This window comes from Chionomys nivalis, chromosome 3 (assembly GCF_950005125.1).
Source record: "Chionomys nivalis chromosome 3, mChiNiv1.1, whole genome shotgun sequence".
Lineage (NCBI taxonomy): Eukaryota > Metazoa > Chordata > Mammalia > Rodentia > Cricetidae > Chionomys > Chionomys nivalis.
In genome coordinates this window covers 74388228-74460316 of record NC_080088.1, presented here as the reverse complement: position 1 = coordinate 74460316, position 72089 = coordinate 74388228, and the positions used below count along the sequence as shown (strand labels likewise).

Sequence of the window (72089 nt, the reverse complement as noted above, 5' to 3'; positions counted from 1 at the left end):
TAGAGTCCTAAATTCCTTCAGTTTATTTTTTACATGGAATGATATTTGTCCTTCATTTATAAAAGATGACTTTGGTTAGCTATAATATTATTGTTTGTTAGTTGGGATCTTTTAAAGTTTGGATTGCATCTTTCTAAGTATTTCTGCTTTCTAAAAATTTATAATCAGATTGATAAGTTTAATTCTGTAAATACCAACCTTTATATATGCCTTTACCTTTAGCCAATATTTTTTAATCATTTTATGATATCAGTTTTTAAATTATGTATCTTGGGGAGTTTCATTTCTGTTCTTGTGTATTTAGTGTTCTGTTGGCCACTTGTACTTCTATGGACATCTTTTTCTTAAAACATAGGAAATTTTATTTAATAATTATATTGAAAATTTTTCTTAGCCTTTGACTTGGAATTATTTTCAACTTATGCCCATAATTCATAGATTTGGTCTTTTCACTGTGTTCCAAAAACCATGCATGTTCTGTTCACAAATATATGTATTTTTTGTTTTCTTTTTTTTTTTATTAAAATTTCCACCTGTTCCCCATTTCCCATTTCCCTCCCCTCCTCCCAAATATTGCCCCCTCCCCCCAGTCCCCTCCCCCTATCCCCACTCCTCTTCTCCTTCCCCCACACCATTCCCCCTCCCTCTCGATACTGGAGAGCAGTCCAAATTCTCTGCCCTGCGGGAAGATGAAGGTCTTCTATCTATGTCCAGGAAGGTGAGCGTCTAAACAGGCTAAGCACCCACAAAGCCAGTTCATGTATTAGGATCGAAACCTAATGCCATTGTCCTTGGCTTCTCATCAGCCTTCATTGTCCGCCATGCTCAGAGAGTCCAGTTTCAACCCATGCTTATTCAGTCCCAGACCAGCTGGCCTTGGTGGGCTCACAATAAATCAGTTCCACTGTCACAGTGGGCGGGTGCATCCCTCGTGGTCCTGATTTCCTTGCTCATGTTCTCCCTCCTTCTGCTCCTCATTTGGACCTTAAGAGCTCAGACCGTTGCTCCAAATTGAGTCTCTGTCTCTACCTCGATCCATCGCCAGATGAAGGTTCTAAGGTGATATGTAAGATATTTATCAGTATAGGATAGGAGCAAAGGACACTGTCACTAAGACAAAAAGGCAACCCACTGACTGGGAGAAGATCTTCACCAACCCTGCAACAGACAAAGGTCTGATCTCCAAAATATATAAAGAACTCAAGAAACTAGACTTTAAAATGCTAATGAACCCAATAAAAATATGGGGCACTGAACTGAACAGAGAATTCTCAACAGAAGAAATTCAAATGGCCAAAAGACACTTAAAGTCATGCTCAACCTCCTTAGCGATAAGGGAAATGCAAATTAAAACAACTTTGAGATACCATCTTACACCTGTCAGAATGGCTAAAATCAAAAACACCAATGATAGCCTTTGCTGGAGAGGTTGTGGAGAAAGGGGCACACTCATTCATTGCTGGTGGGAATGCAAACTTGTGCAACCACTTTGGAAATCAGTGTGGCGATTTCTCAGGAAATTTGGGATCAACCTACCCCAAGATCCAGTAATACCACTATTGGGAATATACCCAAGAGATGCCCCATCAAATGACAAAAGTATCTCTTCAACTATGTTCATAGCAGCATTGTTTGTAATAGCCAAAACCTGGAAACAACCTAGATGCCCTTCAATGGAGGAATGGATGAAGAAAGTGTGGAATATATACATATTAGAGTACTACTCAGCGGTAAAAAACAATGACTTCTCGAATTTTGCATGCAAATGGATGGAAATAGAAAACACTATCCTGAGTGAGGTATCCCAGTCCCAAAAAGAGGAACATGGGATGTACTCACTCATAATCGGTTTCTAGCCATAAATAAAGGACATTGAGCTTATAATTTGTGATCCTAGAGAAGCTAAATAAGACAGTGAACCCAAAGAAAATCATATAGTCATCTGCCTGGAGAGGGGAAGTAGACAAGATTGCAGGGCAATAACTGGGAACTTGCGGGGGCGGTGGCAAGGGGCAAAGGGGAAATGGGATGAGAAACATGAGAAGGGGAGGATGGGAGGAGCTCGAGGGATTGGGATGGTTGGGATATAGGAAGGGAGGATACGGGAGCAGCGAAGTATATATCCTAACTAAGGGACCCATCTTAGGGTTGGAAAGAAACTTGACTCTGTAGGGGTTCGCAGGTGTCCAGGGAGATGTCCCCAGCTGGTACCTTGGGCAACTGAGGAGAGGGAACCTGAAATGACCCTATCCTATACTGATAAATATCTTACATATTTTTTGTTTTCTTTTACTCAGTAACCATCCTCTAATTTTTCTTTGAGTTCTGTTCTGTTAATGAGGCTTTCTACTTAAATTTTAACAGCTTTAATGAATTTTCAATTGCCAGTTCCTTTACAGTTTAGATTTTCTTTAGCATTTCTAGCTCTCTATTGAATTCTATTTCCATATGCTAAATTTAGTTTCTTATTTCATTTGTATGTTTTTACTTTATTAAACATCAATTAATTTAGTCCTCTTCTCCTAGGTTATTTACATGTTTGTGTTCTTTTTAATTCATTGAACTCTTTAAATGTTTATAATTGCTATTTTGAAGTCCATGTTTTGAAATTCATCTAAGTCATTCTTAGGAACCAACACATACGAGATTGGTAGGATTTGGGAGGGTATTGTTTTGTTTTATTTTTTATAATAAAAATATTTTTTTTTCATGAGACCTGGGCAACAAGAGTAAGTTGTCCATTGTGTCATTTTCTTTATTGTTTTAGCCCACCACACTGTTGGCTACAGGTACAAGATGGCAGTCAGCTTATCGGAGGTGGATGCCTTACTTTTTCAGTGACTGTTTGGGCCAAGTATACTGGTTTGGCTCAAGGAAGCTCTGAGGTGACAGAAAGTTTGTTGGTGTTAATGATGTAGGGACTGCTTTATCTGATCAGTGCTAGATGTGTATGGGTCTATGTGCTTTTATCAGATTATGAAGTAAGAGAAGGCTTTCAGGTAGTTTGGATAGAAGAAGTACATATCCAGCTGCACATCATGCCAGGCTGCGTGATGGAATATTGGCTCAAGTGGGTTCAGGGTTTATGAGCTTCAGGTGATGGATTTAGAGTGATGTATTATCAAGTTGACAAACATGTATTCCTGATCTCTCCAAGACCTTTATCATGAAGGAGTGTTGCATTTTGTCAAATGCTATTCAGCATCTAATGAAATGATCATACTTTTTCTTTAAGTTTATTTATATGATGGATTATATTGATAGATTTTTATATGCCAACCTACCCTGCATCTCTGGGATAATGCCAACTTGATCTTGGTGGATAATTTTTTTATGTGCTCTTGAATTCGGTTTGCCAGTATTTTATTGAGTACTCTGCATCCATGTTCATAAGTGAGATTGGTTTGTAATTCTCTTTCTTGGTTGAGTCTCTGTGTGGTTTTGGTATCAGGGTAACTGTAGCCCCATACAAAGAGTTTGGCAATGTTTCTTCTGTTTCTATTATGTTGAACACCTTGAGGAGTATCTGTATTAGCTCCTGGGGGAAGTTCTGGTAGAATTCTGTACTAAAACCATCGAGCCCTGGTCTTTAATTGGTTTGGAGGTTTTTGATGAAAGCTTCTATTTCCTTGCAGTTTATACGGCAATTTAAATTGTTAACCAAGTCTTGATTTAAATTTGGTATATGGTATCTATCTAGAACATTGTCCATTTCTTTTACATTTTCCAATTTTGTGGAGTAGAGGTTCTTATAGTATAACCTAATAATTCTCTGAATTTCCCCAGAATCTGTTGTTATCTCCCCTTTTTTGTTCCTGATTTTGTTATTTTAGATATTTGCTATCTTTGCCTTTTGATTACATTGGATAGGGGATTGTCTATCTTGTTAATTTTTCAAAGAACCAGCTCTTTGTTTCATTGATTCTTTGTATTGTTTTCTGTGTTTCTGTTTTTTGATTTCAACCCTCAATTTGATTATTTTATGTCCTCTACTACTCCTGGATGAGTCTGTTTCTTTTTGTTCTAGAGATTTCAGGTGTGCTGTTAAGTTACAAATGTGAGCTTTCTACATTTTATTTATGTGGGCACTTAGTGCTATGAACTTTCCTCTTAGCACTGCTTTTATAGTGTCCCATAGGTTTGGGTATGTTGTGCCTTCATTTTCATTTAATGCTCAGAAGTCTTTAATTTCTTCCTTTATTTTTTCCTTGAGACAGGTGTGATTCAATATTTCACTATTCAATTTCAATGAGTTTGTAGGCTTTCTGAGAGTAGTATTGTTAAATTCTTTCATCCATGGTGATCCAGTAAGACACAGGGGGTTACTTCAAATGTTTTGTTTCTGTGAAGGTTTTCTTTGTTACTGAGTATGTGGTCAATTTTAAAGAATTTTACATGAGGTACAGAGAAGAAATTATATTATTTTGCATTTGGGTGGAATGTTCTATAGATATCTGCTAAGTATATTTGATTCATGACCTTTAGTTCTCTTATTTCTCTGTTAATTCTGTCTGGTTGACATTCTCGTTAGGAGTGTTGAAGTCTCCTAATTTTAGTGTGTGAGGTATGATTGTGATTATTTTTTAGTAATGTTTCTTTAACTGTAGTAAGAAGCTGTTTATGTGTTTCCTGGCTGCCCAGCAGCTCAGATCCGAAATAATCACACAGAAACTATATTATTCAAAATACTGCTTTGCCCCTTGACTCTAGCTTCTTATTGGCTAACTCATATATCTTAATTTAACCCATTTCTAGTAATCTATGAATAACCACTTGGCTGTGGCATACCAGGTAAAGTTCTGGTGTCTGTCTCTGGCCAGTCTACATGACTTCTTTCTGACTCTGCCTCTTTTTCTCCCAGTATTCAATTTAGTTTTCCCCACCTACCTAAGTTCTGCCCTAACAACATGCCAAGGCAATTTCTTTATTCACCAACTTTATTCACAGTTTACAGAGGGCAATCCCACATCATTTAACATATGTGGATGCTCTTATATTAAAGGCATAAATGTTTAGGATTAAGTCTATATCTTGATAGATTTTCCTTTTATATTATAATGTATACTTCTCCATCTCTTCTGATTGATTTTAGTTTGAAATCTATTTTGTTTGTTATTAGGATAGCTACACCTGCTTGTTTCTTAGATCTATTTTACTGGAAAACCTTTCCTCAACACTTTACTCTGAGGTAGTGTCTCTCTTTGAGGATGAGGTGTGTTTCTTGTATACAGCAGAAGACTGGAACCTGTTCTCATATCCATTCTCTTAGCTTGTGTCTTTTTATAAGTGAATTGGGCCCACTGATATTAAGAGATATTAATAACTAGTGGTTAATTCCTATTATTTTTCAGTAATAGTGTTTGTGTGTTTCCATTCTTTGAGCTTTGTTGGTGGGAGGTTATCTGTTGCCTGTGTTTGTGGGTACAGATAGCTTCCTTAGCTTGGGATTTTCCTTTTAGTACTTTCTGTAGGGTTGTGTTTGTAGATGTGTATTGTTTAAATCTAGTTTTGTCATGGAATATCTTGTTTTCTCCATTGATCATGATTGAAAGATTTGCTGGATAGGATAGTCTGGGCTTTCATCCACAGTGTCTTATGTCTGCAGCACATTTTCCAGGACCTTCTGGCTTTCATCATTTCCATTGAGAAGTCAGGTGTAATCTTTTTTTATTTTATTTTTTATTAAAATTTTCTGCCTCCTCCCCGCCTCCCTTTTCCCTCCCCCTCCCCCCACTCCCTTTCCCTTCCCTCTCCAGTTTGAAGAGCAGTCAGGGTTCCCTGCACTGTGGGCAGTACAAGGTCCTCCCCCCTTCATCCAAGTCTATGAAGGTGAGCATCCAAACAGGCTAGGCTCCCACAAAGCCAGTATATGCAGTAGGATCAAAACCCAGTGCCATTGTCCTTGGCTTCTCAGCAGCCCTCATTGTTCACCATATTCAGAGAGTCCGGTTTTATCCCATGCTTTTTCAGTCCCAGTCAAGCTGGCCTTGGTGAACTTCCAATAGATCAGCCCCACCATCTCAGTGGGTGGGTGCCCTCCTCGCAGTCTTGACTTCCTTGCAGGTGTAATTCTTACAGGTCTACCTTTATATGTTACTTGACATTTTTCCTTTGCAGCTCTTAATGTTCTTTCTTTATTCTGTATGTTTTGCATTTTGATTATTATATGGCAAGGGGACTTTATTATTTTTTTCCAGTCTATTTGGTGTTCTGTAAGCTTCTTGTACCTTTATAGGGATATCCTTCTTTAAGTTGGGAAAGCTTTTTCAATGATTTTGTTAAGTATATTTTCTGTACGTTTGAGCTGGAGTTCCTTTACTTCTTCTATCCCTATTATTATTAAGTTTGGTCTTTTCATGATTTCCTAGATTTCCTGGATGTTTTTTGTTGGGAACGGTGAACCCCCAGATCCTGAACAACTTGTTTTCCCCTGCTCTAAGTACCTACAGCTGCTCTGAACATGAGACCCTCAGCAGTTCCTGATGGAAGGGGAATGGTTTCTGGTGCATTTGGCTGGGATGTGGCTATCCCTATATAAGCTTCCACTGGAAACAATAAAGGGGGCAGACTTGGGGCATTCTGGTATCAAGGATGACCCATGTCTCTCTGTCTGTCTGTCTCTGTGAGTCTTTGTGTGTTTCAATCTCAAGCTTCTTGCCCGGCTCGTGAACTGTATGGTGGCACATAGAATACAGAAAGGTGTGGTGCGCCACAGTTTTTGTGAAGAATTTGTTGGATTTAATGTTTTCTTTGACCAATTTCTTCTATAGTATCTTCAACTCTTGAGATTCTTTCTTTTATCTTTTGTACTCTGTTGGTTATGCTTGCCTTGTTGTTTCCATTTGTTTACCCAGATTTTCCATATCCAAAATTCACTTGGTTTGCATTTTCTTTATTACCATCTATTTTAGTCTTCATGTGTTGAACTGTTTGCTTCACCTGTTTGATTGCTTTTTCTTGGTTTTCTTGGGTTTGAGTGATTTACTAATTTCTTTCAATTTTTGTTTATCTTTTCCTCCATTTCATTAAGGGAGTTTATCATTTTTTCTTTAAAGCATCATCTTCATAATATTACTCTTAAAGTTGTTTTTTTCTGCTTCTTCTGGTTTAGGATGATCATGTCTTCCTGTCATGTGACCACTGAATTCTGGTGTTACCATGTTGCTTTTTAGGTTGTTAGGTGAATTCTTGCATTGGCACCTACCCATCTCTTCCTTCAAATGAGGCCTTCATTATCTTTGTGTCTTGGTCCTTTCTTTGCAGTGGATGTCTGAGTCTTTGGAAATTGTTCTTGGTCTTCTCTGTTCTGTCAATGTCTGTGTCTCAGGTATCCTCTGAGGTCTCTATAAGCCTGCTCTCTTGGTCTTCCCTCCTGGTTCACTCCCTTGGTCTTCTCTCTTGGTAACCTCAGTATTGTAACAAACTCTTACTTTGGGGGTAGGTTGAGGCTAGTAGCTTGCAGGGTCCGGTGGGTGGGTGTGGGTATTGGGGGTGCCTACCTGCAAGAAACTCTCCTGTTAGCTGGCTAGAAAAACCAAGGGGGTTAGAAGAGGGGCCTGGGAAATTGTCCCACTGTGGAAGTCCTAGAGAGTGGGAGACACACAGCATAGCTGTTCTCTCACTTCTTAGTCCCCTCAGTATTGCAGCAAGTTGCGTTTCAGAGTTCTACCAAGATTTCAGGAGAATAGGCAAGTTTGAGGGGCAGGGGGATGGGGCTAGTAGCTTGCAGGGTCCAGAGTATAGGGGTAGGTATTGGGGGAGACTACCTACATGAAACTCTCCTGACGGCTGGCTAGAGAAGCCAAGGGAGTTAGGGGAGGAGCCTGGGGATTTGTTCCACTGTAGAGGTCCTAGAGAATGGAATGTCCCAAAGCATGGCTGATAACAAAGTAAAGGTTTGAAGGCAGGAAGAGCTCAGAACTCACACACTGGGAATAGTCTGGGTCTTTTGAAATCCCAAAGCCTGCTCTCAGTTCTTTTCCTGATGGTATCCTTTCCTTTATTCTACTTCAGATGAGGCTCTCTTTAATCTCCATATCTCCTAATCATATGCTTTGACTCCAGCTTCATTTTAAACAAGATGTTATCTGGCTTCTGCATTCTGACTCAAACAGAGTGAACCAATGTGATTCTCTTTCCATTGTTGATACTTTAAACAGTGAAATATTGTCTAAAATAGTAGAACTGGATTGTATGATTATGGAGTCTGTGGGCTCACCTACTGCCTGGAACATCTTTTAGAAGTGGCTTTTATTTCTTCTCCTCCCTGGTATGGAAATGTATAACTGAAAATTTTTCAAGTTGTTTTTCAGCATATCACCTATTTTTTTGTTAGCACTTTTTTCTTATTCGGATTCTTTATCAAGTTCAGGAAACTCACTGTATGCCTGTGAGGAAACAAGCTTTTATAAAGTTTATGATCATGCAATACAGAAAACCTTCTTATTGGTCATCAGTTGACCACGTAAACACAGTTGTCATTCATTAAATAATTTTTTATATATTAACATATTCATAATGTTAGACAAATACAGATACAATACATAGTAAACTGAAAGAAATATATTTAGAATTAAAAAAAAAACCTAGCATCACAACTTCAAGCAAAGACATAAGTAGATAAATCAGATACTTTCCCTTATTCTTCTTTTTAATATAATCTTTCACTTCCTCTCATTTATACACTATGTAGAAAATAAATAAATAAAGAATTTTAAAAAATAAAATATACACTATGTAGAACAACCCTTAAACCAGAGAACAGAGTATTAAATATCCCTGTGTGGACTTATCAAATCACTCATCATGATAAAGTAAAGTATAAATTACAGTAGCTGACACAGAAACTTTTGGAAGAAAAGTCTTTGGTAAGAAAGGTGAGAGGAATCCTCCAAAGCAATAAAAATCACAAAAGAGATATTTAGTAATTGCCTGAGTAGAACAAGTATTGTTCAGTGTTATATTAGAGTCACCTGTACAGTGACAAAAAATACTAGAGGAAAAAAGAAGGATTAGAATTATGAAGGTCTATAATGGATACAGAAGAAAGTACATGTGAAAAGAACACAGGAACATTGTTGACTTCTTTTACACACTGCCCATTGTTTTGAAACTAAATGATTAAGGAAACAAAGTTACTCCCCTTTTTAATATCCACTATTTTGTGTCTTTGGTTTTGGCTATTTTGGTATAATTTGATAGTCATATGAAGAGCAAGTTATTCTGAAAAATATATAGGATAAGGATCGACCTAACAACATGTGTTATTTCTTTTCAATGCTGCAATAAAGACACATCTATGAAAGATCAAGACCTGTAATGTCATTATTCAGTGGTGTGGAGTCATGTCATGAAGTCAACTTAATAATGGTTTACTGATTATTTGATATTTTGATGTTTAGTTTATTGAGTTCTTTATATATTTTGAAGATCAGTTCTATGTCCAATATTGGGTTAGTGAAGATCTTTTATTATTCTGTAGGCTATCACTTTGTCTTATTTACCATGTCCTTTGCCTTACAAAAGTCAGTTTCAGGAGGTCCCATTTATTGATTGTTCCTCTCAGTGTCTGTGCTACTGATGTTATATTTAGTAAGTGGTTACCCATGCCAATGCATTCGAGGCTACTTCCCACTTTTTCTTCTTTCATAATCATTGTAACTGGAATTATATTTAGGTCTTTGATCCACTTGAACTTGAGTTTTGTGCATGGTGATAGATATGGATATATTTGTAATCTTCTACATGTTAACATCCAGTTATGCCAACACCATTTGTTGAAGATGTTTTCTCTTTTCTGTTGTACAGTTTTGGATTCTTTGTGAAAAATCAGGTGTTCATAGATGTATGGAATTAGGTCATGGTCGTCAATTTGATTCATCTCAAGGCTCAGGGATACCACTGTGGTGAATATACTCAAAGGATGATTTGTCATACCACAAGGAAACTTGTTCCACTATATTGATAGCAGCATTTTCGTAATAGCCAGAACATGGAAACCTAAATTCCTCTCACCTGAAGAATGGATAAAGAAAATGTGGTGCATTTGCACAATTGAGTATTTCTGAGCTGTATAAAACAATGACTTCATGAAATTTGCAGGCAAATGGATAGAACTAGAAAAACTCATCATAAATAAAATAACCCTGACACAGAAAGACAAAGACAGTATGCATTCTCTCTTAAGTTGATATTAGTTGTAAATCAAAGGACAACCAGGCTACCATTCACAGCTCCAGAGAAGTTAGTACGAAGTAGAACCTAAGTGATGCATGAATTGTCATGGGAAGACAAAATAGAAGAGATCTCCTGGGTAAACTAGGGGTGGGGGCAGAAGAGGGAAGTGGGTGGAGTTGAGAATATGAGGAAATGAAATGGTCCAGTTTGGGGAGGATCCCAGCAGAAAAGCCAAAGAAAGAGATAGAGGGAGCCATTATGGAGTTAGGAAGAAAACTGGTGCTAGGAAAATTCCCAGGAATCCACAAGGATGACCCCAGCTAAGACTCCTAGCATTAGTGGAAATGATACTTGAACTAACCTTCTCTGTAATCAGATGATGAACACCCTGTCATCATAGATCCTTTGTCCAGTAACTGATGGAAACAGATGTAGAGACCCACAGCCAAGCACCACACCAAGCTCCAGGAGTTCAATTGAAGAGAAGGAGGAAGGATTAGATGAGCAAAGAGGAGGTCAAGATCATGATGGGGAAATCTACACAGACAGCTGAACCAAGCTTGTGGGAGACTGCATGGAACTGAACTGGACCCTCAGCATATGGGCAACAACTGTGTAGCTTGGTCTGTTTGAAGGACCCCTGGCAATAAGACTAACCCTGGTGCATGAACTGGCATTTTGGAGTCCATTCTCTATAATGGGATGCCTTGCTCAGCTTTAATACAAGAGAGATGGGCTTGATCCTGCCTCAATGTATCGGGCTTTGTTGACTCCCCATTGCAGGCTTTACCCTTTTGGAGGAGCACATATGAGGTATATTTGGGCAGAAGCTGTGGGAGGAAAGGTGAGGGGAGTGCTGTTTGGTATGTAAAATGAATAAGACATAAATAGTATATATAAGGAATACATGTCCCAGTTGGTTTATTGTTAGCTCAACCAAGAGTCACTTGGAAAGAGGGAGCCTCAACTAAAGGATTGTTCAGATCACATTGGCCTAAGGCCCTTTCTGTGAGAAATTATTCTGATTATTGATTGATGTGGCAAAAATACAGCCCACTGTGGGCAGTGCTATCAATTGGCTAGGTCATGAATTGTATACACATGAGAGAGAGAAAGAAAGAAAGAAAGAAAGAAAGAAAGAAAGAAAGAAAGAAGAAAGAAAGAAAGAAAGAAAGAAAGAAAGAAAGAAAGAAAGAAAGAGGGAGAGAAAGAGGGAGAGAAAGAGAGAGAGAACCAGTAAAAACAGTTATTCCATGTTCTCTGTTTTAGTTCCTTCCTCCAGGTTCCTGCCTGAAATTCCCACCATAACTTCCCTTACTAATGGACTATTATTAAAATTTATAAGCTGAAACCTTTCCTTCCCCAACATTATGTTTGGTCCTTGTGTTTATTACAGTAGCAGAAAAAGCAGACTAAGAAAATTTCCAAACTCCTTTTTTAGAGTCAATATTACTGTATTTTCAAAACAATTTAAACTATGTTTCTGTCTGTCTGTCTGTCTCTCTCTCTCTCTCTCTGTCTCCCACATACACACACACATGAGAGAAAGAAAACTGTAGACCAATATTTTTATTTAACATAGATGAACAATTCTCCGAAAAGTTCTTGCAAACTAAAACAACAGAAAGATGATTTAGTGTGTTCTTAGAGACAAAACTCATGATTGTTTGAATAGATGCAGAAAAGGCATTTGACAACATCTAGCATCTCTTGAGAGGAGTGGGGGCTGCATATGATCAAAATACACTGTCTAGAATCCTCAAAAAAACATAAGAAAAATAAAATTTAAAATGTTCTATAAAGAATACAGTTGGAAGGAACATACTTCAATATACTATTGAACATAAGTCAAATGCTATTGATGAAAATCACGTAGCCAACAATATCATTAGAGGAGGGAAATTTAAAAATTCCATTAAAATTAGAATTAAGACATAGCTATTCATATCTTTATTCCTAGTCACTATGCATGCTTGTAATCATAGCTAGGGAAATATGACAAGGAAGGGAATTAAACAAATTAGAATTAGCTAATTAGAATTAGCTCTCTAATGTCTATCACTGAAAGGAAAAATATACATTTATAATATATAAAAGTGTTGTAGCATTTAGAAATCAATTAGATCTCAGAGGTAAAACAATTTCATCTCTCATGCATTTCAACACAAATTTAAAAATAATTAAATATGCTTGTCTAAAAGATTATCTAATGGTTACTACCTTCTTTCCTTACATGCTTGTATATTGTTTTTATTTTAAAAATTTTAATACATTCTTTTCTCATTTTACGTAGTTATCCCCATTCCCAAGAAGAACAATATCTGCTTAAGAAGCAAAATAACTATATCCAACTATCTTTCTAAATTCAAGAGTTTGCTATACAGTCTCAAGCACTACTGAAGGTGTTGCTCCTTTCATCTTCTTCACGTAATGTGCATTGAAAATTATATGCATCCTAAAATGTCAACTTTCTCTTACTCAGAAGGTGATCATTAGTAAAGTTGGTACATAGAAGTTGAAACATCTATATGGCCATCTGGAAACCTAGATAACCGGAAATTTTCATCCAGTCTTTTTTATCTCATACCATGAAGATGAAGTTGTTCACTAACAAAAACACTTTGGAATTAATCCAAGACAAAGGACTGTCCCTAACTGGATCTTGAGATGCTAATGTCTTAATTGGGAGCAAACATTCAGGGGTTTAATAAATTACACTTCAGGGATTGTGGTAGCAAAGATTTTAATTTGTTTGGCACAGGTGAACACGACGAGAGTTTTGTTTAATTGCTACCTCATTAATAGGAGTTGCAAACTTTATTTTATTTCCTTGCAACTTGTTAATTGGGGCCTTAATAAATTGGTAGAATTGAAGCAAATTCACTCTATAGGGGGCCTTAATAAATTGGTGGAATTGTAGTAAATTCACTATCACTGAGTGATATGAACGCTTTATTGTATAAACCAAAGTTTTATGGTTGCTGTGGTAATAACAGAAAAAATGAATTATGAAAAAATAAAATTAACTCTGTAAAATATAACAAACAATTAGCCAGATACTAGTCTCTTCTTGATATTTAGTAATTACTGATTACATAACAAGCAAGTAACATTTAAATTATTCCAAATTCCCCAGATACACGCTTGATTTGTCTAGCTGATATTAGTAACATACTATCCAACTGAGGATCATTATTCATATTAGATCTTTGTCTCAAAGAATTTCCACATCAAAATACATATCATCAAAATAAGATTAATCAAATCTCAAATTAATCCAGTCCCAATATTATGTAAAAAAAATTTCCTTTAAAAATGTCATTTATAATTTAGTCTGAAGCACATATTGCTAAAAATATTCTGATTCCTATAAATATGTTGAAAGAATGTAATCAATGATTTACTTTATAAGAATCATTGCACATTCAGACACAGATCTTTTCATATTCTTTTGGAATATGAAACATTTCTTAACTTATTTTTTAATATTTAAAATACACAGATAAATTTTCACAACTTCATTTAAACGACTACAAAATTTGTACTCACTACTGAACCTACCAGTCTCCAACTGAAAGCTCCAATATGGCTTCAGCTCTCTGTCATAACCTCTGTAAATGAAGCTTCTTTGTTGAAGGGTGTGTGGTGATGTGAAAGAGAGACATCCATCATAGGTTCCAGTATTTTAGCACTTGCTATCCAGTTGATGGTGCTGTTGTTGAGCCCTTAGTATCTCTACCAGATATTTTTAAATTTGTTTGTCTGTTTTAGAAAAACAAATTCATTTTGTATCCAATTATAGGGTTATCACATAAAGAGTTTTATCTTTCTTTGTGCTGGTTCTACTTTCTGCCTTCCTGTTTATACAAGCTAATTAAGCAAGCTAGTTCCTTGTCAAAGGTCACTGGATACCTTTAATGTTGGCCAGCTCTTGTTGAAATGTAACATTCCCACTCTCAGATTTTTGTGGGAAAAAAAGAACAAAATAATCCCAAGGATTATTAAATTATTATTTAAAATCCCAAGGAACACCAGAGTGTGCTTAGGACTTGCAAGAGACAAAACTAAGAATAATAATAAAATGTGGGTTAAATAATATTTAATTTGTTACATTGTGTTACAAATGTAATTTGAGTTAAAGTCTGTTTTTAATAAGTTGAAAACTTTATGCTGCTATGTTTTATTACATTATAAAAATGTAGATGATTGTTTGGGCTATCCTGGGTTTTTTGTTTCTCCATATAAAGTTGATTATTGTCCTTTCAAGATCTGTGAAGAATTTTGATGGGATTTTAATGGGGATTGCATTGAATCTATAAATTGCCCTTGGTAGAATTGCCATTTTTACTATGTTGATTCTCCCAATCCAAGAGCAAGGGAGATCCTTCCATTTTCTGGTATCCTCTTCAATTTCTTTCTTCAATGCCTTAAAGTTCTTGTCAAATAGATCTTTCACTTCCTTGGTTAGAGTTACCCCAAGATATTTTATGCTTTTTGTGGCTATCGTGAAAGGTGATGATTCTCTTATTTCCCTCTCTGCTTCCATATCCTTTGTGTATAAGAGGGCGACTGATTTTTTGGAGTTGATCTTGTATCCTGCCACATTACTAAAGGCGTTTATCAGCTGTAGGAGTTCTTTGGTGGAGTTTTTGGGGTCGCTCATGTACACTATCATATCATCTGCAAATAATGCAAGTTTATCTTCTTCCTTTCCAATTTGAATCCCCTTTATCCCCTTATGTTGTCTTATTGCTATTGCTAAAACTTCGAGAACTATATTGAAGAGGTATGGAGAGAGTGGACAGCCTTGGCGTGTTCCTGATTTTAGTGGGATGGCTTTAAGTTTCTCTCCATTTAATTTGATATTAGCTGTCGGCTTGTTGTATATAGCTTTAATTAAATTTAGGTATGACCCTTGTATCCCTAATCTCTCCAAGACTTTTATCATAAAGGGATGTTGAATTTTGTCAAATGCTTTTTCAGCATCTAACGAAACGATCATATGGTTTTTTTCTTTCAGTTTATTTATATGATGGATTACATTTATAGATTTGCGTATGTTAAACCAGCCCTGCATCTCTGGTATGAAGCCTACTTGATCATAATGGATAATTTTTCTAATGTGTTCTTGGATTCGGTTTGCCAGATTTTTGTTGAGGATTTTTGCGTCGATGTTCATGAGTGAGATTGGCCTGTAATTCTCTTTCTTGGTTGGGTCTTTGTGTGGTTTTGGTATCAGAGTTACTGTAGCTTCATAAAAGGAATTTGGCAATGACTGTTCTGTTTCTATATTGTGAAATACATTAAGGAGTATAGGTATTAGGTCTTCTTGGAAGTTCTGGTAGAATTCCGCATTGAAACCATCTGGTCCTGGACTTTTTTTGGAAGGGAGGTTTTTGATAACAGCTTCTAATTCTTCACGACTAACAGGTCTATTTAGGTTGTTCACCTGGTCCTGGTTTAACTTTGGTATATGGTATTTATCTAAAAAAGTGTCCATTTCTTTTACATTTTCCAGTTTTGTGGCATACAGGTTTTTGTAGTAAGATCTAATGATTCTCTGAATTTCCTCTGTGTCTGTGGTTATGTCCCCCTTTTCATTTCTGATCTTATTAATTTGCAAATTCTCTCTCTGCCGTTTGATTAGTTTGGATAGGGGTTTATCAATCTTGTTGATTTTCTCCAGGAACCAGCTTTTTGATTCATTGATTCTTTCAATTGTTTTCTGTGTTTCTATTTTGTTGATTTCAGCCCTCAGTTTGATTATTTCCAGTCTTCTACCGCTTCTAGGTGAGTCTGCATCTTTTTTTTCTAGAGCTTTCAAGTGGGCTGTTAAGTCTTCAATGTGTGCTTTCTCTGTTTTCTTTAAGTGGGCAGTTAGTGCTATGAACTTTCCTCTCAGGACTGCTTTCATAGTGTTCCATAGGTTTGAGTATGTTGTTTCTTTATTTTCATTGTCTTCAAGGAAGACTTGAATTTCTTTCTTTATTTCTTCCTTAATCCAGGTATGGTTCAGTAGTTGACTATTCAGTTTCCATGAGTTTGTAGGCTTTCTGGGGGTAGCATTGTTGCTGAATTCTAGCTTTAATCCATGGTGATCTGATAAGATACAGGTGGTTATTAATATTTTTTTGTAACTGTGGATGTTTGCTTTGTTACCGAGTATGTGGTCGATTTTTGAGAAGGCTCCATGAGCTGCAGAGAAGAAGGTATATTCTTTCCTATTTGGGTGGAATATTCTATAGATGTCTGTTAAGTCCATTTGATTCATTACCTCCATTAATTCTCTTATTTCTCTGTTAGGTTTCTGTCTAATTGACCTGTCCATTGGTGAGAGAGGAGTATTAAAGTCTCCTACTATTAATGTGTGCGGTTTGATGGCTGCCTTGAGTTTTAACAATGTTTCTTTTACGTACGTGGGTGCTTTTATATTAGGGGCATAGATATTCAGGATTGAGACTTCATCCTGATGAATTGTTCCTGTTATGAGTAGAAAATGTCCCTCTCCATCTCTTCTGATTGATTTAAGTTTGAAGTCAACTTTGTTAGAAATTAGTATGGCCACACCTGCTTGTTTCCTAGGTCCATTTACTTGATAAGCCTTATCCCAGCCCTTTACTCTGAGTAGGTGCCTGTCTTTGTGGTTGAGGTGTGTTTCTTGTAAACAGCAGAATGTTGGATCCTGTTTTCGTATCCAATCTCTTAGTCTGTGCCTTTTTATAGGTGAGTTGAGTCCATTGACATTAAGTGATATTAATGACTAGTGGTTGTTAACTCCGGTCACTTTTTTAGTAGTAGATTTTGTGTATTTCCCTTCTTTGAGTTGCGCTGGTAGAGGGTCTCTAGATGTCTGAGTTATTGTGGGCATTGTTGGACTCCTTGATTAGTGATTTTCCTTCTATTACTTTCTGTAAGGCTGGATTTGTGGCTACGTATTGTTTAAATTTGTTTTTATCCTGGAAAATTTTGTTTTCTCCATTTATAGTGAACGAAAGCTTGGCTGGGTATAGTAGTCTGGGCTTGCATCCATGGTCTCTTAGTTTCTGCAGTACATCTATCCAGGACCTTCTGGCTTTCATGGTTTCCATAGAGAAGTCAGGTGTAAGTCTGATAGGTTTACCTTTATAAGTAACTTGGCCTTTTTCCTTTGCTGCTCTTAGTATTCTTTCTTTATTCTGTATGCTTTGTGTTTTGATTATTATATGGCGAGAGGATTTTTTTTTTTTGATCCAGCCTATTCGGTGTTCTGTATGCTTCTTGAAACTTCATAGGTATATCTTTCTTTAGGTTGGGAAAGTTTTCTTCTATAATTTTATTAAATATATTTTCTGGACCGTTGAGCTGCGCTTCTTCTCCTTCTTCTATTCCTATTATTCTTAGGTTTGGTCTTTTTATTGTGTCCCATATTTCCTGAATGTTTTGTGATGAGAATTTGTTGGCCTTGCTGTTTTCTTTGATCAGCGTGTTTATTTTCTCTATGGTATCTTCAGAATCTGAGATTCTTTCTTCTATCTCTTGTATCCTGTTGGTTATGCATGCTTCTGTAGTCTCTATTCGTTTACCTAGATTTTCCCTGTCCAGCTGGCCTTCTGTTTGTGTTTTCTTCTTTGCCTCCATTTCAGTTTTTAAGTCTTGAACTTTTTCCATTATCTGTTTGATTGTTTTTCTTTGGTTTCCTAGGGTATCATTCACTGATTTACTCAATTCTTCAAACTTTCTGTTATACTTCTCATCCATTTCTATAAGCGCATTTTTTACATGCTGTTTAAGGGCGTCAATCATTTTCATAAAGTCAATTTTATCTACTTCTTCATGATTAAGGTGTTCATGTCCTCCTGTTGTGAGGTCGCTGGGTTCTGGTGGTTTCATATAGTTTTTCAGATTGTTGGGTGAATTCTTGCATTGGCGCCTGCCCATCTCTTTCTCCGAATGCTCCCCTATGGATCTTCTTTTACCGGATCAGGTCTCCTTGCCTACTGATGTACCTTCCCAGTGATGGCACTCCGCAGTGATAGCTCTCCTGGTGCTCCAGTGATGTCTCTCCTGGTACCAATATCAGATCTCCGTGCCCAAAGACGGCTCTCCTGGTACCGAGATTAGCTCTCCCACTGATGGCTCTCCTGGTGCCAAGATCAAATCTCCCTGCAGGTTGGGTAGTTCGTAAACAAAGCCCCTACCTTGCTTGGTGCAGGCAGGCCAGTGAAATAAAGGAAGTCTCGCCTGCCTACTTGCTCTGAGGATTTGCCCCCAGCGCCAGACAGACTGAGCTGGATGGTGTTATGTGCCCAAAGAGGAAAGGGGGCAGAAGGAAGAAGGGTTCTGGATGCAAGCTGGGTGGGACAGGAAGAGGTAATGGGACCTTTTGAAACTGAGAAACTTCTGTAAAACAAAGGATATGATCAACAAGACAAAACAGCAGCCTACAGAATGGGAAAAGGTCTTCACCAACTCTGCACAGGATAGAGGACTGATCTCCAAAATATATAAAGAAATCAAGAAACTTGACATCAAAAGAGCAAATAATATAATAAAAATGGGGTATAGACTAAACAGAGACCTCTCAACAGATAAGTCTCAAATGGCTGAAAGACACCTAAGAAAATGTTCAACATCATTAGCCACCAGAGAAATGCAATTCAAAACAACTCTGAGAGTTCATCTTACACCTGTCAGAATGTACAAGATCAAAAACACGGATGAGAGGTTATGCTGGAGAGGATTGGGGGGAGGGGAAGTCTTCTATTGTTGGTGGGAGTGATAACTTGTACAGTCAGTTTGGAAATCAGTATGACAATTTCTCAGAAAATTAGGAAAGCAATCTACCTCAAGACCCAGCAATACAACTTTTGGGTATATACCCAAAGTAATTTCAATCATACAACAAGTACATGTGCTGAACTATGTTCATAGCAGCATTATTTATAATAGCCAGAACCTAGAAACAACCTAGATGCTCCTTAACTGGAAAATGCATAAATGTGGTACATTTACAATGTACAATGTAATTGTATTACAATAGAATACTACTCAGTAGTATAAAATAATGACATCTTGAAATTTGAAGGCAAATGGATGGATCTAGGAAAATCCATTTTGAATGTAGTAATCAAGACCAAGAAAGACAAATATAATATACACTCACAAGTGGCTTTTGGAGAATAAGCAAAGAAAACCAGCCTGCAATTCTCAACCCCAAAGAACCTAGCTAACAAAAAGGACCCTAAGAGAGACATGCATGGATCTAAATAGGACAGAGAAAAAAATATTTCCTGAGTAAATTGGGAGTTTGGGGATGATGGGAGAATGTAGAAGAGTAGAGAAGAGGAAGGAAGGGGAACAGAGAAAGATGTTATTGTATAACTATAACACAATAAAAACAATAAAAAAGAAAAAAGAACAACTGTTACAGGAGCCACTAAATGCTCAGCATATTGAAAAATCAACCACTCTTTGGAATTCTCCCGTGTTTGTTTAAAAAAGAAAACTGGACAATGTAGAATGGTAGCAGATTTAAGAACTGTTAATATGGTGGTTCGGCCAATGGGTTCTCTACAGCATGGGATTCCTTTGCCTTCTATTTTGCCTAAAAGATGGCCTCTTGTAGTTATTCATTTAAAGGATTGTTTATTCATTTTACCTTTACAAGAAAAAGAGAAAATTTGCCTTCACAGTGCCTGCGTCTAAAAATTCTCAGCCTGCTAAGAGATATGAATGTAAGGTTCTTCCACAGCAATGTAGAATAATCACACCCTGTGCCAATATTTTGCATAGTAGCCATTGGAAATGATACACAGGCAATTTCCTGAATCCATAGTTTATCGTTACATAGATAATATCTTATTCTCCAGCTGAAAAAAATTTTGATGAAGTAAAGATAATTTTGCATTGTTGGGTATTAAAAATTGCTTCTGAAAAAATACAAAGAGAAGATTCATATAATTATTTAGGCTAGATAATAGGTTTAGAAATATTAGATCCCCAAAGGTGCAAAATAGGGGAGATAAATTACACACTCTTAATATTTTCTAAAGATTAATAGGAGACATTTTCTATCTATGACCCACTATTGGGATAAAACAGGGCCTGGTCGCAGAGTATGTCTAGAAAAATATGTTAGCAAATGGTTCTTAGGTCCCAGTACCGTCTAGTTAACCTGGGCAAGCAAGGCCTATGATCATATCCTGTCATTGGTACTTGTGAAGGTGGAAATATGTATTCCACTATGACAGGCTGAATACAGACCACTAGGGCACCATCTAGGAATGGACCATTCAAAGGACAAGTATCTAATGTTCCAAGGGAGATACCTCACATTTCAACCATTGTAGGTAGGATCACCTGATGTCTCTTAGTCCAACACACACCCTTCCTCTTCACCACGACACCCCTAGAAAAATGTCAGTCAATCAGGGGTCCTGAACCTTAGAAATCTCTCACCCAGCCTGTACTATCATAAAAACCCCACCCCAACTTATCTTGAGGCCCTTTGATCATGCCAATGAATTGGACACACAGAGTCCAAGTTCAAACTTGAATAAATACATTTTACTTTTACGTATGGGATTAAGTTTTCTTGCTGATTTTTTTGGGGGGAACTCTGCAATCTTGGCACAACAGGTATCATAGCTGAGTCTCAGTAAGGAAAGACAGATTCTTTTGTGTGACATAGTATGTTATATAGACAGATGTCTTAAAAAATTCTAGGTAAACATAGGTGCTCCCGATACAGTAGGATGTTATTTATAAACACATATGTAGTAAAGACAAACATGAGTCTCATTCCTAGTAGGGATGTTTGCAAGCAGTACATGCCAGTCTGACGCATAAGATCCATGGTGTGGGCACCTAACTCTTCTCTAACATTAAATATAGATATGAGATATAAATAAACTTTATTACCTACACCTTACTCTATTTTCTTTAATCTATAACAACATACACTTTCATATGTTATTTTAAATTTTTAGGAGATGCATTTGTGATATTTCCCTCCCTCATTTGTCTATCATAGTTTTTCATTTTCAAAATTTGTGTTTTCAATGGGACACAGGTTGAGTCTGAAGCTAATTTTTAAATAAAAACAGCAAGTCTCTACTTTGTAAATCTATCTGTCGCAGTGGTAAAGTTTTATGGAAGGAGTGATAGATTGACTTTGGGAGACAGGCATTGAATTAAATTGTTCTTCTATGTAAAAGTCTTAATGCAGTAGACAGCATATCAAAAGTCTGAAGAAAGAGAAATTGTTTCAGCCAAACAACCTAAGGTAACTACTTTTAAGTGAAGTAATGTAGCATGATTAATCAAAACCCTGAAAGAAAAATTGGGGTTCAACCTGAAAGTCAGAAAAGCAAAATAGCCAGCCACGGACTTATAGCTCTACCTCAGGCCTATATAGTGATATTGCCTCCAGGAATCTCAGAATGAGACTGTGTTTTATAGCTGTCTCCTCTCACTTCATATTCCTCTCTAGTGCTGGTATTCAAGGTGTTTAATACTATCTCCTGGTTTCTATGGCAAACTAGTGTGGCCACTGGGGTTAAAGGTATTTCACCACTGTGTGGTATGCAAGACTAACTCTTCAGTGCTGCTGTTTTACTATCAGAACTTCAAGAAAGTTTTATTTACTACAGCACAATTGAAATTTCACTATAAGATATGGTAGAGAAGACCCTGGACCATAAGGAAAAAAGTTTAACATGTGACCTGTTTGACTATTTGACGAGAGCCACAAAGACACTACATAAGAAAGTGGGACTGATTAATTTGTGACCACAGTCAAAATACCTTCCACACTGCTGAGCAAGGAGGTGAGGTATCTGTGTACTACAGGGTGCTCTCCTCTAGATCCTAGGTTAGCAACAGACCACATTCAAAGACCAATTTCCAAACACAAAGAGATCCTTTATTAAGCAAGGCAAAGAGACAAGGTGGCTGAATCTTAATTGGTCAGAAGCAGCAGCAAATACCTTAGTTTTAATTCTAAGAGTGAAGAGGGGGAGGGAGTTCTTTTATGGTCCATGGAAATATGCAGCACATGGGAATTAATAATTAAGATGTCAACTTAACAGAGTAGTGATTCTCTGATGGAGGTTAAGGCTGTCCAGGAGAGGGCAGCATGATCATTGACTCTGCAAACTATTGCTGACATTTGCTAAAGTGGCTTGGTGTCTCCCCAATACCTTCATTGTAGTGTGTAATCTCATGTGATGTATATATGTAATCTCATCATTATATTTCAATCTTATGGGCACATGTATCTGTGGATGGTCAGGAAGACGACTCTTCATGTGTCTGTATAATACTGATATATAGAATATATACTAAGGCATGCTTAATAACTAGATCTATTTGTCCCACTAGGACTATAGATGCTTTAAAACCTGTTTTTTTTTCCTCTTGCTCAGACTAACTGCACAAAATAAGCTCACTTTTTACCTCAGAGCAAGTTTAAACTAGACTAAAGGCTTTTTAAAAGATCATAAATTTAAGACTATACAGCTATTCACAGGGTCAGAGTCACAGGTGTCCAACCAAAGTTGCCACACCAAGCACCCTAAGAAAAGCATGCATACTTTTTGCTTGCCAAATCTCACTGATAATCTAATAAAAAGACCTATGGACACTGTGTATCTGGACTCTGATCATGGTTTACTTCTGAAACCTTGAAAACCTTGTGTTGCCATTGTAAATGGCTCGTCTTCTTATTGTTTACCTTAGGATGCGCTTTTGACCAACTATAAGCAAGTCTTGTTAATTTTTTTATTTCTTCAGATCTCCTGTAAGAAAGAGAGTTTTGGGGCTAGAGAGGAAGAACCAAGGAGAAATTAGAATTAAGGCAGAAGAATTGGAATAGAAGCAGAAGAATAAAAAGACTTGTTTCAAATAGCATGTGTGTGAAAGAGTTCATTCACCCTAAAATACCCTAAGATAAAAGTGCTGTTCACTTTCTGTTTGACCTGCCAGAGTTCTTCAGGAGGCTTGTTTTATTTCTCATCCTGATGACAGTGGCAAGGCCTGGGCTGCTTATAGCTTCTCTGCTTAGGTCCTTGTTATCTAGTTATATAACATTTCTGGTTTTATTTTTGTCTTTATTTGAAAATAAACAGAGGAATGGTTTTACATATGTGATGGAGGAAGATCATTGGTTAATTAATAAAGAAACTGCTTGGCCCTGATAGGTTAAAACATAGGTGGGTGGAGTAAACAGAACAGAATGCTGGGAGGAAGAGGAAGTGAGGTAAGACTCCTCACACAGAGGCCATGCCACTGCTCTCCAGGGCAGATGCAATGAAGCAAGCTGCCAGGTCAGACATGCTGAATCTTTCCCGGTAAGACTGGTGCTACACAGATTATTAGAGATGGGTTGATCGGGATATGAGAATTAGCAAGTAAGGGCTAGAGCTAATGGGCCAAGCAGTGTTTAAAAGAATACAGTTTGTGTGTTGTTATTTCGGGGCATAAGCTAGCTGGCGGCCAGGAGCCGGGCGGCAGAAACGCAGCCCGCAGCTCCTTTCAACACATATGATAATCCAAAGGAGACCTCTTAAATGAATGGTGTTAAGATAAATCTGTCTTCTTAGTACTGATTTGGGATGTCAGTAGGTTAGGGTGCCAATACCTCATAGTGAATAGTTAGTAACATCGTCAAAGCATAAACTATTGACTGTTCAGCTGGTGGTGTTTGCATGAGAAGTTTGTGTTTGGATTTACATACCAGAATGATATTGTATGTGTTTTATAAAAGCATTATTGAATTTTGGGATGCATGGAATTCCTCAGTTCACTAGAAGAAGGTTTGTGGGGAATAGTTAACAGATCAGACCATGGATGGAGAGATGGTTCAGTGGTTAAGAGCACATGCTGATCTTCAGAGGAGAAGGTCTCTGCTTCTAAAATCAACATGGTAACTCATAGTCCTCTGTAGTTTCAGTTCCAATAGACTAAATCTGTATTCTCTGCAGGCAACAGGCATGGGCATGGTGGACATATAATACATATAGAAAGTTACCCACACACATGCAATTTTTTAAAGAAAATAAATAACAGGCACCATCAGAAGAAGAAGTGGCCATAAGATCCAAGGTGATGCTTTTATTTTCATTTTTATTTTATTTTTATTTTTTTATAGCATCAGGTCTCAGAATGATGTTTTAATAGCCAACCAATCTATTTAAAAGGTAAGAAGAGGTATCTTTTGATTATAAAAAATCTTTGGAGGTATAAGTCAAAATAAACCCCCTTTTCTTTAAATTTCTGTGGCCATCATATTTCATCACAGAAACAAGAAAATAACTAAGAAAATATTATAGAGTAAAAATAATTTATATAACAGGGTTGTTAGGGATGTCCTTAAGGTTCATGTAAGCAAAAGTATTAACTGGTATAGGAATTTTCACCAGAAATATAAAATGTCATGAATTAACACAAGGCTTTTACCTGTCAGTCATAGCACATCTATTATATACACAGGAAGTACATGTGTTGATTGTAACCAAGATTAAATATGTAAGCAATTGGTTACTAAGTTTGAGTTTTAAAATATCTACTTTTTTAAAGTTTTTCTTTCTTTTTTATTTTCTTTCTCTATTTTTTTTAGACAATGTCTCACTATGCAGTCCTGGATAGCCTGAAACTTGCTATGTAAAGGATGTCCTCAAATTCACAGAGATATGTCAGTGTTCTATGTGCTAGGACTAAAGCCTGGCGTTGTGTTTACTTTTGATGGACCATGGGTTGAATGTCTTTTATATTTATATACAGTTATATTATATATAATGTTGTATATGTTTATATACAGTTGTGGGTATTGTCTCAAGCCTTTATACTGATCTAGTAACCACTAGATACCAGGAGACTGGACAGAAATGTCTTGGACATTTTCCTGTGCATAGATATCTCCACAATTCACTCTTGGGCAGGTACTATTGTGTCTAACAGTGAGCAAAGAAAGGTGACATTTGAAAGGGAAAGAACTTGATAGGGTAGTATTAAGCAGTGTATTCTTCAAACATTTGTATGAATAGTAAAAGAGTCAGAAGAAAGAATTTCAGAATATTTTGATGTTGAAAGACACAGTACCAGTTATCTAAAGTGAACCTTGAACTATAATGCATTATTCTACCCCAGAGGAAGTATGCAAGCTCAGATGCATAGATTTGGTATAAAATGGAGTATTCCTAGAAAAAATATGAACCACGCCAGGGATGTTACAGTTAGTTTGGAGTGTTCTCAAAGGAATTTTGTCCTTTACCAATTTAGAGGTGTAAGTTGAGGAAAGCTACTGGGCTCTTTTATGGGAGGATTTACTGACACACACAGAGATATGCAATTAATTAGATACTTATGAGGTTAATATAACTCAAGAAGTTGGACCTTCAATATTAACCATAGATGTTGCTTTTCCTATTAATTTTAATTTATAGCTTTTACCTTCTTGGCCAAGCAACAAGTTATGTGTATGTGGGGTCAAAATATTTTTTCCCACATTTCTACAAGATGCATTCCTAGGTTATGATATAAAAGAAACTGAGCAGACAGAAAATCAATTACCAAGGGACAGAAATAGTGTCTAGGACCATTAAGGAAGAGACCACTGTGTCACATTAAATCTGGAGGCCACCATGACCCATGCCTAACTATTCTTTCCTTATACCTATTTGTTGCAATATTTACATATGAATTATAATCCAATTTAATAAAAACTGTACTACTGTAATTAAAGATATGGATTAACATCAACTCATCAATAGTACCTGACTTTCTCCAATGTGTAGGTCATCAGAATTAAAAATAAACTGAGAAACATCAGAATTACATGGCAACATCCATCACATGTTCTTATATCTACAGAATATTCCACCCAAACACTAAATAATATACTTTTGCCCAGCAGCCCACTGAACCTTCCAAATATGGGTCATATTCTGGGTCACAAAACAAATCTTAACAAATGTGAAAGTCTTTGAATGATTCTAAGTTTCTTAAGTAATAGCAATGCAATGAAATTTAAAATTGACAGCAATAGAATCTATAGGAAGTGTTCAAACTCATGGACATTGAACAACTCATTACTAACTGATGAATAGCTCAAAGAAGAAATCAAAGAAATAAAAGTTTTCCTGGAACTAAATGAAAATGAAACCACAACATAGCCGGGCAGTGGTGGCACACGCCTTTAATCCCAGCACTCGGGAGGCAGAGGCAGACGGATCTCAGTGAGGTCGAGGCCAGCCTGGTCTACAAGAGGTAGTTTCAGGACAGGAACCAAAAACTACGGAGAAACCCTGTCTCAAAAAATCAAAAAAAAAAAAAAAAAGAAAGAAAAAAAAAGAAACCACAACGTAATAAAACCCCTAGGACATAGTCAAAGCATCCTATAAAGGAATTTACACCTCAAAATTCCTATATTTAAAAGTCAGAAGCACAAAAAAGAGACTTAATGATGTAATCCAAATTTATAAAAAAATGAAAAGCTCAAGAATAAACACAGTCAAGAAAAAGAAAAGTCAGAGAAAAATGGTGAAATAGAAACAAAGAAAATAAAACAAAGAATGAACATATAGAAGAATGGCTCAATAGACCTCTTGTCAAACTAAGCAAAAAAATAAAAATATGACCAAAAAACAATAGATTCAGAAATGAACAGAACAACTTAATAACAAACACCAAATAAATGTATAGTATTATAAGGGAATATTTCTAAACCACTGTTCTATTAGCCTGGAAAATCTAAAAGAAATAGATGAATTTCAAGATTTACCCAAGCAACAGAAAATAAACCAAAATGAGATTAGTAACATAAACAACCCCATGACAAATGAGCAGACTTAAGTTTTAGTAATGTTTATTTTACATATGTGGGTGCTCTTGTATTAGGGGCATAGATATTAAGGATTGAGACTCCTTCTTGATGAATTGTTCCTGTTATGAGTATAAAGTGTCCTTCTCCACCCCTTCTGATTGATTTTAGTTTGAAATCAATTTTGTTAGATATTAGGATAGCCACAACCACTTGTTTCTTAGGTCCATTTGATTGGAAAACCTTTACTGTGAGGTAGTGTCTGTCTTTGAGGTTGAGGTGTGTTTCTTCTAAGCAGCAGAAGGCTGGATCCTGTTTTTGTTTTGGGGTTTTTTTTTGTTTTTTTTTTGTTTTTTTCATTTGGTATTATTTATTATTTATAGAAAGACCATGAAACAAGCACCATACACACTGACATGCACATATAAGCTCAAAGGACAGGTGTAGGCTTAAGGCCTTACAAGTAAGAAGTCCAAGAAATTCTATTTGGCATAGTTTACATCATACAGAAACAAATGTTTGGAGTGGTTGCAGCTATAAAATTATAGAACACATTACGAAGCATATTACTATCATGACAGAAATTATGCCATTTAGAAACAATTCTATCTCTTGCAATGTTTCCTGCTGACATCTGCAATACATTATATATGTCATATTTTAGCTGCACTTTTCCAATCTTTTTCCACCTTCACCATACATAGGAAACCACAGTTGTATTCATGTCTTGACAGAACATGTGGTCTTGCATCTTGGGTGTAAATCTTTTTTTTTTAATTGAAAAAAAAATTTCCCGCCTCCTCCCAGCCTCCCATTTCCCTCTTTCCCTCCCCCTCCTCCCCCTCCTCTCTTCCTCCCCCCACTCCTCTCCCCCTCCTTCTCCAGTCCGAAGAGCAGTCAGGGTTCCCTGCCCTGTGGAAAGTTCAAGGTCCTCCCCACTCCATCCAGGTCTAGGAAGGTGAGCATCCAAAATGGCTAGGCTCCCACAAAGCCAGAACATGAAGTAGGATCAAAACCCAGTGCCATTGTCCTTGGCTTCTCATCAGCCCTCATTGTCTGCCATGATCAGAGATTCTGGTTTTATCCCATGCTGTTTTTGTATCCATTCTCTTAGCCTGTGTCTTTTTATAGGTGAATTGAGTCCCTTGATATTAAGTGATATTAATGACCAGTGGTTGTTAACAACAGTAACTTTTTGGCAGTAGTATTTGTGTATTTCCTTTCTTTGGGTTATGTTGGTAGGTCAGTGTTATTGTGGGTGTAGGTAGCCTACTTGGGTTGAGTTTTTCCATCTAGTACTTTCTGTAAGGCTGGGTTTGTGGACATGTATCGTTTAACCTGTTTTTGTCATGGAATATCTTGTTTTCTCCATACATGGTGATTAAAAGTTTTGCTGGGCTTACATTCATGGAATCTTAGTATCTGCAGCACATCTATCCAGGACCTTCTGACTTTCACAATTTCCATTGAGAAGTCAGGTGTAATTCTGATAGATTTACCTTTATATGTTACTTGACCTTTTTCCTTTACAGCTTTTAATATTCTTTCTTTATTCTGTATGTTTTATGTTTTGATTATTATATGGCAAGGGGATTTTTTGATCCAGTCTATTTGGTGTTCTGTAAGCTTCTTGTACCTTCATAGGAATATCCTTCTTTAGGTTGAAAAAGTTTTCTTCTATAATTTTGTTGAACATATTTTCTGTGCTCTTAAGGTGGAGTTCTTCACCTTCTTCTATCCCTATTATTCTTAGGTTTGGTCTTTCATGGTGTCCCAGATTTCCTTAATGTTTTTTTGTTAAGAATTTGTTGGATTTAATGTTTTCTTTGACGAATTAATTTATTTCCTCTATAGTATCTTCAGCACCTGAGATTCTTCTATCTCTTGTATTCTGTTGCTTATACTTTTCTCTGTAGTTCCTGTTCATTTACCCAAATTTTCCATATCCAGAATTCCCTTGGTTTGTGTTTTCTTTATTACTCTGTTTCATTCTTCAAGTTCTAATCTGTTTCCTTCACCTGTTTGATTGATTTTTCTTGGTTTTCTTGGACTTCGTTGAGGGATTTATTAATTTCTTCCAACTTTTTGTTTGTTTTCTCTTCCATTTCTTTAAGGGAGTTTTTTCATATCCTCTTTAAAGGTTTCCATCATTTTTATAAAGTTATGTTTAAAGTCATTTTATTCTAATGTGGTGGAATTTCTCAATTAACATTCCATCTTTTCAAATGACCCTAGCTTGAGTCAAATTCATAAAATCTAGCCAGGACAATGAAGCATTAGTGGATCTTCCTGAACCATAATAGAATTTTTACAGGCTTGATCTCATGCTAGTTTTGTGTCTTTGTGCAGGTAAATTCAGCTGGTATGAATTGATGTATGCAACCATTATGACATTTTCACAACTGTTTCGTTAGGCTGCTAGATACTTCTTTGAAGCCTTTGCTTCATAGTTCTCATCATCAATTGTGACCTCTTCTACAATGTTCTCTGATCCTGGGATGGGTGAGGTTGATGTTGTTGAACCATCCTCTGCTGAGCATTCAGAGAATTACACTGCATTTTTACCAGTTGTGAGTATCTACATGTGTTGCAAAAAAGTGTTGGGTGCAACACAACACTATGTGTTAAGAAAAAATATTTAGAAGGCCAATTGACAAGGTCATTTAGAAAAACAATAATCTGTTGTCATGTATAGTCACTAGTCAAGAGATTCTGACCAGGCTTATAGTATCTGGCATGAAATCTCTTCTTTGTCATAGGCCTCATATTCAATCAGAAAATGTTGCTACCCCATAAATTCTGGGTCACAGTTGACATGTCTTCTATGCCAGGTCAGTATTTTAGCAGGCAGATCCCTTTGTTTGATGAAACTGTTGATACCTTTCTTCTGCATCAGTCTGCATGGAAATTTACAGAATTAAGATATCCAGCAGGGACAAAGTTTCTTTGTCAGTTCAAACTTGGTTCCTTTTATTTAAAGTGACTGCCAGTACCTTACAAAGTAGTGTCTTTCTATGAAATTTCATTCATCCAGTTTTGATTAGGCTACTCTTCTCTCCACAATCTTCCAGTTTCACTTTAACTCTGAGAATGTACTCTCTTCTCTTTTGTTATTAACTTAGTTTAATATTAAACTTAATTTCCCCCTTGAGTTAGAAAACAGTTTTTCATAATTTTTAATGCATACTTGACATTGGAAAAGTCTGCTGTTACCTCCTCATTTTCCTGCCTGCCAATTCCCTTCATGCTTGAATGATTCTGCTCCAAGTCTTACCCTTCTCTACTTTCATTTTACCTATATTTTATTATCTACCCTTCTTTAATGACTCCAACATCCTTGTCCCATTTCTAGTTTCTTGGTTTCCTTATACTACAATTTAAACATACAAAACAAAATATTTGAAACTAGAGTGTCTGTTGAGACAGGTCATGTGATGTTTTTCTGTCATATATGTATATTCATATATTTTTTCATATATTTTATTTACATATTTCAGTAATATATATTCATTCAAATATAATGCTTCTTCTGAAATTTTCATGATTTTATTTTTCTTTACAGCTGAGTAATATTGTATTGTGTATGTTTGCCATGTTTTCATTATCCACACATCAGTTCATGGTCATTTATGCTTTTACATTTCCTAGAATTTGTGAATCATCTTACATGTGCAAATATCTCCATAGTCAGATATAAAGTTTTGGGGTATATGCTAAGAATGGCATAGCTATGTCACAAGGTAGTTTTATTTCTGGGTTTTGTTTTGTTTTGTCTAAGAAAAACTCTGAATTTCAGAGAGGTTGTAAGAGTTTGTACTTCTTCCATCAGTGTACAAGGGTTCCTCCTCCCCCATACTCGTGACCATACCATTAGTGTTGTCATCCATCTTCCTGATGGTAGACATTTTGGCTAGTGTGAGATGGCATCGCTTTTTTTTGTTTTTTGGTTTTCCAAGACAGGATTTCACTGTGTAATAGTCCCAGCTGTCCTGAAATTCAGTCTGTGAAACAGAATGTCCTTGAACTCAGAGACCCACCTGCCTCTGCCTTTTTAGCACTAGAATTAAAGGTATGTGCCACCCCTGCCAAACTGTTATGGTATCTTGAAGTTTTTTAGTCAATATTTTCCGTGCAACTATGGATTTTTACAACTTTTTTCAAAAAAATATTTTTAAGTCATTTATATTTCTTGTTTTGAGAATTTTTTCAATTTTATGGTCCATTTTAAAATTGAATTGAGTTGTTTCTTTGATGTTTAGTTTTATTAAGTACTTTATATTATGTATACTATATAGGACACATTGCTGGTAGATTTTGTACTATCTATGTGAGTTTCTTCATTCTTCATTACTATTTTCTCTGGTGCATAAAATGTTAAATTTTATGAGATCATATATATCAAATATTTGTCTTTCTTACTGTGATAGAGGAGTCTACTTAAGAAAGTCATTATCTGTTCCTTTGAGTTGAAGCTTGCTCCCCACTTTTTTCTCTATCAATTTCCCAGTACCATATCTTATGCTCAGATCCTAGACATTTGAATTTGTTCCATACAGGGTGAGAAATAGAGTTTAGTTTCACTTTTCTGTATATTAAAGTCCAGAATTCCCAGAAACATATACCATATTTTCTCTGGTGCATATCTTTGGCATCTCTATCAAAACTCAGATAGCTGTAATTATGTTGACTCATGTCTAAGTTCCTATTCTACTCTATCACTACCTGTGTCTCTTGAGTGTATGTGTGCCAGTACATTCTGGCTTTGTTAGTATGATTCTGCTTCATATTTTGAAATGAGGTTGTGTGATACTTCAAAAAGTATTCGTTTTGTTCAAGATGAATATCCTTTGCATATTCTTATTTTTTTGCGTTGCAATGTAAATTTTGAAATTATTTTATCTATGTTTGTGAAGAATGGTCTTAGGATTTTTATTGATATTGCATTGAATATGTAAATTGATTTTGTTGTGGTATCCATTATTACAAGATTAATTATCCAAATCTTTGAGCATATTTTTACCTTTTGATAGCTCCCCAGTTCTTTACTTACTATCTTAAAATTTTAAGTTCAGAGGTCTTTCATTTCCTTGGTTAAGTGTACTGTGAATGCTTTTAAAATTTTTGTAAGTCTACTTATTATTTTTTTTTTTTTACTTTTTTTTAATTTTTTTTTTTTTTGATTTTTCGAGACAGGGTTTCTCCGTAGCTCTTTGGTTCCTGTCCTGGAACTAGCTCTTGTAGACCAGGCTGGCCTCGAACTCACAGAGATCCGCCTGCCTCTGCCTCCCGAGTGCTGGGATTAAAGGCGTGCGCCACCACCGCCCGGCTGTAAGTCTACTTATTACCTTAGGACTGCTTTCCTGATTTCTTTTTGGTTATTTATTATTTAGTATACAAAACTACTACTGATTTCTGTGTGATGATTTTGTATCAGTATACTTTGATGAAAGTGCTTATGGTCTATAGGAGCTTTTGGTAGAGTCTGTAGGGTCTCTTATGTATAGAATCATGTTGTCTGCTAATAAGGATGTTTGGACTTCTTTTTCTGTCTTTAGAACTTTAAGTACTATGTGGAACATGATAGAAGAAAGTATCACTTCTTATCTTGTTCTTGATCTTAGTGGAAATATGTCAAACTTTTCATCCTTTACTTCTCTAAAGAAATCATCTTCACTGGATTGTTGGTGACCATCACAAATAATTTCAACATTATCCAAGGTATAAATCTAAGTTGAGGACCTGAGCAATTAGGAGGAAGAAACAAAAAGGCACAGAATTCAAGACCAGTCTGGGTTACATAAAAATAAAACTTTAACTGAATTAAATACCAGTCAGTAATACACAAAAAGAAAAGTATCAATAAAGAAAAGTTATTTTACATTTAAGTTAAACTATGGAGCAAAACAATCGCATTCTAAAATGAGCCAATTTGTATTTGCTTATTTCAAAACCTCACCATTATTAGTTCTGTTTTTTATATTATTCACAAATCATCTAGTCACTGTTCAAAATAAATATCTTGTTTATACATTTATGCAACATCAATTCTCTGCCCATCTCCCTCTAAACCCAAAGACCCTCAGTTTTATCTCTTAACCAGGATATGACATGTGCAGACTCCTTGTGCTGATAAATTCTTCTCAGAAGGACCACTTTACCCTGAACATCAAAATCTAGCTGTCCCTAAAACACTACAAAGGTTTTTGTCCATGTCCCTTGTATCATAGATAGACCATGCTAGAGTAAGTTGTTTTTTCTCATTATCTTGTTGATAACATCTGTCAAAATTCTTTATTCATAATCCTCCCACCACCATTACAATTTACCATCATAGCTTCTACCTTTATACATAGAAAAGGCTACACAGTCACAAGCCAGATACTTTTTCTTTCATGCCACAATTATAGTTAAGAAAAAAGTTTATATATTGGGAAGGTGGTCTAATTGAGAAGAAATGAAAAGGCAAGGGTGAAAGAGGTGAGCCCCATGCAAAAGTACAATGGGTAGATTCAGCCAAAGATTGTGTTGTATACTGTTACTATATCCAAAACTAAGCATGCACTGCAGATGGAGGAACAAAAATAAATGTCTACATGAATTTATAACTTTCCTACTACCACATTTAAAGATATGAAACAAATTAGTAAAGGTTTATACAACATATTTTAGTCATATCAGTTAGTGATATGTATTGAGTACATTGCCATTAGATAATATTTTCTCACCTATTTAAGTAATATATGAACTTGAACATAAATATCTCAAATAGATTTAAATGTGCACTAATCTATTTTACCAATATGTAGATTGATCAGGATAATCAAATCCTCACTTCTACAGATTTCTGTTTCTGTATACACACATGCAAGCAGTTGGCATATGTTCTAGTTTATGCCTAGGCTGTTTCTCAAATAATAGAATATTTAAATATTTATCCACAAGTTTTCATTTGCAATGAAATTTACCCAACTTTGTTTCTTAGGCACTGAATCTGTCAATCTGAATTGAATCTGAATATCCACAAGACCTCCATATCAACCTGTGACATTTACCGTACAATTTCTGTCTAGACAGTTTCAGTATATCAATTCCATAACCCTTTTATGTCCAATTTTTTTAAAATGATAGAGTACGATACATATTTCCTAACATCCCTACAACTGACAAGTCATATTCTGAAATAATTCTATACACACACCTTGCCTTAGTCTATTTTTAGTCATCCTGTTATTACAGGAAAGGTGACTGTCATTTATTTATTTCTCTAAGTTCAGAATTGAACTACCTCAGACCAGTCAAGCCAAGGAAAATGGCCAAGGCGTTATCTCTGTAGACTTACACATCAGGAATCAATTAGAAGAAAAAAAGGACTATCTAAGGCTTGGTGATTGAAGATTCTGCATATAAGATACAGAATTTTCCATTCTCTCTTTCATTATTATAATATGTGAGAAATGTAAGTGACATTTTCCTTGAGTTTCACTCAAACCAATAATTAGTAAATAAAGATATTCTTAATAAGCAGTGAGACTATTTCAGAAAAGGAAATAAAATTGTCTCTGATTTCTTCATAAATTAGATGAATACTAAATAGTTTTGGGAATTTTATTTCCAGGGATTTTGGTAGACACTAAAAAGAAAAAGCAAGTTTTGGACCGAGGTAGGACTGTTATGCTGAAAGATGATCTTGTGGTATATATGATTGTCTATGTGAGCACAGAGGTGTGTTGAAACCTTCTTAGGAACAACAGACTGTCATCAGACAACAATGCCATTGTAAATGTACTTTCACAAACACAAATAAAAGACTTTTGGACTAGGTGAGTCCAGATGAGATGTTCTAGTATAGTTTACTTATCATGAGGAATTCTTTTCTCCTAAATGGAGAATATGAATTTTCATAATCAATTAGAAAAGAAAAAGTGAGCTTAAAATGCAAGAGGTACAAAATAAATGTGTTTGAGTTCTACAATGTACTGTTTCTGAAAGTTATGACCATAAATGACTGAAATTTTATGAAACTGAGATTTTTCAAAAGCTAAGATGTGAAATGGAGCAAAGAGATGGGCACTTCTTGAGGGTCTGATGTATGTTGAATGCAGACAACTCTTTGAGGTTCATGTTTGTGCATGTCCTGGGGTGTTTTAAATCTAGGTAGAGGTACTGATGGTCAATTTCCTCTTTGGCCTTGTGCTCTGTAGATGTCTTGCTAACTATGTATTTCTGTTGTGTGTATTTTGGCAAAATTAATCTAGCATTATGCATTTGTTCCACTCATGCATAATCGGGTTCTTTGTGATGAATTTTAAACAACTCTATACTCTTCATGTCTTTTTCAATAATCTAGGGGCATACTATCATTATATCTGTGTGAAGTCACTGGTCGATTTTAACATTAAAATGTACCCAAGAATATGGTTCTTCCCATGTGTCTGGTGTGTTAAACAAGGTACAGATTCAGTAAAGAAATTATCTAGAAATAAATGAAAGATTTTTGGCTTTGACTCATAGCCTGAATTATAAATCTTTAAGTCCCAGGTACCTAGCTGCCTAAAAAAAATAGCCATTTCATAATATTATCCACCAAACTACTATTACAGTCCTCAGAAACTGTTTATGAACCACTGAGAAATGATCTAAAAGTGCATACCTGTGTGTTTCTTTCATAGAAATCAAATATGTGGGGCTGGAGAGATGACTCAGGGCTTAAGAGTTCTGACCACTCTTCCAGAAGACCTGGGTTCAATTCTCAGCACCCACATGCTAGGTAGCTCACAACAGTAACTCCAATATCATATCTAACACACTAACACAGACATACAAACAGGGAAATGCAAATACATATGTAATTAATAAAAGATGGAAAGAAATCCAAGATGTGAAATATTAGTTTTGTGCAGACTGTATCAAAAGCTGGATATTAGAAACAGCTCCTAAGAGTACAGTTGGAATATTCCCTCCATTTCAACTAAACCAGTGCTCATGGAAATAAACGAAATTGCCAATAAGAGGTTACTTTATTCATAAGGCATGATGCAGAAGATTATAATTTAAACTTGCTGTTTTCAGCTTTGTCAGTATGATATTGATAACCTATCATCTCTAAGGATAATGTTATATTCATTTCAACAGGCACATCTTTTGAGAGCCTGCTACAACTATGTGCTGTACCAGGGAGTAAATATCAATGAATCATCATTCAGGTGCTTATGTCCAGGTAGAAACCTACCTGTTCTAATACCCTCTGAAGTCAGGAGTCAGTAGTTTTGTGAAATGTGACTGTTTTCAAATCCAGATACGTCACCAGATATTCTTATTCCCTCTAAAAATTCTTCTCTACATAGTTGTCACAGCAACTCCATTCTGAACAAAAGCAAAAATCATGAGATCTATAAATGTACCTAACCCCACATAAGTCTTACTGTTGTGCCATATTATCTATATAAGAATCCAAGTTTGAATTCTTTACCCAACTGATCTCACCACTGCCCTTCTTAACCACACCCCTGCTTGCTGTCACCAACTGTCCTTTATCAATGCCTTGTCCCTTGCTCACAATTTTGAGTAAGGAACTTCAAAAAGACCTGTTTACATGATACCTTTAGAAGAATCTAGAAACTGGGAATATGTTTTGAAGGCATGAGTTTATTATAGTGGTGATGATTTTTATTTATCCTTTGTATTTATCTGTCAAGGCACAATTGTTTAAGAAATAGTAAGAGTACAGAGGATGCTTGTCATCTCGTTTTTTGTGTGTGCCTAGTAGTAGTCCTGTGTACCCACCATGTTCCTGGCTATGTATTCCTTATTGTCAGTATTTCTTGATTAGATAACTATAAAATTTCACTCCCATTTTTCTTTAACAAGATCTCCTTGGCAATTGTATTTGTGCTCAGCATAGGCACATAAAATTTGTTACTATATGTGACTAATTGCCTCAAACTACTCTTTGCTTGTCTTACTTTTGAAACATAGGGTATGTATAGTATAGGACCAGTTGAGGAAGCATGGCCAGTAATGACAGTCTTTTTTTTTTTTTGAGACAGGGTTTCTCTGTGGTTTTGGAGCCTGTCCTGGAACTAGCTCTTGTAGACCAGGCTGGTCTCGAACTCACAGAGATCCACCTGCCTCTGCCTCCCGAGTGCTGGGATTAAAGGTGTGCACCACCACCACCTGGTTTGTAATGACAGTCTTGCAGAGGACAGGGTATAAGAATACATTGGGGAAACAGAGTCTGTACTCAAATATGTTGAATAACAGGCTCATGTGGAGGTACTAATACAAAATATGCTAGCTTTCTTATTTATGTTGCCACTACCTTTGAATTGAAACTGGCCAGAGGCAAGGGGAAAGTAATATTCAGTTGGGATTTCAAAACAAGTACAATGGAATGACAATGCTGGAGGATGAACAATTCAATGCAAGCATCCACTACAAGTCACTTCCTATTTATTCTCTTGTCCTATGTCCTATAGCAATGTATTTCACTTTTAGGTCCTTTTACAAGAAAGGTAAAGCAATACGTTTCCATGGAGAAATGAAATCAGAGCTCAAGTGACTTCTTTTTGTTAGGACTGCTTGCACAAAACCAAACAGGTCTTCTGCTTTTGCTGTTCATCATCTTTGTGTTCTCCCTGGCTTTGTTTGGCAACTCAACAATGATCCATCTCATTCATGTAGATTCCAGGCTCCATTCCCCTATGTACTTTCTCCTCAGTCAGCTCTCTCTCATGGACCTGTTGTATATTTCTGCCACTGTTCCCAAGATGGCATATGACTTCCTCTTTGGCCAGAAAAGCATTACCTTACTGGGATGTGGAGTACAATCATTCTTTTTTTGTGACAATGTCATGTTCTGAGGGCTTGCTCCTGGCTTCCATGGCCTATGACCATTTTGTGGCCACCTGTCACCCCCTTCATTATCCCATTCACATGAGCAAAATGATGTGTCTGAAGATGATCATAGGATCTTGGACACTGGGCTCCATTAACTCAATGGCGCATACAGTCTATGCCTTTCACATTCCTTACTGCCATTCTAGGTCCATTAATCATTTCTTCTGTGATGTCCCAGCCATGCTGCCCCTGGCCTGTATGGACACTTGGGTTTATGAGTACATGGTGTTTGTCAGCACAAACCTGTTTCTCCTACTTCTTTTCTTGGCATCACAGCTTCCTATGGACAGGTTCTTTTTGCTGTCTTCCATATGCGCTCAACAGAGGGAAGGAAAAAGGCCTTCACCACGTGTTCAAGTCACTTAACTGTGGTGACATTTTACTATGCACCTTTTGTCTACACTTATCTTCAACCTAGAAGTCTTCATTCACCAACAGAAGATAAGATTCTGGCTGTCTTCTACACCATTCTCACCCCCATGCTCAACCCCATCATCTACAGCCTGAGGAATAAGGAGGTCCTGGGGGCCATGACAAGAGTCTTTGGAACATTCTCTTCTACAAAAACTTGATTATTTCTTCTCTACTCATCTTTCAGCTTCCCTGGAGAATGTCATAGAGGAGGGATGTCTTTAGAAAATGTAATGTGTGCAACACACATCATAAAATTTCTGGTGATTCATTACTTGTTAAGATTAAATAATATATTCATTATTACATACTAGTACAATTCCTACATGGTTATTTAATTTGTAACCTTATAGCCAATAATAAAATCACTAAATATTAACAACAATTTGGAATGCTATTAATACCTGATGTATATGCATTATAAGTGCACAAATACTCCTGTTGCTAAAGATACCATACACATCAGAAACAGCTTCCAAGACTCTTGAGCTGGAACTAACCTGAATGTCCCCTAACAGAGGGCTAGTTTTCATGATACCATAAGACATCATGAATGTTTACCAAAGAAGGAGGCAACCAAGAGTCCTACCCAAGTATAATGCCTATGGACAATATCAATGATCCACATGGCATTATAGCCCTAAGATTATACTACTGGCATGAATTCTCTGGTGGTTACAAATAGCTCTCTAATTTGACTTAAGATCCTCTTTACAAGAAGGAAACTTTGTTTGATACTAGAAACCTAGAACTATTAAGTGCTAGTAAAATCATGGTTATTGGAGGAGAATCTACAATCAATAACTTACTAAACCAGCCTAATCCCTAACAATAACTTATAAACATCTATCATTATGCCAACAGATATAGATATAGACAGTCACAAGCCAATTAAAATGAAGAGTTGTAAAGGCCTACCTTCAGTGGACACACCTATAAAACACTTCTATGCCTAAGGTTGAGGAACATTGTGGAAGAGGGGGTAGAAAGATTATAAGAACCCAGAGGACCAGGTACATGGTTGTAATGTCGAGCCTCTTAGTCTTATCAGAAGTTACCTTCAAAAAGTCACCAATATGATTGCCCAAACATGACAGGAACAAGACTACCAATAGATATGCAAGTGGACAAGTAAAAGTCCATGAGACTTCAACCCTCGACAAAGATCTAAAAACCACTGACAAAAAAGCAAATCTGGGAGCTAGGAGAGGTAGCTTTTTCCAAGAAATAGAACACTAATTGGTGATCCAGTACCAAACGATCAGCCTTAAGAGCATAAATGCAAGTAAAACTATACCAAATGAGCAGGTTGTGTGTGTGTGTGTGTGTGTGTACATGTTCATATATGTATTCAAAAGAGAAAAAGAAGCTATTACTTTGAAGGAAAGTAAGAAGGGGCATAAAGGAGAGTTGGAGAGAAGGAAATGTAAGGGAGAAATGTAATTATACTATAGTCCCAAAAATAAAAGTAAAGAAAAATGTTGAGAGGCAAAGTAAAAACAATAAAAACAATGACATTTTTGTTTCTATTTTCACTTATAAGACTGAGCCCATTACTAAACGCCTTAATCTCTCTTGGAATATTTCAGTTCTTATGATTTAATTGGCAAATACCAATATTGAGTTTACTTGCTTTTAAATCCCAGACTCAGGGATCAATATTTTTTGAAAAGCAAATTCTGTGAGTTATTCTTCTCAGTGCCTCCATAACTTCTTTGTTTCTCAGGCTGTAGATGATGGGATTGAACATTGGGGTGAGGACTGTGTAGAAGACAGCTAGAATCTTATCTTCTGCTGGGGATCGGAGGGATCTCGGGCGTAGATAAGTGTAAGCAAATGGTGCATAGAAGAAAGTCACCACAGTGAGGTGAGTGCTACAAGTAGAATATGCCTTCTTCCTCCCTGCCCCGGAATGCATACGGTAGACAGCAAGGAAAACACGACCATAAGAGCACACTATACCGATAAATGGAAGCACAAGAAAGAGGATTGTGCTCACAAATACAGTGTACTCGTAGACCCATGTGTCCATGCAGGCCAGGGTTAACATGGCAGGGACATCACAGAAGAAATGGTTGATGGCCCTGGATCGACAATAAGGAATGTGAAGTGCATACCCAGTGTGAGCACTGGAGTTAATGGACCCCAGCACCCAAGATCCTATTATCATCAGCACACAGACTCTTTTGTTCATGCGTGTGGCATAGTGGAGAGGAAAGCAAATAGCCACATAACGGTCATAGGCCATAGAAGCCAGCAAAAGAGTTTCTGCACCCCCAAAAGTCAAGAAGAGGAAGATCTGAAATCCACACCCAATGAAGGAGATGTACTTATTCCCCAACATGAAGTCAGACACCATTTTAGGGACAATGGTCGAGATGTAATTTAAGTCAATGAGAGAAAGCTGACTGAGTAAGAAATACATGGGTGTGTGGAGTCGGGACTCCAGGAGGATGAGGAGGATCATGGACAGGTTGCCAACCCAAGCTGTCATGAAGATGAGAACAATGAGAATGAAGAGGAATAGACCTGTTTGTGATGATGGGAACAATCCCAATAAAATAAAACCTGTAAATGTTTGATTATAGCTATCCATCAGGTGTTCATTTAGACTCTCTTAGAAGCCTATGCAATAATGTTACATAAAAGACAATAAAATAATTCAACTCATGATTTCACCAGACTTTCATTGCTCATAACTGCTGAGCAGAGAATAGTGTACTTTGAATCATCTTCTAGCTCATATATAAATCTAGAGTAAAGCAACATATATTAACAAAAGTTCTTACTGAAACCTGAGAACCTATAAGAATATTTCCATAATGTCCTCATTAGAAAATTGATATTTTTTATTCCTAAAAAATTAGATGTCATGAACATGAGATTTCATAGTGCAGTTTTGGAACCACTATAAATACAGGCCCATAATTGAATATATTTTCCTTCCATTCAGGATGACTCTTTTTTGCCATACTCTGGACCTAAGATACATACAAAGCTGTAACATTTAATAAGATCATTCAAAAATATATTTCTTTCATATGTTTACCCTTCACATTAATGAAAACCAAGATTTTTCAAAACTTGGGTGCCGTTATTTCTTTAAAAATCTATACAAAATGCTTATTAACAAACATCAACTTCACAAGCCCATCTTTTTCCTTCTTATCCAATCACATTTAAAACACTTTAACTAGATGCTGTCTGTGGGCATGTACATAGCACATTCATTCCACCAAAGAAATAAGTGTTGTTGCCCCTTCTCAGAACCTCACAAACACTTTGCTTTTTCTTCATTCCTATTTTCCTCTCCATTATCTAGAACATAAGGTGGAAATTTAAACATACACACATTTATGAATTTTCTCTCTCAGAACTACCTGGAATGAAAAGGAAATAAATGATGTAAATTTATAAATATTCCATACAAAGCAGAGGGATAGCTACAAAAGAGGAGTCAGGACCTTTCAGAGTTGTTTCAGGCTTGTTAATGGAGTAGAATCATGCCGCTAACTGGTGGGAGAGAGAATCTTGAGTCTTCAGAATGCGCATGAGCATGGGCTGTCCTTCTCCACCAGCAATGCAGTCTGCAGAAGGCTTAGCATACTGAGGCCAGAAAATGCATGAATATGTCTATCTGTGCTAGGGCCAATGAATATAAGTCTGGAAATCTGTAAATTGAAGAGCGAGATATACCACTTAAGAATATACAAACATATACACATATAAACACTCAAACACATACATAGGATAAGTTAGAAATGATGAGGAAATTGATATTTTTATCAGAAAAATTAGCATCTTCAGAGGCACATGGAGAGGTTTCAGTTCATAGCACAGACACAATTTATGTTGAAGTAATGACAGACGCTGATAAAAAAAAAAAATTACCTGAAACTAAAATGAGCAGGGTTGATCAAATACAGTCAAGAAAGTGTCTAAAATAAATTGGAAGACATTTTAAAGAAAAAATAGAAATAAAACATAAAAACTGAAGTTTAGAAAAGGAGTGTTAAGCTTGGATATTTATGCATATTCACAAGCATTCCAAAAAATGCCTAATGCAAAATAATTATGGGTTGAAATTATCAAATTGCAGAACAGTTACTCAGAACTGAAATGCATGGCTCTATTGTTTAATCCCATACATGTTATGCAGAAATGTAAAGAGAAAATTATATTTTGAAAATAAAATTATTTTTTAAGCAAAGCAGTCTCTTGAGAATCCAGAACGGTTTTTGTTTTGTTTATTCAAAAAATCACTTTAACTTTCAGAATAAACTATGGGATAGGTGTCTATAAAAGTAGTTTTAAAAAAAAAAGCCATGAGAAGTGAAGTAACTGAAGCCAAATACCTACCGGTTTTGCAGTGATGCTGTGTGTTGTACATACTACCAATGTATTCTCCTATGGGAAATGTCAATATCTTTTAGAAGATGGAACAAAGATGTCAGCCTCCATCAAATATAATGAAAGTTGTAGCTATGTTGGGATGGAGTGGGGGAGAAGGGTGTGATATGCAGAAATGCTTGCTGTCTCCTGTTCTTCACAAACAAGTGTATGACTTAAAATATTACAGAAGTGAAAGGGTGAAATATTGACCTGAGCAGCAATTGGGGCAGCTATGGTACTGTCTTACCTTTTGGGTGGTGGCTGCTTTAACATAACAATTTTCCAGACAGAATCATTTCAAAGTACTAAAACAATTGCATGCATAAAGCCTGAAGTAAATTGTGAGAAGCCAGGTGTAACCTATGAGTCTGTGCTAAACAAAGGAGTCTCAAGTGGCTACTGAAAAACAAGTGAAATTCTGAGAAAGCAGATAGTTTATACAGCCGTAGTTGGATTCATCATGAGACTAACATCCCAGACTAACATTAGAGTATGCTGTTTATATTGACATCTTAAGTGACTGATTGAAATGTAATGTTAATAATTACCAATGTGATTAACATTGTGACTGACACCACTTGTGATTTCTACAGGGTTTAACAAAGCTTCCATAAGTCACTTTAAGGATAAGATGAAAATAACAAAGAAAAAATAATGACTGATAAATAACTTCATTGATGAGACACCTCCCAGCTGTCAAGGAAAATTATTTCAATCAACTGTGTTTCTTTGTTCCTGTTTGACAGTAGTGAACAAGGTGACATTGTTTAAAGCAAAGATGCACCTGACAGGAAATTGTTTACAGCCACTGAATACTTGTTTCAAAGGTAAAAAATTGAGATATTTTTTCTTACATGACAAACAAACCGTGTTACCTTCTTTATTTCTCAAGGTGAAATAGCAATAATTCATTTCTTTAGAGATCATTTGAATAGATTTGAACTTGTCTTGATTTCCATAACAATGAAATGTCATGGCACATATAAAAATCAATGGGTAAAAATCAATCAGACAACAGTGACAAGAGCATTATAGGGTGCTGAAGTAACAACACCAATGAAGCAAAAGACCTGTGTGTAGAAATATAGATAACCCACACTTGCAAGTGTCCAGATGTCTACTGAATAAACTGTCTGAATATATTGATTTAGTATTAGAAACTACACATTATCTCCTCCACATTGTGTATTTGTTTAATCTAATCATTTAACCTATATGATAATGTAACCACTATGACCTTTATTTGAGACAGGATATTAGTATGTAGCCTTAGCTAGCCTAGAAGTTTGCCATGTAGACAAGAGTTGCCTACTTAGAACTCACAGAGATCTCCCTACCTCCGCCTCATAACTGTTAGGATATGCTAACTTTCCTGGTAACCACTAGCATAGATAATAAAATCAAGTTAAGAAATTTTAAGCATATTTGTTTTGGTCTCTTTTCTGGAACTTAGAGAATACAAATCAGGCACAAACATAGATATTACAGAAGTTTATCATTTACTAGATACACTGTCTTATTCCTCATACATCTTGAGATAATATTTATGAAGCAAGAAAATAATTGACAGGTTATATTTGTGAATATATGGAGAAAGTGGGATACTTATTCATCACCAGTAGCAGTGCAAGCTAGCATAGCACCAATAAAAATCAGTGTGAAACTTCATTCAAAAAGTTTAAAAATCAGTCTACTGCAAGACCTAGCTTTACTGTCCTTGGGCATGTCTCCAAAGAACTCTATATCATACTCCAGATTCTTGCTAATTCATGTTCATTTCTGTTTTATGCATAATAACCAGACCTTATAAACATTCTTGATGTCCACCAATAGTTGAATGGATAATGAAAATATGATCTAGTTACACATGAAATATTATTCAGCTAATAAGAATAATAAAATTTGCAAAGGCATGGATGAACCTTGAAAAAAATCATCCCAAATGAGGTTACCCAGACCCCAAGCATCAATGTTACATGTTTTCTCTGATATAGATATTAAGATTTAGATACTGGTAAATGCCTTTTTAAATACCTCAAACTTTAGTAATTTAGAGAAACTCTAAGTGAAAGCCCAAAATACTACAGTTCCATGAATTCAACTGGCAAGAATACCCATTTTTCCAATACTTGTATTCACTTAAAAAAATCTGACAATAAAGCTTTCCTTCAATTATTTATATAATTATAGAAAATATGCATTTTTAGATATGCTTTTCCTGTTTTAAAGAAGCAAGCATGATTTGTGCAGTATAAAGTTAAACTGTATAGTACTTTTGGGCCCTTTAGAGTGTTCCTTTATTGCAAGTTTTCTAAGACTCTTCCTTTTCATACTTTAATGTAGATCACCAAGTAAGCTGCTTTTAGTGAATTTGAACTGATGACTCCATTTTTTTTTTAATTTTATGAAAGAAGACCACATTTGCTTTTCTAGAGGCTTTATAAGAAACATAGAATAATACTTTTAAGCACAAGAACCTCAAAATAATCTCCATCATCATTCACATAAACTTGAGCCATTGTCTCTCATCTAGTCTCTAAGATATCCTAAAGAACCATAGCTTCACAAACAGGAGTTTATTAACCACATGCCAGAAGAGAGTCTATAAGCCAAGAGATGCCCATCCTTCTCAAGAACAGAGCCAATTCATTTTTCTCCCATTAGATTTACTTTACTATAATTCTTCAAATGCTGCCTTTTGTGGGAGAGGATATCATTCAGCCCAGGCTAGCTTCAAACTTACCATGTAGTTGAGGATGCATTAAAGTTGGGGCTACCCCTGCCCCATCTCCTGGGATGCGATATGCCACTGAAATGGACTTCATGATTTATTTTTCATACCCGATATACATAATTCTGTAAGTTCATAGACGAGATATCCTTTATTTTCAGTTATATGAACTTTTAGTATTAAGATATACTTTCCACAGAATCCAAATCAAATAACCTGCATGAGCAATCCTGGGAGTATGGACAAGCATTCTTCCCAAGAGTGCCCTCTCACTGAAAAAAAATACATTGAGATCCCTTATTTCCTCAGCATTTTCACAATATATTTTACAAAAGAAAATAATGTGCAGTCTCTTGTGTTATTTTAGTATTTCTTTTATATTATTCAAACAATTATAAGTTATGATTATTTAAAAGAATATGCACAATGAGAACTATAATTCTTTTAATTAAAAGTCTTAAAACAAGACCTACAGATGTGTTCCCAAATCACATACCTCTACTTACTAGTTGAGGTTGGTATTCAATACCTTGAAATCTTAAAATGATAAATTAGCATCCATAGATAGCTAGATACTACATAAGTATATAGATAGCACTTTGATGGCTATAACCTGTCCTTTGAATTTTAGTCAGATTGGAGGATGATTTATAGAGCTGAATCTATTTTTTTTTTTTTTTTGTGACAGGGCTTCTGTGTAGCTTTGGAGCCTGTCCTAGAACTAGCTCTTGTAGACTAGGCTGGCCTCGAACTCAGAGATCCACCTGCCTCTGCCTCCAGAGTGCTGGAATTAAAGGCATGCACCACCACCACTGAACAGCGAGAGCTGCATCTTTATGCCAGACTGTTGTACAGAGTTTTGAATAAAACTTATCAAAGTTCTACTTTGTTGCAAACTTGGATTTTGAATACTAATTTTGGATCTTTGTAATTTATGAGTAGAATTTTTAAAAATAAGTTATTGGAAGATTACATACAGTAATCCACGGAGAATTCATGCAGGAAATGTCAGGCAGATTAACACTGAGTAGTGGTTCTGACATTTGAAATTTGCTAGCCACCAATATCTGCATCAGCATGGCCACCTGTATATGATCACTCACATATTTGTCACCACTATATATGTGTGTGTGTGTGTGCATGAGTGTGCATATATATATATATATATATATATATATATATATATATATATATTTCAGTGACTTGGTATCTAATTTTTGTGCTGTTTAATTTTCTAATGGTATTAAATGGTGCTACTGAATCATTATTACTTAACTGAAGCTTTAATGATTACAGAGAAATTAAAAGAAATGAGAAGAAAAAGTAAAGTTTATGGATCATAATAAGACTCAACTTCAGTTGAATGAATGAATAATCTAAAATGTAATTTGCAATATCTTATGAATTGCTCATGAACTTATAGTAATGTCTTAAGTTTGCAAACCATAATTTTGTTCCATAGATGATTAATTTTAGCCATTACCTTGATATTTTAATATAGAAGATTTTATGTAAAGTATACTTGCATTTTTGTAAGAAATTTAGATATCATGTAAATTATAGATGAGAATGTTTTATAATTTACATTTTATATAAATAAAATAATGTCCAAGAAACATTAAATTCATGCTGGGAACAATATAACCCTGAACTCATTGACAAATATTTTATATGACCCCAAGAAAGAAATCAGAAATTAAACTTTCAATTGTTAGCAAATTATCTTTTTAAACATGACTTCTCCATTGAATTTCACTGAGGTCTATCAGCAGCCCTCTTACTCAAATCTAACTTTTCCCATCCCAGATATTTTGTCAGGAATTAGTTCCCAAACTGCCTCTTGTTATGAAATTACTCCCACTGTTCCCTCAGACTCCACTTAAATCTGTCTGAAGCTCACAATGCCTGAATGCAATACTTAAACATTTCCTAAAATGTTAAACTTAACTAAGGAACTATTTCAATCCATACAAATCCCTACTGCCAAGAGGGATAATACCTAGAAACCAACATGAATGTGATGACCACATGCACTTGCCTGGGAACATCCTTCTTGTGGAAAACATAACTGAAGTTGATGGTTCTTATTTTCCAAAATAAATAGTAGTATTCTTAATAAAATATGTTTTTATGTAAACATCTTGATTTATTTAAAAACAGAAGACTCTCTAATTTTGAGGTTGTATTTGAATTTATATAAATTTTAACATATATTTTGATAACCACTAATTATAGTATCTTTATAATGGACATCATTTCAGGAACTTCATATTATTTATAATAAATGATACCATTTTTACTGTAAATATGGGAAATTGTAGTAAATACTCTGGATGTATTTTTAACTTTGGTATTAATTCATATTTTGTATTATTAATCACAACAGTTCTTTTCAAAATTGTATAGTTAGAGATTTTAGATAACATCACATCTCTTTCCATATATGTCATATATATATATACATATATATATATATGATTTTGTATACTATGTTGTCTTAAACACACTCAAATTAAAAACAATATCACCATTCTTTTTCCTTGGGGAAGAAAATCTTAAATATACTAAGTGTTGAACTTTGTATCTGAAAATTTTCAATCAATTCTAAAACAAATTTCTTTCAGCATTTTCTAGAATCTAAACATAAATATGATAACTAAATATAAAAACAAGCTTAGAATACAAACCACTTTTATTTCTCCAGCATCACAGTTTCCCTTATGTCAGTACTTCACAAAGGCTCTACAGTGGTTGCATAAAAAACATCACTTTTGCACACTTTAAGCCAGTGAACATACTTTTCTCCCATCCTGTGCTTGGCAGCTGCTTTCTTCCATAGAGACAGGTGCAATTATAATTCTAAGAAAACCCTAACAGATTTAAAGTCTCACAAGTCTTCCTTCCCCCATCTCTATCTCTCTCCCTCCCACCCTGCTGTGTGTGTGTGTGTGTGTGTGTGTGTGTGTGTGTGTGTTCTCTTGACAAAATCCATAGAGATCACCATGTTGTGGGATGTTACTAATGAGACAAGAATTAGGCCAGGGTCAGGAAAGGAGTTTTAGCATTTTCTTAAAGGTTTCTCAGTTCAAAATATTTGTTGATATTATTCTAGTAGCAAAATGTCTCAGAGTTTCACAAAGTATGTGGGGTTTTTAAATAGTTTTTTTAAATTTTATGTTTTAATTAATCTATAATTACATCATTTCCACCCTTCCACTTTGATTTCCTTCTTTCCCACTCCCATCTTTCCCTCTCAACTCATGGAATCTTTTTAAATTGTTATTATTACACATGAATACACAGACACACACACATATACATATATGTGTCATATATATAATATATATATGTGACAGTTAATGAATTATAATTACTGGGTAAATGTAAAATCAATCTGGATGGTGATCTCTTTGTTTGTATTTAGCTGTTCCTAATGTGAAGACTACCCTTGTGATAGTAACAGGTATGTCAAAATAATAACAACAATAACACAGAGAATGGTAAATCATAAGAAATGTTAATAAACTTTATTGACTGAACTGTGCCATGCATCATCTTTTGTATTATTCCAGCTATTGTTATATATTATTTTTATTAGAAATCTATGCCATGACAATGGTTTATTAAGAAAATATTGGGATGATTTTTTACAGTATAGTTCCAGCTCAATAATTACAACAGGAATTGAGAAACTTGAATGTGTTATTTGTTATGAGGTTCTATCAGCCTAATCTATGAAGCTGAACAAGCTAAAACACCATTTTGATAGCAAGCATCCAAGTTTTGCCAGCAAGGATATCAACCATTTTAGAAGCAAATCTGATGGAGTCAAGAAAGGCGGACTTGACAGTGGTGGCAAGTACCACAAACAGAAGCTAGCAGCTGTCGAAGCTTCATATTTGGTGACCCTCAGAGTCACAATAGTTAAGAACATCACTCCAATATTAAGGATTTGCTGTTGCCAACAGTCAAAACGAATGTTTGAGATATAATCAGAGACAAATTTGTTACAGAATTGAGTGCAATTTCCTTATCTAACAATATTGTCCACAGAAGAATATATGGCATGTCTACTTATTTCTTGGTCAGGTAATCAAGGAAATTAAATATGCTCCACTTCCAATGTTTAGTATTCAGTTTGATGAATCTACAGACATTGCAAACTGTACACAATTACTAGATTGCAAGAGGCATATCAATGACGGCAATTTTAAAAATGAGTTTCTTTATGTAAACCTCTTGAAGCAGCGACTACTGCACATGGTGTCTTTGACACAGTTGGTTCATCTGAAAGAACAGAAGATATCTCAGAGAAAGGTTTTCGGTCTTTGCACAGATGGTGCTCCAGCTATGCTAGAATGTCTGTCTGGATTTCAATGTATGGAACTGAATGAGTCACCCACAGTCATCAGAACTCAGTGTATGATTCATTGGCAAATATTAGCCATTAAGAAGTTGGCCACAAAAATAACAAGAAGAAATGAAAATCATTATAAATTCTGTCAATTTGTAAAGGCAAATACTTTAAACGGTCAACTGTTTTTGCAACTGTGCAATGAGTTGGATGGGGTAGCTGACTAGTTTGCTTCACTGTCCAGGCTCTGTAGAACCACCTGGCACAGGTTGGACCTGGCAAAATGCTGTTGGAGGTGGATCCAAGTTGACTCCATGGAGCTCACAAGAACAATACAAAATATTTGAGGCTTGTTGCTTTCTTAGTATCATGATGAGGTCACCAACCAAGATAGAGGACAGACACGTGGTTGCTGTTTAAAGCCTACTTTTCTAAGCAATAGTTACATGCACATATACCCAGAGTTGAATACAAGTTACATACATATACACAGAGAATTTAACCCAGCATACATGTACAGATATAGGGTTTAATCCAAATCGCATGCATACATGGACAAACACAGACACACACACACAGAGAGAAACAGAGACAGAGACAGACAAAGAGAGAGCAAGAGAGAGACAGAGACAAAGAAAGAGAGATACACACATATTAAACAGGAGCTGAGTAAAGGGAGTACCAGTGTGTGCTGAGCAAGAGGAATATGGCTTCTCCCTCTAACCCACATATTGCAGCAAACAGATACAACATTTTAAAAGGGAGAACAGATAGTCATAACCAGATTTTGTATGAAAGAAAAAGAATGTAAGTGAAAAACTCTTACCCAGTTTTCCAACTGCCTGGTTCAGAAAATTCTGAGGCCAATCTCACATCCAGGGTAATGGTCAGAGGTAGATAGCCCCACTAGACACCCAATTTTTGGTACTGAATGGAAGGCAAAGCTGTTGGTGAATGACAAAGCAGATTTGTTGTAGGTGGAAGAGAGTGGATCAGAAAGATTTGTTGCAGATAGAAGACAATGAACCTGTTGCAGGTTCAGTGTAACTGGTTTATGTTGAGGTCTCTGATCCATTAGGACTTGAGTTTTGTGTACAATGGTAGATATGTAAATACTTGATTTCTTCTAAATGTCAACATCCAGTTATGCCACCATCATTTGTTGAAAATGCTTTTTTTTCCATAGCATAATTTTAGTTTCTTTGTCAAAAATCAGGTGTTCATAGCTATGTGGCTTTATGTCATGGTTTTGATTTAATTCCCTTGATCTACATTTCTGTTTTTATGCCAATACCAAGCTGTTTTTATTACTATCGATCTATAGAAGAGTTTGGCATCAGAGATGGTGATACCTTCAGAAGTTCCCTTATTGTACATGAATGTTTTAAGTATCCCATTTTTTTTGTTTTTCCATGTGAGGGTGAATATTGTTTTTTTAAGGTCTGTGAAGAATTGTGGTAGGATTTTGAAGGGGATCTCATGGAATCTGTAGATTGTTTTTGGCTGGATTGCCATTTTTAAGTGTGCAGATCCTACCTATTCAGGGGAGATCTTCCCATTTGGGGATATCTTCTTCAATTTCTTCAAGGCTTAAAATTCTTGTCATAGATGCCTTTCACTTGTTTGGTTAGAGTTACCCCAAGATATTTTATATTTTTGTGCCTATTGTAAAGATTTTTATTTCTCTGATTTTTTATTTACCCATTTATCATTGTATATAGGAGTGCTACTGATTTTTTGAGATAATCTTGCATTTTGTCACATTACTAAAGGTATTTATCAGCTGTAGGAGTGCTCTGGTAGATTTTTTTGGGGTCAGTTATATATACTATCATGTCACCAGTAAATAGCAAAAGTTTAACTTCTTTCTTTCCAATTTTATCCTTTTGATGTCCATTTGTTGTGTTATTGTTCTAAATAGAACATCAAGTACTATATTGACTAGATATGGAAGAGCAGACAGCCTTGTCTTGTTTCTGATTTTAGTAGAATAGCTGTGAGTTTCCCTTCATTCAATTTGATTCTTTTTCTGGTGTATTATTCGGAGGATTCAAAATGCAAAACAACTCTTTCTGCATATTGCAAATTGGTAACTATGTTGAGAACTTCCATAAAATTCATTAATACCGTGAGAATAGCATATAATTCTAACTTTTAGACATAGCCATAATGGCTTTGAGCCTCTTTACTAATTTCTGATTTACAACCTGACTTTCCTGATTTTTTTATATCAGTATAGAATGTAGTGGTTCCAGATATTGGTGTTCTCTATACAATACAAGGAAACATCCAGTTACTTCTCTACATGTTGAATTCTATTGCTTTTGGGATATTTGATAATCTCTCCCAAAATATTACTGGAAACTCTTTGAAAGATTCACTTTATACCCACAATTTGCCAATTTCATCTAAAATTTCTGCTGGGACTATTCTTGCTAAGAATTCTCAATTTTCCTATACAGTCAGTTCAGACCTTTTCCACATACATTTTTAATTTTAGTCAGTTTATGTGATAAAAAGATCCATTCTATGATAGTATCTTCCCTCTGCATTGATATTCCTGTATAAGATTGCTTAGAGGGCTGAATAGCCAGAATGCAATCAAGTACTGGATTCAAATGATGTAAATATGCATTGTGTAATTTCTTTTCCACTAAAATCAATTCTCTCTCAGCTTCAGATGATAATTTTTTTGGACTGTTTAAATTCTTGTCACCATCTAAGGTTTTGAACAAATTACTCAACTAATGATTTTTTATACAAATAGCAAGCCAAGATTGTAAATATCTCCTAGCAGTCTTTGAAATTCATTAATAGTTCACAACCAATATTGACAAATTTGTACCTTTGGTAGTCTAATTTTTTGTACAGCAATTTTATATTCTAAATAATTAATAGAACTATTCTTTGTATTTTTTCAGGAGTAATTTATAATCTCCAACAAGGTAAAATGTTCTTTACCTCTGAAAACATTCTTTCAAAAGTATCTATATTTGAATCAGCTATAAGATGTTGTCCATATAATAGTACACTATAGATTGAGAAAATTGATTATGTATCATTTCCAATGGAGACATAAAAATATTGGCACAGGGTAGGGAGGGCTATTTAACATTCAATGTGGGAGAATCATCCATTGATTTCTCTGAGAAGACTGAGAATTATTATAAGTAGGCACCACAAAACAATTTTTTTCACTGTCATTTTTGGAAAGATATAGTGAAGAAAAAAATCAATAACTATAAGAGGCCATCCTTTAGTTAACAAAGAAGGCAAAGGAATTCCAGTCAATAGAAAGTCCATTGGCTAAATCACCTTATTAACAGATCTTATATGTGTTATTCTCCATTGTTCAAATAACCTTTTGATAACAAATATAGGAGAATTTTAAGGGCTGGTTGATTCTTCAGTGTACTCAGCATTTAGATGCTCCTTACCAACTGTCTAAGCCCTGTAGTTTCTCTCTTGTTAAAGACCATTGCTTAACCCATATAAATGTTGTTGGTGCCTTTGGAAGATCAGCAGCTGTTGGGCAATGTTCTTGTACAAGCTGAATGGTCAGTGACTGTTCGTTATTTTCCCTTCTTGTATTTCTGAGAAACATAAATTAATTTATGGTTTGTTTTTGAGATTGGAGAAATGTTAATATGAGTATTCCATTGCTATAATAAATCATGTTCCTATAAATTCATTGCTACATTAGCTACTATGGTTTTAATATTACTCTTTGTCCTTTTAGCCCAATACATTGAATCTGTCTTGTGCTCTGTCTTACCAGAGATAAAGTTCCAATCACTAAAAGTTGAATATTTACCTCCTAAGAGGACAATTTGAATGCCAAAACTCTAGTGCAATTGTTGTTACATCTGTACCTGTGTCTACAAGTCCTTCAATGACATCATTTATTTGTATTTTAATTTTGGTCTTTGTTCTTTTATAGAAGTTTGCCAAAATACTTTATGATTTCTCATGAATTCTTTATTCTTACCTCTAAACTTTTCTGTCATTCATGACAGTATGAATTTTTACTATATGCATTAAGTTCTTTAATTGCTCTGGGAAGTAGTTTCCTCCATGAGGGCAGGAAACAACTGAACTGAATTTGATATGGAGGCCTGTGAGAGGCCCCTCAAGGAGTTTCCCAATAGCAAAGGGCTACCTTGAATGTCCCTTGATGATCTATATTCATGAATTAAATGCCCTCCTTTGTTACATCTTCTAAATAATCCAGAAGGGAGAGAAGTTCTGTTTGAATTATGCTTAGAAAAACATCGTTTCTAGGAATGCCCTGTTTACAACCCATTTTGGTGACCTTGTTTACCACAATTGAAATACTTGACATTTTGATTTTTCTTCAAACTTCTGGAAATCACCTAATCCTATCCAAGCATAATTATAGTCATGTGATTTGATATTGATTATATCTCAGATCCATTACTCCATGGGTGCTGATCTTGCCTTGAAAGGATTTTTTTGCATTAAGAATTAGCATATTCGGGGCTAGAGAGATGGCTCAGAGGTTAAGAGCACTGGCTGCTCTTCCAGAGGTCCTGAGTTCAATTCCCAGCAACCACATGGTGGCTCACAACCATCTATGAGATCTGGTGCCCTCTTCTGGTGGGCAGGCATACATGCAGACGGAACATTGTATACATAATAAATAAATAAATTTTAAAAAACAGAATTAGCATATTCAAAAACCAGAGATTCAAGTATTATTTGTTTAGCTTTTGAATTTGGTTATTGATGGGTGAAGCTCTGTTAACCAATCAGCTTTAAGAAGTGCCTAATTAAGGCATGACTACCTGGAGCCCAGAAAGAAAAACTAGGATGGACCAAGTGCTCACTCTCTCTGGGTGATTCCCGAGGGACAGAGCAGAACTCGGACTTCCCATTCTTGTAGTGTGAGTTTCCCCTTATAACAATTACAAATATAATTGTTTGTCTTTAAGCTGGCCTGTTTATTTCCTGAATCAAGCAAACAGCTACAGGGTATCATTCTATTCACTGCTGAAGTCAATCTAAGTAAGGAAATAATTAAGGTTTCTTTTGAGCCTTGTAAAACTTTAGTAAGTGACTCAATTTTATTTTCTACTTCTTCAATTCTGTTCCACACATTAAAAGCTGCTGCTTGGCATAAAGCCGGAATGTGACCATCATAAAGAGATTGACTTTCTATATTAACAAAATTTTCCTCTCCAATAAGTTGATCTTGGCAGCTTTCCAGACTTCTAGCCATACCTCATTGTTCAATGATTTTGGTCTTTTCTTTCCACAAGGTCTTCCATTGTAATTGAGGGCCAGAATTTAAGGCTTCTGTAATCAAGTCTTTCCAGTCTTGATGGTAATTCTATTAAAAGTTGACCACAAATTTAACTTGTGCTGCACAAAAGGTGAATGCATGCCATATGAGACTTTTGCTTCCTTTAATCTTCTTAAATCTAACATTGCCATAGGAGTCCAAACAGCCTTATGGATATCTCTCATTTGTCATTTTGTGTAAGGTTACTGAATATATCAAGGTTGGTTGTTTGGAAACCTTAGGCTGTTCCTCTATAACCTTATAACACAATGCTGATACTGGCTCTTCTTTAAATTCCTCTTATCTGTATTTGAATATCTCTATGACCTGTTTCAGTATTTCTAGGGCATTCTTAATAACCAACATTTTCAGACATGATAAACCAAGAATTATCAAGATGAAAATTAACATGTCAATTCTAGGTAAAATAATTATCTCTTCATTTAATTAATTTAATTGTTCCAATTTTAAAACATGCATTGCTTAATCTTACAGAGTCTTAACTCTCTCCATAGTAATGGTGTTTACAATTTTTTTAAAGGCAGAAAAACTCACTTTTTAAACTAATTCTTCACTTTAAGAATTCCCAGTTTTCTCCATTCTGCCTCCTTCTTCATTAAACAGTGGAAGACTGTATGGGTTTCATGATAGCTATCTAGTTTGACAGCAGCCCCAGAAGGATGTACGGGGAAAGCCCAAAACCTGCTAGAAGAGAAATAAGAAAAACCTAGCCAAGAGGGGTTTGACTTTAGGCACATATAGCTCTAGCCTATTCTGGTGGATGCAAAGCTACAGGCAACTACCTTTATCATGAATTCATGCCCCAAAAGTTGAATGCCAGATGTAGCATGAATTCTAATTGCTCTTAATAATAAAAACACAGAGTCAGATATTAGGGTGTTAAAGCTGAGAGAGCAGAGAAGCAGAGAAGACCATCACTAGAGAGACATTTTACCTCTTCCAAATCCTGTCATTATAAATCCTCAGACTGAATGTGTCCTCTCTCTATCAAACAAAGTTGTCCTGTCTCTAAGAAACCTCAAAGTGAGTGCTCTGAGCTGCTGTCTCTCCCACCTTATATTCCTCTCTCTGCATGGCCATATCACTCCTAACTCCACCTTCTTAGTACTATAATTAAAAACATATAATCCCACATGCTGGGATCAAAGGTATGAACTCTGTTTATGTTTTAGACTGATTCAATTGCATGTAGCCCAGGGTGGGCTTGATCTCACAGTGATCCATCTGCTTCTGTTTGCTGAGTGCTGGGATTAAAGATGTGTAGCACCACTGCATGGCCTCTATGGCTAACAACTGTGGATAGCTCTGTACTCTGATGTTTAAAAAGTCTTTATTTGTTATAGCACAAACAAAATATTATCACATACTTCAGTAAGTACTGTGGGGAAATGTCTCTTAAACACTTCAACATCATTTTATTTCAACTAGACCTAGTAAGAGAGTTGATAAATCCCATAATTTATCTATTTTTATGTAATTGACTAAATATACCCAGCCATAAGGACTGTATAAATTTACACTTCATCCAATTATGTATAACAGTTCTCCATACTTCCACTTACAAAAGCATTTGATAACCATTATTTTTGAAATTTTTATGTACTTAAAATGTTTCATGATATTGACATTGCTATATTTTCTTACATAGTAGACACTGATACCATTTGAGTACTGGGCACATAAAGTGAACAGTTCAAACTGCAGTATGCTACAAATATTTATTATACATATATTTTAACAATGATATTAATGGGAGCAAATATATGAGTAAAGCAATAATTCATGTTAATTTTGTAGAAACATTTTAATATCAGCATAAATAGTATCATTTTATAGTAATATTTGTACAATCAGAAGTTATAATGTATCATATTATGTTAGGATAGGAATTCACTGTCTAATTTCTGTTATTGTATCATTGACACCAATGTTGTGAATTAAACATGGAAATAATTGTACTAACATGTAATAATAAGCATACTATTCAAGCTTAACTAGTAGTGAATCACCAGAAATGTAAGACATGTGTGTAGCTCACTTTATATTTCCAAAAGACAGCACTATTCTGACATATGACAGAAATATGACTATAGAAGAAATGATCAATGTTTAGTAGAACAGAATGTCCCAAAGACTCTTGTCATGGCCCCAAGGACTTCTTTATTCCTCAGGCTGTAGATGATGGGGTTGAGCATGGGGGTGAGAATGGTGTAGAAGACAGCCAGAATCTTATCTTCTGTGGGTGTACGGAGACTTCTAGGTCGAAGATAAGTGTAGACAAAAGGTGCATAAAAAAATGACACCACAGTTAAATGAGTGGAACATGTGGTTAAAGCCTTTTTTCTTCCCTCTTTTGAGTGCATATGGAAGACAGCAAAAAGGACCCGTCCATAGGAAGCTGTGATACCAAGGAAAGGAAACAGGAGAAAGAGGAATGTGCTCATGAACACCATATACTCATAAACCCAAGTGTCCATACAGGCCAGGGGAATCATGGCTGGAATATCACATAAGAAATGATTAATGGACCTGGAATGGCAAAAAGGAATATGAAGGGCATAGATTGTATGTGTTAAGGCATTAATGGAGCCCAGTGTCCAAGATCCTATGATCATCTTCAGACACATCATTTTGCTCATGCGAATGGGATAATGTAGAGGGTGGCAGATGGCCACAAAACGGTCATAGGCCATGGAAGCCAAGAGCAAACCCTCAGAACATGCCATGGTGAGAAAGAAAAAGGATTGCACTCCACAGCCCAGGAAGGTAATGTTTTTCTTGCCAGAGAAGAAGTTGAATGCCATCTTGGGAACAGTGGTAGAAATATGCATCAGGTCCATAAGAGAAAGCTGACTAAGAAGAAAGTACATGGGTGTGTGGAGCCTGGGATCCACACGAATGAGGTGGACCATTGCTGAGTTCCCAAGCAAGGCCACAGAGAATATGGAGATGATGAGCAGCAGAAGCAGTAGGCCTGTTTGGTTTTGTGGAAACAATCCTAACAAAATAAAATCATTTGAGGTCTGATTCCATTTCTCCATGAAAATGTATTACTTTCTCTTCCTTGGAAAAAATGACCTGAAAGTAAAATACTCTGATCATATAAATTAGAAAAGGAGAATTTAGAGGAACTTGCTTGCACTCAATTTTTCTTCATGTAGCTCCATTCTTCTGTTGAACTTATCATGAAATCTGAGCTACATGTTCCTTTCTCCTTGCCTCTGGCCAGCTTCTCAATTTAAAGATACCTCTACAGTAATTTTAAGTTCAAGGGTGGCAACATGAGTAAGGTTAATACATTTCCCCAAAAATAACACCATGAAAGACCATTACTCAAGATTAGCAGTACAGCATAAAAACATAGAAAACCTCTCCCTTTTGCACCACTTGCATCCTGGCCCCTGTACCAATTTTAGGACATACTGGAGACAGATCACAGTGATCTGCTCCTTGGTGCTCTGCCTCTCTAATTCTGTAATAAAACTTTGCCTTTTCTGAAAATAACCTCCTCTCACAATTCACTTTTCTGAAACTAAAAGGTTTTGTGTGTGCTAAAATCCACTTTAATAATAATATGCTTTTGGATACTTTGGTTTGTGAAAATTTTAGTTATCAATTTAATACACATTCACAATGAAAGTGATTCTGCAACAAAACACAATAAATGACACACATTGCCTAATATGTATTTTTGTCATATTTTACCATTGTAAATATTATACACATGTGCCCCAATAGTATACATGTTGCTTATATATACTGTTTTCTCTTTTTTCTATGCATATCTCTATACTCCACTCCTGTCTCGAAAAAAAAAAAAAAAAAAAAAAAAAAAAAAAAAAAAAACATGCTTATGGGGAAAAATGAGTAGATGTGCAGTGTAGTTTCTTCTCACCCATATTTTTCATTTACTTAATTCTATGTATTTGTAGTGAGGTAGGTGGATGCATACAAATTCAATGACTTCTTATACTTTTTTTTTTAATAAAAACTTGGTAGAGAAAGGGTAAGAGACAGCTGGACTGGGACTTGCCTTTAGCCACTAAATGTAGGCACCATGTAAGCAGGTCTGTGTGAAGTTCCCTACTCAATGTGATGAACAAGGAACAGCGTCTGTAAGGAACGAAAAAGAGGACAAAATCAATGAAATAAGTGGTTGTACAGGAAAAGTGTGAGGGCAATTGTGTATGAAGATTAGAACTTGAAAGCTTATCTGTGTAAAACGGGAAAAGACAGAAAGTAATGTGTTCTTAGGAACATTTCTAGACCTCAGATGGGTTTTTTTTCAGAAAGTAGTTGCTGTGAGGATCATGCAAAGAAGACTACTTAAAGCAAATAAGAATGTCTGATAATTTACCTGGATTTGAAAACAGAACCACACATCTAACAAAAATCATTAACACCTGATGACATGAGGAGAGTGGATGCTTACCTGGACATAGGATATTCTCTGATTCATTGATATCTATTCCCTGGAACAGCACTTATAATAGGCATTCAACCTGTGTGTCTGTTGAAGTGAAAACTTTATCCTTGGCGATGATAGGATAACATGATTATACTGAAAAAGCTGACAATATTATGTGTAAAATCTTGTCTTCTGTATCATGCCTTGTGAACAAAGAACCTCTTATGGGTACTATCTTGATTTCCTTGAACACTGGTTTAGCCGTAGAGGAAGAACCATTCCAGCCAGCCTTGCAGAAGTGTTCTAGTTCTTTAGACAAAATCTGCACTAAACACATAGTACACATTTAATTTCTATAAAAGGAATGTACAGGTGTGTGTTCTCAGATTACCTCTCAGTGATTCATTACCATGCTTTGGGGACAGTCACTTCAGTGATTATTTTGTATCCAATGTCAAGATATGGTCACCTTGGTCATTAATATTTGGGAATATTTATTTTAAAGGTGCAGATACCTGCAACTTAAGGTTTAAGATATAAGACTTTGGTCTATATAGAGTTAAAGATTTTTCCATTATTGACCAGATAATTTCAATATTGGGTATAAGCTTGTATTTGCATGAGTGTGTTTTTTTCCAGACAAGGTTTCTTTGTGAAGTCTTGGCCATCCTAGAACTTCCTCAATATATAAGGCTGGCCTCAAACTCAGAGATCCACCTGCCTCTGCCTCCCAAGTGCTGTGATTAAAGGCATCCACATGACCATCCTCCCAAGTGCAGACTTTATTTAACATAGAGTCACATAAAGAATTGTATCATTGATTACATTTTAACTTTAAAATCTTCCAAGGGTGGACTGGAGAGGGAAAGGGAGAAGAGAGGGGGGAAGGGGAGAGGAGTGGGTGGAGGGAAATGGGAGGTGGGGAGGAGGAGGAAATTAGATAGATAGATAGATAGATAGATAGATAGATAGATAGATAGATAGATAGATAGATAGATCTTCCAAGGGCTACAAGACAGATGTACTTTTAGTGTGTCCCTTGAGCATTCCAAAATACCTGAAAAACATATAGTTGTTTAATTCCCTGTTGTAAAACTTCTACTGTATAGAAGTGCTACATATGCAGAATGCTAGTTTAATTTTTCCAAAATTACAGATATGTAAACAAAATAGGGACACACAGCAAAAAAAAAAATCTACAGAGCACAAGACCAGGTACACGGATGAACACTAGTATATCTGCTTAGTCTTTAAACATCTTTGTGATTCTAGAGAACATGAACCTCAGTGAGCTGCCTGCATTCAACAAATGTTAGGTATTCCAGAAGTGTCTGTCTCTTTTCTCCATTCCACATCTCGGCTTTTGAGAAACTTGAACATCAGCAATAAATCTCTTATTTATGGTCAAAACATTCAAACAGCACATTGTAGAATTCAAACATGATTAAATTTTTTCTATTGCATTTTAAGTTCACTTTTGCTTTTCTAATGTGTTAGGAAAATCCTAACAAGGGCTTCCTCAGTACAAGAAAACCATACCTCCAGAATCTCTTCTAATTAACCTAAAAACCAGCTCTGCTTGATTATGACTTCTGGACTCAATTTATGCAAAGTTCTTATACTTGAATTTGCATTTGTGAGAAAAGATACCTTTACAGTACAACGATACCCTGCAGAGAGTCTCTGGGTCTTGAGAAGTCTTCAGATCCCCTTTTGTTCATGTCTTCTGCCAGGTATGTCACAAGATCTGCTCCTTGTGCAGCAGCCTCAATTGAAATTTGAAAAACTGCTCCCTATACAAAAAAAAAATCACTTCTTTCTTCAAAATACCAAAAAGAAACTTTCAAGAATTATTTAATACTATTTTATTTTACCTTATGCATGATGAAACCAAAAGAACATTAACCCACCTGGATTTTATTTGCATGTTTATTGCTCACATTAAACATTTCTTAATAATTATTTTAAATGCAACAAAAGAGAAGTTTTAGATTTATATTGTACATACTATATTGGTGAAAGACAGAATGGCAAATGCTGTAATTTATGTGCACCACCTTGCATCACCAAGTCTTAGATTTCCTCCTCTTCCTCTAATTGATCCCTTGTGTCTAAACCTACAGAGACAAAGGCTTGGTCATTTCTTCTAACTTGGTTGCTATGAGGTAGCACAGTACTGAACTTATAGAAATAAATACCTGGCACTCCTGCAATAATAGGATACCTGAAGAGAGAATAAGGAGGGTGACTGCATTATTTCAAAATGTAATTCGAGAGATGTTAGGGATACTATGCTATATGTATTATACGCCCCAGTTTTTTTTTGTTTGTTTTGTTTTGGTTTTGGGGGTTTTTCTTTTTAGTGTTTGACTCCAAAGGGGTACAAATTGATATACTGAAACATTGATTGAGGCAAAAATTCTACTTTAGTCACAGGTTGATGCACATGTTTGTTGAAAATTGAATCTTCAGACTCAGGATCAACCAGGCTGACAGATTCACCCAGATTAGAAACACAAGTATAATGGATTTCAAAACAAATAAAAGACTGTGACCTAATCTTTAGGATTTCTATAATCTGAAGGATGTTTCAAGATACAGTAAGAAGGATGTATGCTACTAGTTTGTGAAGTAACTATGGATATGCAGAAATTAGAAGATTAATAATCTTATTGTCCTACTTAATCCATAGTAAATAGATTAATGAATAGTTTTTAATTTAAAATTGTTTTTTTAAACAATCTTTTATCACTTTACATACTAATCCCAGTTTCCACTCTGTCTCCTCATACAACTCTACTCTCTTTCCCCCTCCTCATCCCCATACTCTCCTTAGTGAAAATAAGACTTCCCATAGGGAGTTAACAAAGTTTAGAACATCACTTTTCAGCAGAACTAAGGCCACCCCATTATACCTAGGCTGAGCAAGGTATTCCCTCCAAAGAAAATGGGTTTTAAAAAGCCAGTTCAAGCACTAGGGATAAATTCTGATCCAACTTTAAGTGGTCTTATAGACTGCTCAAGCCTTACAACTGTCACTAACATTCAGATTGCATAGTTTGATTCTGTGCATGTTCCTCCACTGTCACCGCACTAGCTCAGGTCAGCTATTTCTGTGAGTATTCCCATAATGGCCTTGACCCCTTTGCTTATATTATTGATCCTCCCTCTCTTTGACTGGACTTTGGGAACTTGGCCTAGTGTTTTTCACTGTGGATCTCTGCACCAGTGTCCTTCACTTGTTGGAGGAAGGTGCTATAATGACAATTAAGGTAGCTGTCAATTTGACTATGGGGGAGGCTACTTCAGGCACTCTCTCCACTACCACTTAGGGTCTTGGCTGGGGTCATCCTTATGGATTCATGGAAAGGTCCCTAATGCCAGGTTTCCTGTTGGCCCCAGAATGGCTCCCTCAATCACGGTATCTCTTTCTCTGGTCTCCCTATCTATCCATCCCCCATCCTTATCATCCCATTCCTTCAAGTTCTCCTTCTCCTCCCCTTTGCCCTCCCTTCTCCATCCACCACACTCCCAATTTTCTAAGGATATATTGCATATTTCCCATTCTCAAGGGAAATTCATGTACATCTCTCTTAGCGTTCTCCTTGTCACCTGAATTCTCTGCAGTCATGCAAAATAGGCTAGTTATTCTTTGCTTTATGTCTAATACCCACTTATGATTGACTACATGCCATGCTTGTCTTTCTGGTTTGGGGCCTCACTCAGGATATATTTTTCTAGTTTCATCCATTTGCCTGCAAATTTCAAGATGTCATTGTTTTTTATTGCCAAGTAGTACCACATTTTCTTTGTCCTTTCTTTGTTTGAGGGGCATCTAGGTTTTTTGCAAGTTCTAGCTATTATGAATAATACAGCTATGAACACAATTAAACAAATATCCTTGTAGTATGAGTGTGCATCCTTTGGGTACATGCCAAAGAGCGGTATTGCTGGGTCTTGACATAAATTGATTCCTAATTTTTGGAGAAATAACTGTAATGATTTCTACAGTGGATGTATAAGTTTACAGTCCCATCAACAATGGAGGAATGTTCCTTTTACATTGCATTCTATACATCATAAACTATCATCAGAGTTTTTTATCTTAACCATTCTGACTTGTATAAAATGGTATCTCAGACTCATTTTGATTTGCATTTCCCTGATGGCTAAGGATGTTGAGCAATTCCTTGAGCATCATTCTGCCAATTGATATTCTTCTGATGATAATTCTCTATTTAGATTTTACCCCAATATTAATTGGATTATTTGGTAATTTTGATGTCTAGTTTCTTGAGTTCTTTATATATTTTGGAGATCAGTACTCTGTTTGATGTGGGTTCGTAAAGGTCTATTTCCATTCGGTTGGCTGCTATTTTGTCTTATTGACTGTGTCTTCTATTTATAGAAACTTCTCAGTTTTAAGATGTCCCATTTGTTTATTGCTGCTCTCAGTGTCTGTGCTTCTCGTGTTATAAATATGAAGTGGTCTCCAGTGCCCATGTATTCAACACTACTTCCCACTTTTTCTTCTATGAAGTTCAGTGTGGTTGGATTTAAACTGGGGTCTTTGATCCACTTGGACTTGAGTTTTCTACATAAGGATAGATATGGATCTATTTGCATTCTTCTCCCTGGTAAGATATTTGTGGTCACTTATATATACTATCATATCATCTACAAATAGTAAAAGTTTGACTTCTTCCTTTCCAATTTGTATCCCTTTGATCTCCTTTTGTTGTCTTGTTGATATAGATAAAAAAAAAATCAAGTTACTATATTGAATAGATTTGAAGAGAGTAAATAGCATTGTTTTGTTCCAGATTTTAGTGGAATCATTTTGAGATTTTCTCCATTTAATTTGATGTTGACTGTCACCTTGCTGAATATTGCTTTATTAAATTTAGATCCATTTCTTGCATCCCTGATATCTCAAAGACCATTATCACAAAGGGTTGTTGGATTTTGTCAAATGCTTTTTTAGCATCTAATGAGATGATCATATAGTTCTTTTCTTTCAGATTATTTTTATGGTGGATTACATTGAAAGATATTCATATATTGAACCATCCTTGTATTTCTGAAACCGATTTGATCATGGTGAATTAGTTTTAGATATGTTCTTGTGTTTGGTTTGCCAAGATTTTATTGTGAATTTTTGCATCAATGTTTATGAGGGAGATTGACCTGTAATCCTCTTTCTTAGTTGAGCAATTGTGTTGTTTTGGTACCAGGGTAACTATAGCCTTGTAAAAATAGTTGGCATTTTTCCTTCTGTTTCTGTTGTGTGGAACAATTTGAGGAGTATTGGTATTAGCTCTTCTTTGAAGTTCTGGTAGAATTCTGCACTGAAACTACCTAGACCTGGGCTTTTTTCGGTTGTGGGAAGTTTGATGACTGCTTCTATTTCTTTGGAATTATAGGTCTATTCAAATTGTTTATATGGCCTTAATTTCATCTTGGTGTGTGGTATCTATCCAGAAAATTGCCTATTTATTTTAGATTCTCCAATTTTGGGGAATATGGACTTTCAATGTATAACCTAATGATTCTCTGGACTTTCTCAGTGTCTGTTGTTCTGTCCCCCTTTTCATTTCTAATTTTGTTAATTTGCATATTCTTTCTCCACCTTTTGGTTAGTTTGGATAAAGGTTTGTCTATCTTGATAATTTTCTTGATGAAACAGCTTTTGGTCTCAATGATTTTCTGTGGTTTTCTTTTAGCCCTCAATTTGATTATATCCTGTTTTCTCTTCCTCCTGTTGAGTCTGCTTTTCTTGGTTCTAGAGCTTTTGGGTGTGCTGTTAAGTCACTAATGTGAGCTTTCTCTACTTTCTTTATGTAGGCACTTAGTGCTATGAACTTTCTTCTTAGCACTGTTTTCACAGTGTCCCATTCATTTTCACTGAATTCAAGGAAGTCTTAATTTTTTCTTTATTTTGTCCTGTACCTTGACACAGGGATGATTCAATTGAGCATTGTCCATTTTTTTGAGTTTGTACACTTTCTGCAACTAGTGTTGTTAGGTTCTAACTTTAAGCCATGGTGATCTGATAGAGTACTTGGGGTTATTTAAAATTTTTTGTATCTGTTGAAGTTTGCTTAGTTTTCAAGTATGTGGTCAATTTTAGAGAAGGTTCCATCAGGTGCTGAGAAGAATGTATATTCTTTTGTGTTTGTTTAAAATGTTCTATAGATGCCTGTTATACTCATTTGAGTCATGACATCTGTTAGTTCTCTTATATCTCTGTCTGGCAAACATGTCCATTGTTGAGAGTAGGATGTTAAAGTCTACTATTAGTGTGTGGGTTTTGATATGTGATTTAAGCTTTAGTAGTTTCTTTTGCATATGGTGCTCTTATATTGGGGAAATAGATGTTTAGGATGGAGACTTACATCTTGATGAATTGTCCATGTTATGAGTATGAGGTGTCCTTTTCAATCTCTTTTGATTGATTTTAGCTTGAAGTCATGGCAAGTAGGTAGTTTGGGGGCCCAAGTGGTATTTGTAGATTACAGGGTTTGATTTAGAGGGTTGTTGGAGCAGACTGCCTGCAGGAGGCTTGCCCACCTACTGACTCAGAGAGTCGCTGAGGTTGCAGAGGATGGGTGGGTTTGGAGGTAGAGTGGGACTTGTAGATTACAGGGTCCAACTAATGGAAAGGTGTTAGAGCAGCCTGCCTGCAGGAGACTTGCCTATTGACCAGCTAGCACAGCTGATATGGGTGGTAAAGGGCCTGGGGTTTTATGCCAGGGCCTAGGGTCAAGAGACTGGGCTGTGCAGCTGAGGAACTAACCACAAACCTCTTGATCTGATCTGATTAATGAACATTTGGGATATGTCAGATATCTATTTGTGCCCAAGGGCCCATCATCATAATAGATGAGAGTTTGTTATTGAATGACACTTTACTCAGCAAATATTAGTCATGAGTGTGATAGGGAACAAATTTTCCATAGAATTTCACCACTTTAATGCTACTAGTGGAAAATTTATGAATGTTTATGAATGCAAATGAATTTTATTACTATCCTTTATAGATAACTTTTATACTTATCCATTGCATTGCCTAGAAAGCCACATAGGCCAATCACATTTTATGTTTCTTACCATGCATGTTGGGTCCATATGAAACAAAGATATATGACTGGAAACAAAAACAAAATATGATGATAGACCTTACCTCAAGATTACCCTCTAAGACAGTTTTTAAATGTCACAGTGTTTTTGTACTCTCTAATGACATTTCTGTAAATTCTTGCAGTTCTTGACTTGTCCACATATAAATGCAATTCCGTATTCTATTAATCATCATGAAAGGAGGAAATTTAGTGAGAAAGCATGACCAGTGAGAATTCTCCTTCAGCTCTATCAGAGTTTCAGCCTGCCTCATAATGCACTGCAGGCTAAGCCTTGCATGTACTAACAGTGCACAATACTAGCCTGTGGGGAATCTTAATCTATCCCCCACAATTTTGCATGGGGTTCGTCTTTTCTCTTTTTCCTTTCCCGTCTTTTCTGAAATTGGACCATTTTCATAGCACATGGACATTAGTTTTAGATGAAATTGATGTCTTGAAGTTGAGTCTCTGGTGAAAAAGACTGTTTTTTTCTCTAAAGAGAATGAAATGACATATGGGTCAGGTAGAAGGGTAGGGAAATTGTTGACAAGTACTTTCAAGAGATGTGATATATGAAAGAATCAAAGAGAGGTAAATAAATAGCTCTGACTTGGTATGATCCTAGGGCAGAAGTTCTTAACCTATGAGTCTCAACCTTTTGGGTATCAAATGGCACTTTTGCAGGGGTTACCTAAGACCATAAAAACCACAGATATTTAAGTTATGATCAATAATAGTAGCAAAATTACAGTTATGAAATAAGAATTAAAATAATTTTATAGCGGGTCACCATAATAAGAGAAACTGTATTAAAGGTTTACAGTGTTAGGGTTGAGAACCTTAAGATTCTCTATTGTCCTAGAGGCTTAATAAGGCAGAAATCCTTTGCAGTGTTTAAAAGACAACTGGGATTTGGTGTTCAGGGTAACGTGGTTCTTCAAACGAGACTTTATCAGTACAGGGAGTCTCTACATGGAGATCCTGGTAAAGAGATGATGCTGATAATCTTGGAGCCATAAAGTCAGAGAAGAGGAGCTTAGTGATACCATACATAGATGTGAGTTGGTTATCGACTTTAAATTGTGTACTATATAATTAAAAGAACATTTAAGAGAAAATTAAAATAATGACATTTATCAAGGAGTGCATACAAATTGACTATAAGTATTCACTTTATTAGCAAAAACTTTTGATATTTGATTTTTTTAATGTAGCTAAGGGTGGCATTGAACTCAATGAATCAAAGGCCTAGAACAGTGTTTTAACAAAATCACAGATGAAACATTGAACAAATGTCTTTTTATTGCTATATTGCTACAGAAAACACTAGTGTAAAAACTTCAGTCTGAACAGAAAAATGAGCTAAAAGGACAAAAGGAATAAATAATACCTGACATTCAAATAAAAATGTGAAGAAGTAAAAAAATAAATGCAACAACAAAATAATAAGTTAGTAAACACTCCTTGATAATAATTATTAATATTAATGGTCTCAATCTCATCCCTCAAAAAAGATATCCAAAGCAAATGAAACCAAGCAATATAGGTGTAGGTATTTTAAATTCTGACCATAGTCCCCTAAAATGGCCCCTCCCTTCAAGCTTCATATTCTTGTTCGCAACATTTTCAGAAGACTTTCGCTTTACATAATGCCTGGCCAATTTTAGGGAATCAAGGTAAAATACTGTCCACAGCCAATTAACACTCTCTAAAGTTGGAATAATGGCCTCAAATGGTACCTCCCTCCTGAGCACCACATCCCAGTCTATAATCCAACAAAACAATATTGTTTTATTGGAGGCCTTGCCATGCTAGGTAGGAATCCCAGAGATCAAGCAAGTACCCAGAAACACAGAAGTCACAAAGGTACTTGGAACCACTTATGTGACATTGTGACCTAAAACCTTGGGAGTCTTGCAGGCAACAAAGACCCCATTGGAAACACCATACTAGACCTGAAGACTTGAAAATTACTTGAACCCCTGACCACTTAGGCCAGAAGTCTAGAGAGGAAAGAGAAATCAAGGAACAAAACATCCATCCAACAAAGACAAACTCAGAAACCAACACCTAGAACTATAATCATCCCAGATGCATAAATGCCAGTGAAAGAATACAATCAACAGCTGAAAGGGCTATGTGGAACCACCAGAACCCAACTATCCTACAACAGGAAGACCGTTGCAATTTAAGATAGTTCCAAACTAGCCCAGAATGGACTATAATAGATGTTTAATTATGAGGGGCAAATTTTGGACCAGTAGGCTGAAGAAGGGTGCCAGCAATCTTACAAAAGAGTTTTAAGTGACTGTTCAGGCAAATAATTTTTCTGGTGTGTTCTTGGAAATAGTTTGCCTCTATTTTACTGAATGTTTTTGCATCAGTATTCATGAGGGAGATTGGTCTGTAGTTCTCTTTCTTAGTTGAGTCCTTCTGTGGCTTGGGTATTAGGGTAACTGTAACCTCATAAGAAGAGTTTGGCAATATTCCTTCTGTTTCTGTTGTGTGAAACAATTTGAGAAGTATTGGTATTAGTTCTTCCTTAAGGTTATGGTAGAGTTCTGCTCTGACACCAATGGCCCTGAGATTTTTGGTTAAGAAAATTTTGATGACAGCTTCTATTTCCTTGGGGGTTACAGGTATATTTAAATTGTTTATTTGGTCTTGATTTAATTTTGGTTTGTGGTATCTATCAAAAAAATGTTCATTTCCTTTAAGTTTTCCAATTTTGTAGAGTACATGCTTTTCAAGTGTTACCTGGTGATTCTCTGGATTTCTTCAGTGTCTGTTGTTCTGTCTGCCTTTTCATTTCTGATTTTGTCATTTTTGATATTATCTGCCTTTTGGCTTGTTTGGATAAAAGTTTGTCTGTCTCATTGATTTTCTCAAAGAACCAACTTTTTTACTATGTTTCTATTTTATTGTTTTGAGTCCTCAATTTAATTATTTTTTAATATCTATTCCTCCTGTGTGAGATTTCTTCTTTTTGTTTTAGAGTTTTCAGATGGGGGGCTGGAGAGATGGCTCAGTGGTTAAGAGCATTGCCTGCTCTTCCAAAGGTCCTGAGTTCAATTCCCAGCAACCGCATGGTGGCTCACAACCATCTATCTGTAAAGAGGTCTGGCGCCCTCTTCTGGCCTTCAGGCATACACACAGACAGAATATTGTATTCATAATAAATAAATAAATACTAAAAAAATTTAAAAAAATAGAGTTTTCAGATGTGCTGTTACTTCATTTGTGTGAAGTTTCTCTAGGTTCTTCCTGTATGCAATTCAAGCCAACGATTTTCATCTTAGCAAAGCTTTCACAGTATCCCTTAAGTTTATATATATTGTGCCTTCGTTTTCAGTAAATTCTAGGAAGTCTATAATTTCTTATTTGTTCCTTGACTCAGGGATGATTCAGAGGAACAGTATTCAATTTCCATGATTTGTAGGCCTTCTGCAATTGATTTTGTTTCTCTGGATTTAAAGTTGTTGGTTTTCTGGATTTCGAAGTTTAATTCAAAGTGATCTTATAAGATATATGGGGATATTCCAATTTTCTGTGTCTATTGAAGTTTGCTTTGTGACCAAGTATGTGTACAATGTTAGGGAACTTTCCATTGGGTGCTGAGAAGAATGTATATTCTTTTGTGTTTTGGGTGGAATGTTCTATAGATGTCTATTAAACTCATTTGAGTCACATAGACTGTTAGTTCCTTTATTTCTCAGAAGTTTCTGTTTGACAGTCCTGTCCAGTGGTGAGAGTGTGGTATTGGAGTCTTCCACTATTAATGTGTGGGGTTAGATATGTGATTTAAGCTTTAGTAATGTTTTTTTATAAATGTGGGTATCCATGTATTTGGAACACAGATGTTCAGAGTTGAGACTTCATCTTCATGAATATTTTTCCTGTGATGAATATCTAGTGACAGAAATCATTGTAGACTTACCATGGATATACCCTTTCTATAGTCAGCCAGATTTAATGAACTCATATATGTCACAATGTCATCAAACACATACCAGGTACTTAGTTATTACACTAGTTACCCTCCAAAAGCCTTCTCCCAAATATCCCAAGAATGAGCAATTATAACTCTAGAGCTCGTGAATCCATAATGGTGCCCTTTGTGCATTTGGAAAAGCAAGAAATCTTTCCTCTGTCCTCTTCTACATTCCTATATACAAATCATACTTCTATAACTTCTGCCTTTGTAAATACTGTTCATATAGTATGTCCTTTCAGACCATATGGTCTATATAGATATGGTGGTTCTATAAGTACATTCTTCTCCTTTCTTTCTATTGAACAAGATTTTCACAGATTCAACACCACACATATAAGCCTGTGAACCTCATTTTTCATGAACACAGTAGAATATGATTAATTGATGATATTCTCCAGTTATAGTCCAGGCGGGTGGGAACTAAAGCAGTCTACTTTCTCACATCCAATATATTAGGTTTCAGCACATTACTATGAAAACATTCAAATGGAAAGATTATAGATACAGAAAGTTATGAGTCTATCCCCATCAAGCGAGTACATTCTCAATTATAGGACCTACTCCAAGTCTATTTATACTGAATAAAATGAAAATATTGTTTATATTATTAGCCTGTGTCATTGATGACAGAACCTATTTCTATTGTATTATATACCTTATAACTTCAAATAACAGTATCTTTCAGTATTTTCTCACATAATAAATTGACTAAAGAAAAGAAGAAAGAGTTTCTAAGAATCTAGAGAAATTATAGTTCATTGGTTCCATTTATCTATTCTACCACAAGAATAAAGGTTGCAGCAAATGAGGTTTTGTTGCTATTTTTAACATTCAAAAAGCACAAAATATTGATCATGAACTTGGATTACTAACAAATTTTCAGCAAGTATATCATAAAATCAGACAAGAGTTAGCAGAAGTGCACAAAAAGCAAATAGGAGTTTAACACATAAAAGAATATTACACAAGTCTAGTAACTATGAGACTGGGACAAATTAAAATCTTAGATCTGTGCTTACATGAGAGAACATGTAAGACCCAGATGTCTGCGTTATAAGAACCCTACTTCCTACCATCTCAAGCCCTGTGCCTTTAGCACTCTTGTAGAGATAACTTAATTGAAAGGTATCAAGCTAAGTTTCTTATTCTTCAAACTTATTATAATAAACCTTCAATTGAGCCCACATATCACTAATTTTTTTAACACCAAGAGATTAAAATCTCTATCTTGACAGCACGTTGGATTGGCATTGCTTTAAAACAGAGTAGGTGAATATTCCATAGTGCTTGAACCACAGCACTCAGGAGATAGGTCTGACTGTATCATTCTAAACTCTAAATAAGTATTTCCATAAAGAAGCATTGGCCGAATTACAGCCACACAAACTGCAAACAATCTAGTCTCCTAAAGGTCAGATTGGCAGTAAGAAGTATGGACAAATAAAAGGACTTCAAAGTTAAGAGCAATATCAAAGTAATATAATC

The 72089-nt window shown here is 35.8% G+C and overlaps 2 protein-coding genes and 1 pseudogene across 2 annotated transcripts; 1 reads left to right on the top strand and 2 right to left on the bottom strand.

Moving 5' to 3' along the window:
• The first annotated feature begins 37503 nt into the window (after positions 1 to 37503).
• LOC130871318 (olfactory receptor 2L13-like) lies at positions 37504 to 38442 on the top strand (annotated as a pseudogene).
• A 1487-nt stretch (positions 38443 to 39929) lies between these two features.
• On the bottom strand, positions 39930 to 40877 carry LOC130871317 (olfactory receptor 2L3-like). The gene has a single exon (XM_057764672.1). It carries the CDS (start codon positions 40875 to 40877, stop codon positions 39930 to 39932), a length of 948 nt encoding a protein of 315 aa, XP_057620655.1.
• A 16306-nt stretch (positions 40878 to 57183) lies between these two features.
• Positions 57184 to 58122, bottom strand: LOC130871316 (olfactory receptor 2L13-like). Its single transcript, XM_057764670.1, has one exon. The coding sequence runs from the start codon at positions 58120 to 58122 to the stop codon at positions 57184 to 57186; it is 939 nt and encodes a 312-aa protein (XP_057620653.1).
• Positions 58123 to 72089: the final 13967 nt, after the last annotated feature.

What these genes read in the sequence shown, in the direction of transcription:
- LOC130871317 (XM_057764672.1), bottom strand. Translation starts at nt 40,877, where the DNA reads ATGGATAGCTATAATCAAACATTTACAGGTTTTATTTTATTGGGATTG.
- LOC130871316 (XM_057764670.1), bottom strand. Translation starts at nt 58,122, where the DNA reads ATGGAGAAATGGAATCAGACCTCAAATGATTTTATTTTGTTAGGATTG.